This window comes from Myodes glareolus, chromosome 1 (assembly GCF_982192425.1).
Source record: "Myodes glareolus chromosome 1, mMyoGla1.1, whole genome shotgun sequence".
Lineage (NCBI taxonomy): Eukaryota > Metazoa > Chordata > Mammalia > Rodentia > Cricetidae > Myodes > Myodes glareolus.
Window position 1 is genome coordinate 117,394,548 of NC_142026.1, and position 62,194 is coordinate 117,456,741.

The 62,194-nt window shown below is 40.2% G+C and overlaps 1 long non-coding RNA gene across 1 annotated transcript; it reads left to right on the top strand.

Annotated features, from left to right (window-relative positions):
- Positions 1-23,993: 23,993 nt before the first annotated feature.
- LOC125394528 (uncharacterized) lies at positions 23,994-60,428 on the top strand. Its single transcript, XR_007230249.3, has 4 exons — positions 23,994-24,704; positions 26,077-26,554; positions 57,081-57,301; positions 58,017-60,428. It is a non-coding gene; the product is annotated as an uncharacterized LOC125394528 (long non-coding RNA).
- Positions 60,429-62,194: the final 1,766 nt, after the last annotated feature.

Consider the following 62,194-nt stretch of genomic DNA (forward strand, 5'->3'; position numbering starts at 1 on the left):
TGACTTAGCTGTGAATCCAGCCTTGACTGTTACTGTTTTACTAATACTGGACACCCCCACCCTCCCAATTTTCATTCCCAGCTCTTTCTCTAAACAGAGTCTGAGTGTAGCCTCTGGTTTGTTTTGTGAGTGGTTGCTTACATCCTTTGGCTTGTATCCACATTCCCATTTGTGGTAGAGTGTGGCCTAACAGCACGCTAATATGTTCACTCACAACATAACAGTGTTCTGTTGCAATTGCTTTCCTTTCAAAACTGATGAGAGGGCACCCTCTCATCAGCTCAGTTGATGACCAGCCTCCAGCTGAATTTGAGATGCTAACTTCAGTTAGGACTTGTAAGCAAGAACTCTAAGTGTGTCGCACCTGTCCACCACAGACTCGCTTCTCTGTTTTACCTTTGCTCCAGGAACCATTGTGGAGGATGATACGTTCTTGGTCTTCACTTCAACCTCCAAGTCATATCCTTCCTCCTCTCTTCCTAAAACCCTAAGTCTGAACCTCCACTTCTTTGACCAGTCTATCTCCCATCCTGTCACGATCATCTGTAGAATCCCCTTTCAATCTATAGTTTTCTTAAAGATGGCACGTCACTCTCGGGTTCGCTCTGCCACTGTTCTCACCCTCACTCCTTGGGACTGCCATACTATCTAGAAAAACCATCTATCCCTGCACTATTTCTCCCATGACTGACTCTCACAGTTAAATTCTTGACCTTGTCCCATTATCACTGTTGCTTCTAAGACTTTGATCATCAGCATTTCAAGCCTCTTATTCTCTAAGTACCCCCTTCTGTTTTGACTCACTCTCTCCAATACTTTTGGTTCAACAATACTACACCGATCTAGAAGAACATGCAATTTGTCCTTTTCAATATCCATTTTTCTGCATATCTACTGCTCAACTTTCTCCAACTCCCTTGCCTTCTTTTTTGTTATTCTCCCCCAGTATTCAATTATTATCCAATTATCTTTCAACGCTTCAAATACATTTTTCTACAGGGTTAACACAATCTCTCCAATATTTCATTTTAAACCCAACTCTATGGATATCAAGGTCCGTCTGGTTTACCAGACAATCATCATAAACTCCCCTAGTACATTCATCATGTCTTGTGAATGATTGCTTCATGCATGAATTTTGCTTCTCAAGTTTAAGAAACATTCCCACTTACCTTTAGTTCCAATTCATTCAGCTTTCTACTTTACTTGGAAAGTAGTTGTGACCAGACGGGACCTTCTACAAGGTCTATTATACCATCTCATCACCTCTCATGTTTGTACCTATTATTTCTTCAGTCTTTTGCTATGGATGACTTGTCTGTGCTCCGACCAAGGTCAGTCCTATTCCTTCAGTAGTTGATTGTTTCCTTACCTTCTGCAGCCACAGGATTTGCCCCAGCATCTTCTCCTTCCTTCTCTGTCTTGCATTCTTAGTGTGAACCTTTCTCCTGTGTTTATGTGAATATGTAAATGTGTGAATATGGTTTTGTGCTGAGAAAATAAAAAGAAAAACTTTCCTCTTCTCCAATTTCTTCCTAGAAACCATGGTTCCATTTTTCTTCTGCATTCACATCACCAATTTGTCTGCTCACACGCGTTCACTTTTGAACTCAGCTCAGGCGGGCGGGCCTTTGACCTCACCACTCCATTAAAGTGGTGAAAGCCATCCATGATTGTCATGTTGTTAAGTCCAAGTCAGCATCTTAGTGAACCTATTGACAGTGTCTAACCCACCTGATCACTCACTCATTTTGATAGACTTGATCTACTCAGTTACCCACAGATGTCACCCTTCCTCTTTCCAGGGACACCTGTCTCTGCTTAGTCTCCTTTGCTGATTGACATTTCATCTCCTTCATACATAAGTTAAAACAAGCCCCTCTCCATTTTTTTTTTACAGTCACTGCCATGGAGATCTCATTCTATTTGATGTTTAAATCATGTCCCATGCTGATTGCTCCTTACTTTATATCTCCACCTTAGATCATTTTTACTGAACTTTAGAGTCACAGACATTTACCTTCTCAATGGTAAATAATCCATATTTACTTCTGTAAGACTCAAGTCCTGAGTGTCTGAATCTCCTTTCCCACATAGACCTCATTTAAGAAAATCTATTTTTCTTCCATATATTTCATCCCATTCATAGTTTCCCTCCTTCTTCCTCTAACAGCCCTTCCCTCTTCCTCCTCCTCTCCCCCAGATCCACTCCTCCTCAGTTCCACTTCCCTTCAGGAAAGAGCAGGCCTCCCATGGATACCAACCGAACTCATGTTGCAATAAGACTGGGCACATTCCCTCAGAGTAAGGCTGGATGAGCAACCCAGTCAGAAGAAGAAGAGTCAGAGGCAGCACCTGCTCCCACTGTTAGGAGACCCACAAAGACCCCAAGCTACACAATCATAATTTACATCCAGAGAACCTAGGTCAGACCCATACAGGTTCCCTGATTGTTGGTTCAGTGTTTGTGAGACACTATAATCAACCTGGTTAGATGATTCTTTGTAGACCTTATTTTTACCTTAACTTTCTCAAACAAATATTCTCTGCAGCATTCTCCTTTCGGCTATGTGTCTGGTGTCAGAGAATGGTCGTGCTGGTAAATGTGTGCACCCTGGACAGATAGTCCTCTCTTTGAGCACCAGCCCATTGACCACTATTTATCATGACTGCTTCTTCAGAAGCCAGCCCAAAGCATGAAGGGAATCAAAAAGAACTATTCAGGGAAGTAATAAAGAGAGATAAAGCTTTTAAGTGAGAGACATGATGTGAAGTAGACAGGCAATGCTTGTTTGAAACAGTCTGACTGATTTTAGGTGTTACTAATCTCTTCTGGAGGCTAAAATATCAAGCTTAAGGGCATAAAGAGAAATAAGTACCCGTGGCATTGTGATTAAAAGCATGAGATTTGGGTTCGGGATATTTAGACTTTCCCGATGGTCAGTTCTTTATCTTTCAAATGATGATAACGACAGTTTCTGAGTCATAGGGCTCCAATGAGAATTTAATAATACGGTGTATGTGATAGAGCGAAGCCTTAAGAAATGTGTACTATGTTGTTATGGGGAGAATCAGACTGCACCCTGAGCAAACTGTACAGCTGGAAGGGTAGTGTGGAGCGCAGGAGGATGGTGGAGCAATGATGCTCGGGGAAGTCAGAAACAGCTTCCCAGGAGAGCTCCCACTCCTGTGTCTGAATGATCACAGCGGTTGGTCCTCATGAGGGGAGAGGGAGGAAAAGTATGGAAGAAGCCTTCGGGAGCATGCTCAGGGACTATTGTGTAAGGAAAATATGGCTAGAGCTGAAACGGAAAGGGCCTAAAGCTGGATAGTCTAAAAATACATATTTTGTTTATGCTAATTTTAAATTCCAAACAGCTGAATTTACATTTTACTAAGTGGCTAAAGTATTGCTTTCTTCTTAAAAACACGCTAATGCCATCTAAGAGAACTCAAAAAAGAGTTTGTGAACATGTATGTACTTTATGGATTTGATTCTCTGGAGCCAATTTCCATGTTCTCTTCAGGTCTCTCCCTATCTACCCACATTTTCCCATAGATCCTTTGAAGCATATGAAAGGTTGTGCGTTCCCCACTTTCTTCCCCAACATTGTATACTAAAAACATTTGATTGGATGTTTGAAATGTATAAACTTAAAGGTTAGATTGGTTCTATAGACCTAAATAAAGCATCAGAATCAAGGTTTGAAACCAGTCTGCTCGACTCCAAAGTTCGTCATCACAATTTGAAAGCCTCCAGCCTGCTATTTAATTGCTGCACAATTTCTGCCGTGATTTACCGAGATACTCCTCATTGCTGGATACTTGATGACTTTTCTCTCACATGCGTGCTGGCATTCTGAATACCTTGAGAGTTTATGTCATTGCCTGTTTTAGAGATAGCATATTGTAAGAGATTCTTGAAATTCATTATGGGGCATGAATCATGCCAAAAGGCATGAATTCTTAACATACTGATGTTTTGCTTTCAAGAAAACCCCATGACATTCCTGGTATTCTATAAACAGTTTATTTCATTGAAAAGATTTCCTAATTTTGATTGATGAGCCATAGATACAGTGCTTTATTGATCACCCTGTAATGAATTCACTACTATAAGTAATTCCATGCAACAAATACCTTCTTCAACCTGGAGTTCACAAAACAGTTATTTACTATGATAATTCTAATTTTAAACAATTGATCTCATTGTGGGTTTCAGTAAAAACCTCAGGAAAATATAAATTGTTAAGAAAAAAAGCAAGTAGAATAACAAAGTGTGTAAAAATGGCAAAAGTAAAACCCCTTTCCAACCTACCTGAAGCTGCTCTGAATTCTGAGTGAAAAAGAAGCTATTTCTCACCAAAGCAGAGTTTGCTCTTGTACAACTCATTGGGGACAAATGTTATTTGGAGGTGAGACATTGGTCACCTTTTCTGTTTTCAGGACGTGCTTTTTGCATTGCCAGTCACCAAACTGTATCGAAATAGACTCTCAAAGACCCCAAGAGTTCTAAATTTATCTCACTCAGTTTCTCTGGTTTGGGAACTCATTTGGAAATCTCACAAGGCCAACTTGTCTGCAGTAATTTCTAGTGCTTCTTGTTTGGGGCAGGCTCAAAAAAGCTCCGAGAGGTGCTAAATTTGGTGCTTGGCAGACACCGTAACACACAAGGAGAAATACATGAAGTGTCAAATCTAAAATATCAAAACTCTTTGACATTTGAAACAAATTTCCAATGTACGGGGGAGAATATGAAACATAACATCTGCATAAATCAGCTGTGTGGACAGCCTATATGATAAAAGCAAAGGAAGTCGATAGGATAATAGATTGCTGTCTGTGTTCCGTTTATAAACGATGTGAATGGATGATAGAGTTGAAGGGAAAAATCCTACACCTACCCTACCGATTGAAAATGCTATGAAAATTCGTCCCACACCAACATTTGATACATTGATGAGAAGTGTGGGAAGAGCTAGGAACTGTTTCTGGAAGAACAGAGCCTTGCTCCGCACATCTCGGTGCACAATTACTTAAGAAGTCTTGCATATTAATTTCCCCACTCAGCAAGATAGAACTGAAACTGTCCAGCACCCAGAATACTTTGGTGACTGAAGTTAGACAGTGTTTACCAAAACACTGAAAAGAAACAAACAAAGCAAAGCTGGAAGCCTATGTAAATATGAAATGGTGGGTTTGGGGAATTTAATTTTTAAGGATTTATTTTATATGTGTTAGTATTTTCCCTACATGTCTGTATACATACCATATGCATGTCTGGTGCTTGCAGAGAACAGAAGAGTGTTGAAGGGAGGCTGCTTGTTTGTTTCCTGGCTGCCCAGCAGCTCAGACGTGAAATAATCACACAGAAACTATATTATTTAAAATACTGCTTGGCCTATTAGCTCTATATTCTTATTGGCTAGCTCCTACATATTAATTTAACCTATCTCCATTAATCTGTGCATTATCACAAGTTCGTGGCCTACCAGAAAATTTCAGCACATCTGTCTCTGGCAGCTCCATGGCTTCTCTCTGACTCCACCTTTCTTTCTTCCAGCATTCAGTTTAGTTTTCCCCACCCAGCTCTCTTTTGCTCCGCTATACTATAGGCTCAAGACAGTTTCTTTATTAACCAATGGTATTCACAGCATACAAAGGGGAATCCCACATCAGAGGAGGGCATCAGATCCTCTAGAATTGGAGTTATGAATGGTTATAGGCTACCATGAAGGTGCTGGGAACTGAATGTGCATCTTCTAGAAGAACAAGTGCCCTTAATTGCTGAGTCATGTCTCCAGTACTGATAGTTTTGTTTTTTGCTAATTTGAAACTGAGCTAAGAGTTCCTAGGACTGAGCGGAAAGGTCTCACAGAGTTTAAGAAAAAAAAATCATTTAATTTTGCTGAATGGACACTGCTGATTAGAATGGACAGTATGTATTATCATGTGTTAGGGGCCGGTACACAGGGGCCTGTTCATGAACTGCCTTCCTGCTCCCAATGCTGGTCTTCCTCATCAGGGACTTGCTGTAGAAGTTTTATTATGCAAAGAGATTTTTTAAAAAATAAATACTGTGTATCTAATTAGGGATTTAAATACCCAAATACCATCTGAGTGAATCAAAAGATTGCTGAATTCTAGGGATATATTTAGATATGCTTCTCTTTTCTCCATCCCAACCAAGTGATATCACCATGCAGAGAGTTTGCCAGAAATGATGCAATAAGAAAATGGTTGTTTAGTGTTTGGGGAAATTCCAGGCAAATTGGGCACCGAGGGAAAATCCACAGTAGGTCTTTGAATCCAGGCCCATGGCTGGTCCTTCCTCCCCCAAGGCAAGTTCTTTGGAAAGTTTAGTCAGCAAAGTCCTCTGATAAGGAGATGTCCTTTCAGAGCCCATGTGTGCATGCTGAGAGAAGTTTCTGAGCCTGGTTCTGCTGCATCGGCTCTAGAGCTCAAGTTACTACGTGTCATAGGCTTTTGTTCAAATATCTGCCTGTTTGTAATTGGAGTCAGTGGATAATGCTACAGAGTAACAGGGAGTGGGATTTGGCCTTGCAGTTTGAAGAATGGAGCAAGGGCTTAGTGTTTATTCTGCCAGTGAATTTGCTGTTTAAATGTTTTCTTTAGAAGCCCAGATAACTTCTGGTTGGTAAGTATATTTAGATCAACTTTAAAAACTTTTTTTTCCCTCCCAGATTTGGCTAGTCCTACTGAGGCATTTGTTTCAGAATTGAACTTTCCTTACAAGTACAAACTGAATACTATCTTCTTTTCCCCTGCGAGGGTGTGGCTGTCTTTTGGATTTTCTTTTTGTTTTGAGTCAGGGTTTCACACATCCCAGGATGGCTTCCAACTTGCAGTGTAGCTAAAGATGGTCTTGATCTTCTGTTGCTCATGCCTCTACCTCCCCAAGTGCTGGAACTGCAGGCATGTACACCTCCTGTTTTATTTTTATTATAAAGCCACATTATAATAGCTAGAAATTTAGCCATACAAGTGCTAATGCAATACACATTAATCAAAGGTCATTAATGAGAGCTTTGCAAGAGGGAGACTGGGTGTGCAGTGAGGCAGGGGAGTGACTGCTACCGAAGAGCAGACTGAAAAATGAGATGGAAAATTCTATGTGTTTTTATTTAACAACAATAAAATAATGTTTTAAAAGTCGGGGAACAGAAACAGAAATCTTCTTATTCACTCCCCAGTCTTATTTTTCTCCACATGAGCATTTGCCTTTTAGGATGCATCAGTAAAATAAAGTCAACACCATCACCCTGAATGACCTTGTAACTTTCTAGAAAGGCAGCTATAGCTTACTGAGGTTCAACTTCTTGATCTGGAGCATAGCTCTGTGGAAAACACACGCCTAGTGTGTATGAAACCTCAGATATGGTTCTCAGGACTGAAAACAAAAGACTTTTTTTTTTTCACTTTTTGATTCGTTCTTTGAGAGTTTCCTAGAACCTGCTTTGATGGTACTCACCCGTTGTGCCCCTCCCCCTCCTCCTCCCAGATCAAACTCCCCTCCCCTAGCTACGGACTTTGTGTCCTCTTTCCTGCTGAAAACTAAAATTAAAATGTTGTGTGTGTTTATGTGTGTTGCACGTGTTGTGCATGTAAAAGGTGTTTGCTTGGGTGTGTGTGCATGCGTGTGTGCCAGAGTGCCCATGTGGAAGTCGGTACAGACCAGACCTCACCTTTCATCTCTTTGATACAGGCTCTCTCCTGCTGTCCACTGCTGTTAGTCAGGACAGGTGGACCGGCTTGCAGCGATGCTCCATTCTCTAATCCCCTGTTGGAGCGCACAGTACCGTCTGCATTCTTTGCCGGTTCTGAACTCTTCTTGTCAAGTTTGCACAGCGGACAATTTTTCCCACCAAGTCAGCCCACTTCTTAACTTCTTCACAACAACCCCACTTGTGACCGTGAACAGCATCTCTGTTTTTTATGTTTGACCCCATAGATCTTCCTAAAGGGAGCATGTTTTCATGTTCACACCATTTTGTTGTTTTATTAGCTGGGATCACTTTAAGAGCTTAAGAGCTCGAGGAAGCCTGAACCCCAGACAGCATCACTGCGGGGGTGGAGGAGTCCCTTCTCAAACAGCTCACTCAAGGACTGGGGTTCACTTTAGTCAGTCAGGGTTAGTGTGTGTTTTGCTTTAAATTTTGGCCTTTTCTGCATCTACCTGTCTGTTCCATGTTATTGACAAACTAGAGACCGGTGTGCTTGCCTGCTTGACTGGGTGGATCTGCCTGAGTAACTGTTGCATGTCCTGTTCCTCGGTCTGAGTCATGCCTACCCAAGCTGCTGCGTGTTTTTGCCAAGATGGTGCACAAACAAGTTGTTCATTGTTCAGCTGTCAGTAGGGCCAGAACTTGAAGCTTCTAGAAACTTCAGGAATTATTCAGTTCTCCCGTCTCTGTCTCACTCTTTTGGTGTGTGTTTTCTTTCTTTCTTTCTTTCTTTCTTTCTTTCTTTCTTTCTTTCTTTCTTTCTTTCTTTGTTTCTTCCTTCCTTCCTTCCTTCTTTTCTTTTTTTTTTTACATCAAAGAAGAATTTTTTCACATAGTTTTCAGAAGAGGAATCTCTCTGAGTGCATTTTTTCCTTAAAATAACCTATGTATATTCAGGTCTCTTCACTTTTTGCTGGCATAAATGAATATGCATACCTGCTTCACAGCAGTGTGGAGGGAAAAGTGAAGAGGAAGAATATTCTGCATTCTACCCTCATGTCTAGACCATATCTGAGACGCAGTTTCTCCCCCACCTCCTGGCTCAGTTGTTGACTTTGGAATTGGAAGCTTGGGCTTCCAGTAGCCAGTGAGAAAAACTTGAAATAATTCTTGAAAACTTCCTTCATTAAGTTAAACTTATGTGTGGAATCCTTATTCCTTGCCTTCTCTGGCAACGGCTATTACAGCAACAAAAGCAAACAAACCAGCAAAACTCTGGCCTTTGTAGAACTTACACTCTGGTCAAAGTCGATTTACTATAGACAATTAGATAAGAAAAGAATGTGTAGTCAAGTGTCACGGTGCTGTGTCGCCAGTACCGAGGAGATAAAATCAGGAGGGTGTCCATGAGTTCCAAGCCTGTCTAGAAGACATGGAAAGTACCAGGCCGGCAGTTCTAGGGAAAAGATTCCTCAAAACCAAATAGGTACACAAACAAAAATACACAAAATGAAACAAAAGAGAAAAGACAAATAGGTTGTTTAGTAGTGAGTGAGTAAGGGTTAGGGAGGGACACAAGGACGGCTGAGGAGACTGAAGCCTGTGGAGCTCTTTTTGAAAGAATGTTTACAGAATATCCTTCTAAAAATAAGATGAATTTTAGTGCAGACCTAAATGGAGAAGGGGACAAATGAGGGAATGCTGGGGTATTGTTCCAGCAGAAGGACAGAAGTCGAAGGTCCCGAGACGTGGAAGCAGGAGACCGAAGTGGAATGAAACATGAACAGTGGTAGGAGACGGAGTCAGAGAGAGTCATGTGGGCCCTGGCAAGGGCTCCGTTTTGGTCAAGTGTGACAGGGAGCCACAGGAAGGTTTGGGGCAGAGAAAGGGTGTAGCTGTCACTAGAGTCAATCTTGCTAGCATGCAGAAAGTGTGTTAGTGGAGGCGAGGATTTTGGAGGCTGGAGATCCTCAGTTCCTGGGAGAAGGCATTGCGTAGGCAGAGGATACTTTGTAGTTGCTGCTAAGACTCTGAGCAGGAAGGATTTTCTTCCTGTCCACATTAGCCCATTACCGAAAATGGGAGCAGTTTCAGTTCCAGACAAGACTACACTAAAGTTACACTTCCTTTGACGACATATGTAGAAGCAGATGTTTCTATAGAAAGATACTAAGAAATGAAGATGAAAATACATTGATATTAGTTTCACTGCTGAGGAATGACTATCCACATTTTCCTTTATCTTCCATGTCTTCTTCTCTGTATGCAAATATGTATTTGAATAGAGACTGTTTACTGTAAGGCAGAGACCGCCATGCTGTTCTGAAACTTGAATTTTTTACTTGCCAATCATATTAGTTACTTCTGCTGCTGATGTAAAAATATATCTGACAAAAGCCATTTAAGGAAGGAAGGGATTTATTTTGATACAGAGACCTGCTTGGCAGGGCAGCTATAACAACAGGAACTTGAGGCAGATGGTCATGTTGGATCAACAATCAGGAAGCAGAGAATAATGAATGCTAGCATTCAGTTCTTTCTCCTTTCTGTCCAGTCTGAGACTTTAGGCTATAGTTTGGGGCTGCCCTTAACTCAGCTGGGTCTTCACATTTCAATTAAGCTGATCTAGGTAATCCTTCTTAGGCACGCCCAGAGGTTAACTTAATCTAGACAATCCCTCATAGTTATGCCCAAAATATCATATTCTTTGTGATTCTAGATCCTATTAAGTTGACAATCAATACCAACTACCGCACTCATATTCTATGAATATTTACTCATTTCATGAATGAGTAGATGGAGCAATATTTTAATGGTTTAACTATTATGCATGTGAACCACCAGTCAATTAAATCATTCTGCACAGTTGGGAATTCACACGGCTTGCAGTTTTCTTTTCCATATATCATTATTATAAATGACATTGCAAAGAACATCCTTGAAAACATATCACATATTTCTAGTAATTTTAAGACAGTTTTTAAAGTTTAACTTTTAAAATGATTAGTTCTTTCAAAATAAATTGTTTGTGTTATTACTTTTTTTAACCATTTCACACTCCTATCAATAAAGACATTCTATTCACTTCTACTTTCTATTTAAAAAAAAAGCTAAATTTGAAACAAAGCCCATCAAGGACTGGCAAGTTCTCTGGCACTGGAGGCATTTTAGTAGGTAGTAAGCATTTGCTGGAATATGGTACTAATGAGGGAAAACTAGTTGAATATTTGAAAGGTCTTTGGGTTCTTTTCAGATTTAGGTGGAGGTGGAGGGAAATAAAGATGGAGGAAATCTTGCTTCTTAGACTTTATCAAAAGACAAATTAGGGCTTTTTAAAAGGTGACAGTTCATATAAAATAAAGAACATGACAAGGCAGTGGTGGCACACACCTTTAAACCCAGCACCCAGGAGGCAGAGGCAGGCAGATCTCAGTGACTTCAAGGCCAGCCTGGTCTACAGAATGAGTTCCAGGACAGTCAGGATCATTACATAGAAAAACCCTGTCTTGAAAAACCCCTAAAACTAAGGTTCTGTGATTTGAAAGTGTTTCCCAAACTTTCTGGGTTGAAAATTAGTCTCCGGGTTGCTATGTTGATGGTCACTGGAGATGGGACCTAGGGAAGGCTATTAAGGTTGATCGCATTATGAAGACAAGGGTTGTGTCAGTGGCTTTATTAGAAAAGGGAGAGAGAGCTAAGCTGTTACAGTCCCCTCCATATGTGGCATCTCCATGTTGTGATGCCTCAAGGACTTTGCCAAATGTGGGCATTTGACCTCACACATCTCAGCCTTTATAATTGTAAGAAGTAATTATTTTTCTTAAAAGGTTACCCATTCTGTACTCTCTTTTAACAACACAAAATGGATTAAGGCAACAGGGAGCTCTACAGAGTGCAATTAGCATGTCAACTAGCTCACTGGAGCAACTCTTCCCCAGGACACTGTCACGATCAGCGCACTGGGAAAACAGAGATTGGACAGGCTTTATTGACACTGGAAATAGTTTCTACCACTATGTTCAGTGTGCTTTCTCAGAGCAGTGGATTGTATATAAATCTGAGCTTGGAAAGATGTCTGTAGATTTTCATGAAGTTGGCTTCAAACTGTGTCATAATTGGACAAAACCCAGAAGTCAAGTGCAAGTTTTATGTTCATAGAAATTACGCCTTGCTGATTACTTCACATCTTGAGCAATAGCAGAGATGATTTCTCTGTATTGATGATTAGCAGGGTCAAATTGAAGTTACCCACAAATAGACACTAGCATTCAGTGTGCCAAAATACCTTTGAAAAAAAAGAAAGAAAGAAAGCGTCCCCAAGTAGAGGACACATAATAGGAGCTATTGAATGACAAGACTGTGGGGGAGGCAGTTCAGTGCTGCTGGCTCTGTAGGGATGCTCCTGTGTCATGTTCCAGATGGCCACTGTCTTCTGTGTCATGTCTCGAGTGACAGGTTGAGGAAAGAGGGCCTATCTTCTAGGTTCTACAGCTTGTGACAGGATTAAGCTCTAGCCTTCGCGGAGTCTTGAGTCTTAAAAACAAAACAAAACAAACAAACAAACAAACCAAAAAACAAGCACAAAACGATGACTCTTAGTTTATCAAAACTATGAGAAACTCTACTGCAAATGGTTCTCAGAGGGTCTGTGATTCTTGGCCCGAGGTCTTCTGAAACATGGACACAGCTCCCAGGAGAATTGCCATCACATATCTGCCGTGAAAGGGATTCTTTCAGTTTACATTTTAGAGCGGTGCAGGGAGAGCAATGGTGTAGCATTTAGTGGAGACCCACAAAGCTTTGTTTTGTGTAAATAGTCTAAGCTATTGACTTAGAACCAATGTTAATTTGGTCTTAATTCTTTAAACTTGCTGCAAAGAGAAAATACGTAACTTCACTATGATCAAGTAAATGAAAATTTCAGTATTCTTTTTTTTTTAAAAAAATGATCATTATAACAAAAATTTAAGCAAAAAAAGTCAGTGATGACAACCGTCAAAAGCCATTCATAGTAGCCAAGAGTAAAAATTGATTAGTTCTTTTGGAAATTTAGTTGGCACTATATATTCTAGACTTTGAAAGCATCCTATCTCTTGATTCACTCATTCTAATCCTAACACTTGGTCCTACAGTGAGTCTAAAGCATGGGGTGGAGAAATCTTAATGAACATACCCACTGCAGAAACATTAAGAACACACTGAGATTTTGGAAATAATCTCAAGCTTCAATAATAAAACAGTTGATTAAACAATGTTCATCTCCTGAAGTCTTCTTGAGATACCTGAGCAATACAACTGATGACAGGAACAACTCCTAAGACATTAGCAACACGGTTCTAGTTAGTTAACAATTCTACACACTGTATCCTGATACTTAGTACTGTGGGGTTTGTTTTTTACTATACATTCTTAATTCCATTGCAACTATGTAAAAATAACAACTCTCATATTTTTCCACAATAAAAAATACTGGAAAGAAGTATACTATTTTGGTAACAATGGTGGCTATCAGCAGTGAGATGTGTCTATTCATTTAAAAATATACCCAAATCAGTGTTTCTTACTTTTAGAAAAGACATATGAACATCAAGCCTGAGGGGTTTCTTTTTGTCTTTTCTTAAAAAGCAGCCCTGTTTTCTGTTCTACTAAGAAAGGAGAAATACTCTTTAGAGAAGAGAAAGCCTGAGGCATTCACCTTATAAATAGGCCACTAATGGCTTAAAAAGTCATGGACCCGTAGATTTGTTGGTTGAAAGGTCACTGATTTCAAGTCAATACCACTTATTCCCGAATAAAGAGATGGTTGTTTACTGAGTGCCTACTGTGTGTTAAAGCTGCGTTGCATCCATTTCTTACCTTCCTTGCATTGATAACCCCTACCCATTTGTTCTTCCAGGAATGAGTCAAACATCCTCTCCACAGACTTCCTTGACTTCTCTGCTGTCCCAGGTCAGCGGTGTTTTCTCTCGTAGATATTTATGGGAGCTTTTTAAAGGCAGGGACTATAGCCTCAATCCTGGCTTACAGTGAGCATGTAGGCAAATTGACAAAATGTAAGACAGTTGAAAGCAAAGATTTCGGTACCCTAGGAAGATAAAGTAGGAAAAGAAATGGTATTTGCCCTTAAATATCTGTCGAATAATTGTAATACAAAAAAACTAATAAACAGTGAATATTTAAAAACAAAGGTCGTCAATAGACAGCACATGGTTCAATATGCTTGTTAAATAGTGACATATGATTAATATTTTTCCAGTAGAGAACCAAATTGTTGAGAAAATGAGATATGAAATGACTTTTGTGTACACTTCATTTAATTAAATTATTGATTTCATTTTAGAATATTTAATGATCTAAACAACACTCAGTTTAAGAACTATGACTTCTAGGTATCCAAATCTCAGAAACTATTAAGAAATATTTAACTTTTCCATAATGATCAATCTTTCAGTTGTTTCATTAAGGTCATAAAACCAAATATCTTATCCTAAATATGTGTTTCTTTGGGAAGAATTATCCACATGTTAATCATTATTAATCACTGAGTTATCTACCAAATGAGTTAAAGATCATGATAAAAAAAAAACCACACTAAAACCCCCAGAAGATGGCTACTGTGTGATAGAAAAGGACTCAGTTCAGAAGCGGTCTCCTTCTGACTCCGGGAACTGCATGGCCTCACGGATGGGGAGGGACCGTGGGGATCCTCTTCTGGTGTTTCTTTATTGAACTCGATGGCCTAGTGGATGATGTCAGTGTATCTAACTCCCCTATTTCCCCCAAAAGTAGTGGTATCAAGAATATACATCCCAACATTTATATGGCTTTTCAATGTAAATTATGACAAAGTTTTATATTTTATTAAAACTTTTAAGTTGAATAAATAATATATGCTATTCTTACACACACCCTTCAGTGTGTCAACAGAGAACAGGTCTTTTAGTGGAGGGCAGGTACGCAGAGCCGGCCACCAGCTTCCTTTACCATGGCATGCCGAATGTATCTTCCTGTAAATATCCCTGAGCAACTTAGATGTGGACATTTTTCATTATGCAAAAAGGGTATTTATAATACTATCTGAGTCTTAGATGCTGACTCTGAACTAAGAGGAGTGTAATAATTATTTAAATGTTGCCTAGGAAAATGTGGCACGCAGTTCAAGCAATTAGAAAAAAACACCAACAGAGGGAAATCACTGCTAGCAGAGGACTGTAAATAATAAATTTTATTCAAACAAGCAAGACCCTGCATTACTATAAAGGAAGCATCAATTATACATACAGTTTAATATTTTATCATAACATTTACATTAAGATGGCAGTGATCCGGGCCCTAAAGAATTCATTCTCATAGCCCGTTGGGCAGTGGGGACCTTCCCACCCCTTCAGAGCCTTTGAAGGGTGAAGCTGAGATTTTTTTTTTTTTTTGTCAAACTTTGATACAACGAAGAGCCCTGAAAGTACTTAGAGCATCTAAAAGATCAGGAAAGCGTCATGCCTCTGTGGGAATCCTACTCAGTAGCAATCACATAATACCTACGGCAACAGAGAAAGATCAGGTGGGTGAAGAGACTGACCTGCCTATGGTCAGCACGCAGAGTGCATGCACCTCTCTTACTAGCTACTTTGCAATTTCCATGAGCTGGTTTGCGAAAGGAGAAGCTCATGGAGATGCTAATTGTTTTTCAGAACATAGAACTCAACTCAGTGGGTAGAAAATTTACGGAGGCAGATTTTGATGATTCATGTTCCTCCAAAAGACGATCTGATGTAATAAGAAGAATCAGACCTGTATTTTACATTTTATAAGCTAGGGATCTAGGGCCAATTACTTTGGCCCCATTAAGGGGAAGAACACTCAATATTGTAATTGCAGGAGTCATGTATGTCTATGGTCCTTACTAACATTCAGATTCATGGGGAGAGGACCATTGTAGCTTTACTAAACCATTTTCTATCTGCAGCTGTCTCTTGCCCTTGAGGCTGTCCGTCTTTCTTAGATTATGAGAATCCTCTGGATAAGGTCTCATATGAAAGAGGCATCTCAGTTGTTTGCTGTGGACTGACCCAGGATTGTGGACCTGGATCTCCTCACTTTTCTCTAGTTGTAACAGACACTCGGTTGACGGATGAAATCCAGTTTCACCCAGGACAGATTGTGAAATTCACTGGTTGGATATGAAATGGACCTTCTGCAGTCCTTAAAGCTAGAGTAATTCATTTTAATGGGAAGAAAAAGGGTTTTGAGTTATGTAGGATGCAGGGTATTTTCCCCTCTGTACTATGCAGCTCAGAAGTAAAATGGTTTGAATCAAATTAAATTGAACAAGAAAAAGACCCCATGTTCTACTTCTAATCCTGCTAATTTTTAGACATATGGTCTTGGACACATTAACTTCTTTTGAATTTCGGTCTCTTTATCTGTATACACCATTTAAGTTGAACTATAGTAGTATTATTTACTCAGTGAAGGACAAAGATGTTTATGTACTATGCTTGAAAGGTCAAACAGATGGGATCATTTTAGACTGAAGACGCATGTGTGGGAGTCATGCCTTTTGTGAGCTGCTTAAATTCCCATGGGGCCTGGTAACTTGCTGGGTACCCAGCAGGAGCCCAGAAAATCTTGTCATGGTGATAAATATGACACCATTAAATAAGGCCACATTGAATACACAAAGAAACCCAAGAAAGAAAGCAATACAAAATTTCAACCTCTTCTCAAGGTGCTTTGTGTGACTTTAGGCAGGTCACTTTACTGCTTTTAACTCTTTAAGATCCCTAAAAGAACCAAATCCTAAGAAAGGGAGGGAAGCATATAAAGAGAAGAGTCATGAAATGGAGGAAATGGAAGTCTCTAAAGTACAGCACCTTTCCACATCTATTCTCTTCAAAGGGAGAGACCTCTCATAAAAATGACTACCGGATGATGTTGGCCTGTTGCTTAAGTCGTGGACTGTGTTTGAAATAAGAGGCAATTTAGAGACACCCTGGATTGACCTCTTAATTTTATAGCCAGGAAAAGAAAGCCAAATTATGTGAGCAATGTATTTGCACACTTCAAAATTACAGAAAAAATTGCAAGAGAGCTAGGACTAAATTTGCAAAGCCATGAGCCTTTGGGAAATTCAAATCTGTTTGTTTTGACCTGTTTTGATTATTTTTGAATTTCAGTGACAGGTCATCTGTGCCTTAGATTTAAAAAGTCCTTGATAGCCTACCCTCCCCCCCAGCCCCAGTTTGTGGAGAACAAAACTAATGCAGGAAAGAATCACTTTTATGAACATATTCCAATCAGGGTTCTGCTCCTTGTTGGGCAAGAATGAAAGTAACTTCCTTGTGTATAGATTCCTTTTCTTCCTGCTTGAATTGTTGGTGTTAAACAATCTGCTTGTTTAGAGAAATCAGCATGTTATAGAGCGATAAACATATATAAAAAACCAGGAATTCAATTATGACTCATTTCTACAGTGGTCTCGATATAGTGCCGTGCAAAGAGCAATTTCCTTCATTAGACATTAACTACTGTCAATTTCTTCTCTTGGGAAATACACAGTATGTCTTGGAAGTATGTATTTTCCCTGCCAATGAACTTTTCCTTTATACTCCTTGAGAGACTTCTTTTTAACTCAGAGACCGAAGACTAGGGGCAACTTTGCAGGAAGGAGACAATGGAACTGTTGCTGTTATCTCTTTCTTCTCCACTTGTGCCTGGGTCTGGGGAGGGCTTTATGGAAAAGGGAACTCTACTACTGCCCAACCCAGGGAACATGGTGACAAAGTCAATGCCGGAGTGAAGAGATCTGCCCACACTTCCTGTAAGTTCTTGAATGTTCTTAATCCTTTTGCAAATACTTGCTTGGCTCTAGGACAAGCCAATGCAGAGCTGATGATATCTCAGCTGGGAATCAACATGTGGCTGCTTGGATAAAGTGCAGTCAAGAGAGTGTCTCTTAGTGAGTTTTAGAACTCCTGTCTTGGATCTTTGCTTTTTTGCAGCACTTTTATTATTTACCTCTTTGTGCAAAGTAAATGGCCTGAGCAAGTGTGTGTTTTTGCTTTATTTGGGGGAGGGGTGTGGATATTCAAATCTACTGAGTTTCTAATTTCTTTTCTCACCTTAAAATTTGGACAGCCAGTACAAGAGAGAGGAGCTTCACACAGTCCCAGATGTCCCAGATGACACAGGGAGAAGAAAGAAGACACAGGACAGTGTCCCCATGGGAACAAATAATTATTCCCGCCCAGCCAATGATCTGCTTTCTGCCCTGTAGTTCTGACTCCTCAGACTCTGATTTCCAAAACAAATGAGTCCACCCACGAAAAAAGAATTTCAACTTTCTATCTGACGACTAAAAAGCATCCCTGTCTCCATGCCTCTGATGAGAGAGGATCGAGCTTAGGAAAACACAGATGCCCTCTTCTCACGCTGATATGTTCGTGTTGATGGGCTCTATGCAGAAGATTAATTCTCAGTGTCATCATTCATGAATTACAAGGGATGAGAAAGAAGAGAGAGGAAAACAGAGAAGGAAATGCGAGTGTCATGTTTTGGCAAGATGTTCAATGCCAAGTTCTGCACATCAGACCATAGCCTTTAAGATTGTATTAATATTAGCTTACAGAGTTATTCTCACTGGAGTGACTGCAGCCACCCCTAAGGTGAGAGGTCAAGAGACTGTGCAAGTGAGATGGGAGGAGGGACACCGTCGCTGACCAACATCAACCGAAGCAGCTCCAAATGCTGACCAGGCCTATAGCGGAAAAAGGTAGCCTGGGAATGTGAATAACACTAACGAGGGCAGAACTGTCCTGTAATGTAAAATTCAAAGGAAAAAGAAGAATGGGGATCTGGACATAGCACAGAAAGACAACCACAGGGAAATTGTGGCTCCGTCTTCTCTATCCAGTATTCAGCTTAGGAGGGGGCAAGTAGATATCACCAGCAGGCTAGTCCAAACCCATGAAGGACATAGCCAGAGTGTTCTTCAACTCATATGAAGCATCTAAATTAAGAAAAAAATGTTCTTAAGACACATTCTTGCCTATCAGGACGCCCAATTTGTCTCATTTGGAAAATGAGAGAAAATAGGGAATCTCTGCCATTAACCTCACGAAACAGAAGTATACTAATACAACTCCATCATACATATATATATATAGTGTGTGTGTGTGTACCAAGTTAAACAAAAATAGATTCTAGTGATCACACTACAGTTGTCTGAAAACCTTCTAGAAAACTGCATTTTTTGCAAAAGTAAAAAGTGCAAGATTTTTCACTTGTTTTTGAGATTCTTGAATATGGATTGTAGGAAGCCTTCTTTTCCTGATGTGCAACTCGAGGGCAATAATGGATCCCTCTTAAGTTGTTTTAGTAAAGGAGACACTGTCTTGAAAGAGTATCTGGCACAAGTACTATGTTCAGTTTCTTAAATAAAGAAAAAATGCTACTGCTTTTGACTAGGGTTCTCCAATGCCCGTGCTCTGACAGGCTCAGAGCTACCTCAGCTATTACCTCTTCTGGAAGACTTCCAAAGATCCAGTCCTCAGCATTCATTCAGATGACACTGGCAACTGTCTGCATGCATATCAATGTGACCACAACTACCTGCTGTCTACCAGTGAATCTCTCTCTCTCTCTCTCTCTCTCTCTCTCTCTCTCTCCTGTAAACACTGTTGTTGAAAGCAGGGACCATATTTTACTCACAGGCGTATATAAACAGACATGAGCATCTGACTCACAAAATGTGTGAGGGGTGAACAAATACAAGAAAAAATAACAGGAAAATAAGACTATATACTGATGATGACATTTTACTTTCTTTTTAGAGTACAAAATAAAACAAAACACCATGTCTGTCTTATGAGATTTTTCTGCAAGTTCTACATAAAGCCATTGTCTTCTAAGTCACTTACAATGAAGAAGTCTGGAGGTTTTTCTAAAATTCAGATTTATAAAAAGCTAAGTTTAGTTTGACTGATTATTCCTGCTAAGTATGTCCCACACTCACCCAAGACGCTAAAAGCAAGATTTAATTCAACAAACATGTATCAAATGTCCTTATAGTTAATGCGTCATTAAGAATAAAAACATTAATAAAATATGGATTCTGCCATATAGATGCTTACTGTGTCGAAAAGGCAACACACCCACAGGGACTGAAAGAAGGAAGGTAGAACGTGAAACATGGAGACATCTAGGGGAGAGGAATTTAGGTTATTACTACATCTTTTGAAGAGTTTGATTTTCATAGCCTAGCAGGTAAAGGCATTGGCTGCCAAGCCTGAAAACTTGAGTTCTATCTCTGGGACCCAGCTGAAGGAAGGAGAGCACCAACCAGTTCTAGGACAGTGTCCTCTGACTTCCACAGATGCACTGCGGTACACTGGATGTGCGCGTGCACGCGCGCGCACACACACACACACACACACACACACACCACAGTGAATAAACTAACAGGACAAACATTCTAAGAATTTGTGCTTTGAAAAGCCAAGTCCTAGTTAGTTGCCATACTCGATGTGCTGGAAGAGCGTTCAGATTGTATAGCTCACATGAAGATCAGAAGGCTATTTGAAAACAGCCTCAGCTTGCCCTTTCCAGACTCTGTTTCCTTTAATTAAGTTTTTAGAATTTAATTTCAGTGTACGTGCCTGCCCACGCCACATCATGGATGTGGAGATCAGAGGACAACCTGGGGATGTCAGGTCTCCTTCATCATGTGAGTCCTGGAGAATCTGGGGTACTGGAGGCACCAGGCTCGGCAGCAGGATCCTTGACTCACAGAGCCATCTCTCCTGCCCCTCCCCCAAATTCCGTTTTGTTTTCCTTTGAACGGGCTAGAGTGATTTGAATAGTATCCGTTGCCAGGGTTCTATGTATAGGTAACTGATGCTGCCAGTGTAAAGTTCCAGATCTCGAAAGGAGTTTGGAGGTTTTCCCATTACTTGTTTGATGAAGTCAAGATGAGATGTGCCTTAATAAAGTTAATCACTAGACTAGCACGAGAAAATCCTGTTACCTTGGTCCCTGCTTGTACCTTAGTGTCCAGTACAACCCTTTCCCCCTCCCTCAGACCATGACGCTCTTAGAATAATTTTAGACTCTAGGAAATGCAGTTCTGGAGAGGATATTTATAGCAAGCCTCTGGCTCATTGAGCATGCTGTTGTTTGGGATATTCCGCTGCACATTCTGTTCTTGTCAGTAACAAATTATTCCCTGACAATTTAGTCGCCAAAGGGATCCTAGCCTAGATGCTTTGCACATGTCCTTTTGAAAATGATCAGGTTGACCATTTTTAATGATGTCTTTGTCCTTCACTTACCTCCCCGCATGGCGAGAATGAAGAATCAAGATTTTCCATAAGGTTGTAAATCCCACACAGTGATGGAGGCCTCTTTAAATAACATTTGTGGGGAAGGTACCTTTTGTAACCAACTGGAGGTTTTCTGAAAGCTCCAGACTTTCTCTCTCAGGCCCTGAAACTAGTTCAGTTTGTTATTTTAACTTCCTAGTGGGTCAGGATACAAAGTATGAGGACATTCAAATGCTGGAAAAACCAAAACAAAATCAGGAGGTGGGTGAGGGTGGAGGGGGGAAACGCAAGGGTGGCCAATAAGGATTCCTTCCCGACTTATATTTCTCTGTTGCAAACTAAGGTTTCTTGTCACGTTAGGGTAGAAGAATTGATAGCGGCTGTAGATGGGAAGGTTTGAACACGTATCTCCCCAGGCAGTATTTTCCTTAGTGTTCTCTGTGTGTCTGTGGTATGTCGTAAAGCATTGCAGTTTTACAGTCAGTTGAAAGCGTCTTCATTCAGGTGGAAGAACTAAAACTATGCATTCATTTTCCGTTGCGAAACTCACCGTCTTCTATGTTCTTCCTTCGTCCACTGCAGTGTGGTTGTGACATCTGCCTGTCCTCCCTCCCTATCAGTAATGCTGGAAACACACTCCTACAGCAATATGTGCTGAATGGTGATCACAGGCTGACTCCAAACACAGCTACAGACTGCCTAAGTCAAGAATCCTTGGCCTGATTATCGAGGGGAAGCCACACTTGCCGGATTGATGGTTTAGCTTCCAGTTTACAATGTTAGTAAGAGCAAGATAATGAAGAGTGTGTTGACCTTTGAAGGTCTTTTTAGTACAGTCAATTGACAAGTTGTAATTTAAGAGATAATGATAATTCTAAATGGTGAACAAAAAAAAAAAAAAAAGAGTTCAATGTATTTCCGAACTGATGAGACCAAAAGAGAAATACTGGAATTTTTCAGTATGGATCTTTGAAAAAGGACAGACCACCGATTCCTGAAAGAAGACATTTTTAAAAGAACTTTTATCCCATTGGGAATACGTTAGAGGTCTCCAGCGTGTGTGAGGACAGGGTTCAGTTCCTGATACTGCATAGAAAGATAAGCAAAAGAACATCAGATCCCTTTTCCCCAGTGGAAGGTTCTCACTTTAAAATGTTCCTATTATGATAGATAGAAGAGGAAGGTATGGAAAGGCTATTAAAGTCATCACAGATGTTTGAGTCATAAATTATGTGCTGATTTAGACTGTCAGCGGGTGAGTCAATTGCTTCCATGTTAGGACTAACCAGCAAGACTAGAGAATTGGCTATCTGTGGCTTCAGGTATCTGTTTCAGATATAAATCTTACACTTGGCCAGTGGGATCTCTCCATGGAACATTCCTGTCATTTGAACAGCAAGCATTATTAGGTCCAGTGTTATCTGATTTTCTGGGATACCACTTTGCCAGCATCCTGCATGACAGAATTAGGCACACATACCGTGACGAGAATGCGGGTACAATAGTGTTCAGTAGCCAGGGTGTCTCATCGAAGAAAACAAATGGCCAAATCAAACAGCTGGCTGGTAACTGTTTACTATGGACTGCGTTCATCAGCTAATCAATTATTGTTGACCAACTATGCTCGTGAATGGATATTGAACCTTTTTTTCCCTGCATCCAGAAATATTTAAAGTTAGATACCACTATCCTGCCCAAGCCTTCCTCCAAAAGGCAAGAAATGGTCTCCTTCCATATAGGCATGCATGGGTGAATTGACTAAATAGAATGAATTTTTAAAATAGAGAATCTTGTGGGACAAAAATGTGGAGACTCTAGCTGAAAGGGAAAGAGGAATTAGTACACAGTAAGGTTTTCTGATTGAATTATCTTTGGAATTTGTTCAACTGTGGTTTTCTCTCTGTAAAAAGTACTAATTGGTTATCACACAGCAAAAACAAGGAGGTTAACAAAACCCAACATTACTCAGTGAATGTTCTCAATGGTGAACTCCTTTCTACTAGATAAAATTTCTGCTAGTCTTTGGCTTTCATTCTTGACAAGTTTTATTTCAGTGGAATGTTCCTTCGAACTTTAACATTATAGTGGTGTTGAATACCAGTTCCTCTGGGGCTGTCTCCTGAAAAATCAATTTTTTTAAATATCTAAAATTTTATATTTTCAAACATCAACGAAAACATCTGTAATTATAGTTCATATGCCTCTACTTCTTTACACATAATAAATAGCATAATAAACAGCATAATTACTGTTATGACTAAGGTGCTAGGATAAATATAAATATCAGTGTGTTGTGGCCCATTAAAAAGTTTGGAGTTTTTCCTTTCTGATAAATCTCCATATTATCTCAAATTACTCTATTTTATTTGTTAGCCCTTAGTAGTTTTCTGTCAGCTTTTAATCCTTGTCATGCTTGAAGTGCCTGTTCTCTTACTCGAGACTGTCTTTCCCCCTTTCCGTTCCTAATCCCCTATGGTTTAGGAAGTACATAGCTAACATTCTTAAAATTTCGTGAAAACTGGAGAAAAAATGCCTTCTGTAGTAAATATGCTTTACTGTCTAGATGTCAGGAAAACTATTTCTGTTGCCCAGAGGCCTTATTTTCTTACGTAATGGAGGGACAAAAATTATTTGGTTTTAGATGACAGTAGAATTCTTTTTATGGGGAATTCCTTAAGAACAACATAATTCTGTCACTAATATTCCAAGTGCGTAGACACCCTGGGGAGATTAAAATGAATGCAATCATAATACGTTCTCCTAGCATGCAAAATATACACACATCCCAATGCATAGTCTCAAATGGTGGTGGTGTGAGGAAAATGTGTTCATGGAGGGAAAATGAATGCTTCAAGCGTTGACACCCAGTCCTGTGGTATCCATTATGTTTTAATGCTAACCAGTATTGTGACTTTTTCGGTTTGTATGTTTGTTTGCCTTACTTATACATTCCAGAACAAGAGGATAAAGAAAATTCACTAGCAAAGAAGAAGTGATTCAGATGAAAATTAAGGATGGATAATTAACTGCCAGACAGAGGAGTGTTAAAACATTCCAAGACTTTTTCAGGATGTAGAAGTGTCCTTGAAATGTCTTCCCGAGTTTTTCAATTTTTCTTAATGTTTAGTGACTTAAATATGAAAATTTCCTGTTGGAGAGAAATGGAAAGCTTTAACATATGCTCTTTGTTCTTAGTCTCAGCCTAACAGCCACTCTTTCCTACGAGAAAACTCTTCATCCTAAAATTCTAAGGCTTCCTGATATGTAAGGTGCGTTATTGTCTTCTTAACAAATATCCCCATGCAGTAAGCGCATTCATTAAGTTGGCAATAAGGTTTGGATGCTCTTTAAAGTTAAGCCCGTGTCCAATGTTGTTCGAATGAACATGTTGTTCGAAGGATTTTGTTTGTTCTTTCAAATAGATGTCGTTCATTTCCTTGAAAAGATGCCCAAGGGAAGTAAATATATGTGATTTTATATTTCTTTTAGAAGTATTGTAAGTGGTGTGGGAGAATTGTCTATATTCTGTCAATCATATTTTAATAAAACGCTGATTGGCCAGGCAGGCAGTATAGGCAGGAAAGCCAGACAGGAAGTAGGGGTGGAGCAAAGAGACTGGTAGTATTCTGGAAGCAGAAGATCCCTCCACCACTTCTGCCCAGACCACCGAAGAGACAACATGTAAGCTGTCAGACTGAGAAAGGTACTGAGCTGTGTGACTAACATAGATAAGAATAATGGGTTACTATAAGCTATAAGAGTTAACAAGAAGCCTGAGCGAAGGGTCAATCAGCTTTATAACTTACAGAGATCTCTGTGTGATTGATTTTCTTTGGGCTTGCCCGCTGTGGGGTACTGGGCGGGACAGATACCCCAACAAGCCGGCCCTCTCATGCTACATTGTAAGTGATCCCTCTTCAATCTTCCTAGTATTTTTGTCTCTTTAGATTGTTGTATCAATACCATTGAGCAGTTGTGTGGCTCTGTGCCTTGCCAGCTGGTGGGTGGGAGTCCTTGGATGTTGAGGGTACATTGTGGAAGAGGACATGGGGGTTGGGAAATGCATATTCAGGGATATGTTAGAGGAGACGATGCAAGCCCTGAAAGCAGACAGCTGTCAGTTTTCTTCCTTATAACCAACCATTTAAATCACTAATAAGGTGAAAGTCTCACAGGATCAGTATAGCGTGCTTGGTGGGAATCATGCTGGCATCTTCCACACGCTCTGAGCACAGTGGGCTTGGCTAGCTAGGGAGCTAGGCCCCTGTTCCTGCTTTGTCTTCCCATGCAGTCACCTCCTTTCAATGGCTACAAACAAGAGAAACGGCAAATGCAGGACAGGCTTCCTCTCTGCCCTTTGGCAACTTTCTGTGGATTACACAACAATTTGGCTAGCCAGTCAGAAAACCAGAGTCGCGCTCCCCAGGCAGATGCCAGTGGTGTGCCTCTCATCATCAGTTCAACTAGATCAACTCCACTTTCAATGTTAAAGAAATGCCTGCCCCCTCATGGCATTTTCTCAGCCTTCTAATGCAGTTCATTTCACAGAACATGAAAAAGAAAGAGATCATCAAAATACACGTCTAGGATTATATAAATAAACTAATCCTCTATCCACTTATAAATATTATTGGGAATATTAGTTAAACGCTACCACATGTTAGGGCAGAAGTTATAGGATCAAAATGCCATGTAGCTCCCGGAGTAAATAGGGCTGCTGCTTCTGGCATCATAAGTCCTTTTAGATCCTTGCGGTGTGTTTTGGAGGCGATTTTTCTCACAAGGAACATGCTGTGGATAAATTATTAATTCATTAATTCCTGAGGTATTTGCTCCCAATGATACAACAGTTTTATTTTCCCCTTGCTTGCGGGATTCACAAATGTGAAAGCTTCTAGGAGCAGGAAGTCAGCGCTGAGCCAAAAATAGCGTTCAAGGCTTTTCTTTTTTAGCACAAGATTGAAGAGCTTTCACGGTGAAGTAAATTTGTGCTATTTGTGGTCATAATATCAACTGTGATTTGGAAAATTGCTTCTGACCTACTACTAATTTGAATTATTTCAATTGTTTTAAAGCATAGGCATGGCATTTTGGCTTAGGGAAACACATTGTCTTTAAAGCAATGCCACGGAGTTGGAAGTCATCTGTGCAATCCCGAATACTCTGAAGCACAGAGAAGGAGTGTGACGAAATCAACACACCTACAAAGAGGACCCCACTATTCTGTGTCCAGGAGTCTGGCTGCCACTTACAAGCTCATATTTAGTAAACTGGGAGTCGCCAAGCAGTTGGACCAAGATGAGCAAGGTCTTGAAAGAGGCACAATTTCATGATGGCTTCTGCATTATGTCTCTCTGAGTTCTACAGAGGGGAACTGGGGCGAGGGTTCCTTTGGCAAAGTGCTTGCTGTTGTAAAGGTGAGGACCTGATCACCGATACCTACATAAGAAGTTGGGCATACCGGCACATGGCTCTCATCCCAATGCTGAGGAGGTAGAGACAAATGGATCCCTGGCCATCCGTCTGGCCTCCTCTGTATTTAGTGATCCCCAGGTGAGTGAGAGACGCTATTTCAAAAACTAACTTAAAGGGCAATTGAGAAAGAAACGTAATGTCGACTTTTGGCCTCTCCACGTATGTGCACCCAAGTGTGTGTACATACATAAGAATTCTCCAGAGGCCTTACACTACTTAGAATGTTCTGAGAATGAAATTTCTATTGTCTACACTGTAATTATGTGATTAATAACAGCTTGTCTTAGGATCATCTGTAAATAAAGTGATACAAATACACTTTGAGTATATTACTACAATAATAAAACTGAAAGTAGTTGCATCTAGGAGTAATTTGAAAGCTATTTACAAAAAGCTTATTAAAACAACACCAATTTAAGGCTATAGCTAAATCTAAGAAGAAGAAGGAGACCCAAACAAGTATAGTTAGTTGGGCAGTGTTTATATGTAAGCATTTTTTAAAGAACCAGGGTAGTGTTTATCTAACATGCTGCACAAGGACCCCGCGTGCCCCAGTATGAATGCAATCCATTACAACATTGTAAACTTACCTAAAATTTGAGGTTTGCTTGTGAATTTTATTTTTTTTTGCAACTAAATTGCACAGTTCTCAAGAGTGAACCTGGTAGATAAGAAGGTCATATATAGCATTTTGATACTTATCACACATAAATGTATATGTGTATGTCAAATATGCTATATATGTAGTATATATATATAGGTATATGTAGCATGTGTGTGTGATGGCAGAAGTAATGGTTAGTTTTGATTAAGCCAAGAGACTCAGTAATGAGTGTTCCTGTGAGGATGAATGAAACAGGATTGACTGGGTGGTGAGGAAGACCCACCCTGAGGAGCATGCAATACCTTCCGAGGAGAGGTCAAAGATTAAGCAGTGTCAGTAGTGCCTGCCTGCTTTCTCCCTTTCCTAACAAGTGTGTGTAACCCCAGTGCTGCTGTTCCTCTGTGACATCATCTTTTCCAGCCTGTGAACACGGGGGCTCTACGGGGACCTTGTAGGCCAACAGCACTGATATAGAATGCCGAGGCATCGAGGCTTGTGCAGTTACTGAGTCTCTGCCTCTCTAGTGTGCAGGCAGCATGGGTATGCTATATGGGGCAATGTCATAAATCCTCTCTCTCTCTCTCTCTCTCTCTCTCTCTCTCTCTCTCTGTCTCTCTCTCTCTCTCTCTCTCTCACACACACACACACACACACATATGGCACATGTATGTGGCTCTAGTCCTCTAGAAAACCCTGCCTAACACAGTAGTTTTTCAGTGCATAAACTTGTCTGATGACTAGTGTTGTAAATGCCTTAGAAATAGTGGAGAGAAGAAGAGTCACAGAAACAATTACAAGGAGACCCAGGACTCCAAGACAAGTAAAAGAACGAAGTGGTAGAAGCAACAAGGAAAGAGCCATGCTGTCCACGGGCAGATATATTCCAGGAAGTCAGTTGAGATAAACAGGAGGTGAGGAAATAGTCCGAAGAGACGTCTGCATGGATATAAAGTACATAATTGGTATTTCTGGTTAATCTCCCCAAAGCTGGCTTTTTCACACTAAATTTCTAGCAACTGCTAACAATTTCCACTATGCACGCAGCCAGAAGCCTGCGAGATTGATAGCAGACAACGAAAGCCCTGGGGCGGTGCTCTCAGCAGCGCACATTCACAGTATTCTAGATCTTTTAAATAAGCAAAGATGGAACAAAAGGACTAAGTTGGTAAGCTCGGTGGCAAGGCTGAGACCATGAGGCTTCCACTCTGAAACGAAATACTTGAAGTTATGCAATTTGTGTGAGGCTTCTGAGGAATCTCTATTTTGCAAGATTCATGACATTATGATTTTGGGCCAAGGCTATCAGCAAAACAAAGCCGCTTCAGACAGTGCAATGAAAATCTTTTCTGTTTTTCCATGTTCCTAGCACAGGGGACAGCCCATCACTCTTCCAGTACACAAGGCAAAACAGAGCTGCTGCTGTTGGTCTTTATGACCCTCCCTGCCATCTTTTAATACCGCCCTTTAAAATCTCACTCCAGGATTTCACTCCCATTCTCGGCCAAACATCCCATCGTTGATGAAACAGTATCCAGGTACGCTCTTGTTCGGAGCACACGCACATTTAATATCACTTTTCTGTTGTTGTGTTTACTTTATCTGCCTCTTTTTCTGGATGGACTGAGGGTAATTTGAGGAAAGTGTACAAGCCGGTTCCTTGCAGAGTGTCTGTTTTTAATTGCACTGGAAAGCTAATCCTTCTGTTGAGTAACTGGAACCCCTAATGAGAGAGAGAGATCAACAAATGCTTGTTGCATTAAGTCGACACCCTTCACCCACTTGGAAGTTTTCCTTTTGGCCAGTCCTGTTGAGGCAGTTTTGGTTCTATCAGTTGAAACTGTCCTGGTTTTGTATGTGTTTGATCAACTTAAAAACATGTGAAGAATTTGCTTGCTTATGTAGCCCGCACACTTGGAGCGAGGAAAAAGAAGGTCTATAATTAGACTCGCAAAGTGGTTGAAGACCAAAGCAATTGATGAAAGCAAAGCTGAAGGCTTTCTCCCTGTGGTCTGAAATTAGAAGGGGATGATGAATATTGTTATTGCATTATTGGACAATAAAAGACCAAACTTTTGGTATGCAATATTACTATAGTCTCCCTATGAGCAAGATGGCAGCGCTAACGAACTAAAACTTTATATAAAAACAGCAACAACAACAACAACAAAAAAACCCCCAAGATCCAGGCAAGGTGCTAGCTATACAACAAAGGAAACCTGAGAAGAATTCATTTACATTAGTAGAATCATTTGAAAATGTGCTAAAAGTTTCAATTCATCAGCAGCAAAAGCATATTATACTTAGAAATTCAATAACAGAACTTGTATAACATCTGTCAGGAAAGTACTATAATCTTCCTGAAAGACATAAAGGAGGCATTCATAAATATAGAGCTGTGCTGTATTCCTTGGAGGGATGGCTTACTATTGCAAAAGTTTCAAGTAAACATACAGTTAACCTCAACTTTCTAAAGATGGGAATTTAAATAATAATGAAATTATATTTTCTTTCAAATTGTCAAAGTATAAAACTATCTGGAGCTATTTCTTTCTCAGTTATGTTAGGACTGTAAATTTTTACAATTTTTATTTTGATGAGGACTTAAAAATGTGTAGTATCCCTTGAAACCCCTAAGCCAACAGTTCTGGTTTTAGAAATATGTGCTACAGAAATAAACATCTTCAGTGACTGAAATATTAATGTGTCAGATATGTAATAAAAATTGTTCATAGAAATTGAGTTTAAATTCTTTTCCATCCATTCAGGCAAATGGCATGCAGATTTAAGAATGATGCAACAGCTGAACATATCCAATGACATGTGTACACAAATAAACTGAACAAGGCTGTCTGGTGTGGCTTTTGCTTGTAAAATGTGTTGTGCAGGAAATATGGTTAAGCGGATATAGTGCTGGCTGCACAAACATGAGGGCCTGATCTGGGAGCTCCAGGACCCTGTGAAAGGCAAGGAAGGACAGTGCACACCTTTAATTGCTAGGGGACAGAGAGAGACAGATCTAGGGCCTCAGTGGACAGCCAGTCTCAGAGAACAAGCTCTGGATCCAGCGAGAGATCCTACTTGGTAAAGGAAGGTGGAGAAATAATTCAAGGTACCTGAGTGTCATCCTTTGGCCTCTATATGAGGCTGGATAGATGAGTTACCCTGTACACGTGCCACACACACACACACACACACACACACACACACACACACACACACACACGTGGTGTATGTATGTAAAATGAATGTTAACAAGAAAGTTTAGCTAACTTTTGGGCTTACCAGTCTACAGTTGTCTCCCCAGGACTTAAAAAACAATGTCAGAAGAATTGTGAATTTGAGGCCAGCCTGGGTTATGAAGCAAGACAAGCTTAGACAACCAAGCAACCAAGCAAATACAGTTCAGATAGGTAACAGACTACATTCTGAGCAGGAGCCATCTCGGAGTAATCCTGTCATTACTTTTCCTTCTTCCACAACTTTGCAGCACACAGAACGCACTGTGGAAATCTTCTATTTCTTCAGAGGCACCGTCCCTCAGGGGGACACAGTGCTCCCTAAGTCCCAGCCAAGGCCAGTTAATGATGACAGCGATGGCGGTAGTGACAGGAGACTCTGCTTCTCTGAGCTTTCCCTCAGCTGCGACAGCTCTCTTCTCGCTCCCTTTGATCCTCCACCCTATGTGGGGGTGTTAGAATGTGTGTCATTAAAGTTCATTTAACTTAAGCACATGAAACATGAAAAACGGAAGGGAAGTTGGAACAGACACTTCTGCTTTTCCTAAAGAAAGATCTATTCCTCCGAGGGTCAAGGCGGGGCAGAGAGCTTGAAGCTGGAATGTGAAATTTCAGATTGAGGGCTTTGCTTAATAAGGGGGAAGAGATCTTTCAAATTAAGACAAAACAAATTGTAAACTTCTGGAGGCACTGAGATTGCCTTACTTGTTAGGTTTTAAGTACTGCCTCCCAGCTTTCTAGACATGTTCAGATACTGTTTTAGAAATTCCCCATCAATGCCTAACCGGTTGACCACAAAGAAAACGTCCTTCTTGTTATCAAACCCTGAAGAACCTTGAACAAACCTCACCTCTGCTTTAGTTTCACCGCTACTTGGATTGCATGATTGTTTATTTCATCACTAAAGACTATTTCGGCGTTTTACTTCACTAACGATCAAGCCCACAATGAATTATTTTAAAACACGTTCCAAATATTTTATTTCACCCAGTTTCATGTTGACAGGTACAACAGTCCCATCTTAGCTTCTGTTCACACACAAACACATTTCCAAGCCCAATTAATAAGAGGTAGACCGTTCGCCAGCTCTGTGGAGCCCAGCACCTGCTGAGAAGACTGTCAAACGTTCGACACGGTACTTAGAGCTGTATTATGGCAAAATGAGAAAAGAAAAAAAAAAAAAGACCGGCATGGGAATGAAATTAAAAACTCACAATGAAATAGTTGATTAAGAAAATTAAGCCATTTAGCACAGATCCATGCCTCTGCCTCCTGGAGGAGACCTTGGGAGACTGCTGGGGGCCGGCGTCTAACCATTTGTCCTCGATGGTGATGACTACTTAATTTTAGTCACAAAAGGACTCCTTTGGCATTCATCTAAATTTTCAGACCCCCTTTCAAATTTATTCATAAGTTTCCTCTTTCCCAGTGACCCCAACATACTTGGTGCTGGGAAAGCGTCCTCTAACAAACGCCAGATCTGTACCTAAGCCAGAATAAAGCCTTAGGGGTCCTGAGGGCCAACTTCAGAGAGCCCCTCCTAGGGATAGGAGTTGAGGCTGAGCCGAGTCTCCCAGGCCCGACAGTTTAATTGCCAGATTTATGAGGGGGGGAAGAAAAGGTGTTCCATGGAGAAGGGGGAGGAAGAAAATGATAAGGAAACCTTTGAAGAAACCATGATGAAAAGGCACGACTCACAGTTACCTCCTCCCCGAAACACTCCAGTCAGCGCTATTTTCAACCTCACCGTGACTCTATTTTGGGTTCCCTAAGCCACTAGGTTGACACATGGCTGGCCTACAGACACCTGGTCTGCTCCACGCCGTTTGTGTTTGCTGTTTTAGTGACCAAATTGAATGGGACAGCTACACTTTGGAAACTTCCAGAAATCTAGGAATACATCATCCATTCTTCTGCACGCGACTTAATAGTACTTATATTATGCAGCATGAAGCATAGCTCAAGATAAAATATTAATTACTAAGAGAGTTTGCGTGTGTGTTTTGAACTACAAAGGCTTTCCAGAAACAAAAAGAAAATATTGAAACAAATATAATTAGTAGAATTGTTTTCAAGCAAGAATGCTTTCTGTATGATTGGTCATGAACTATTCATCTCTTGGGCTCAAGGGAATTTTGAATAAATTAGTAATTAATTCAATAGAACTAAACATTGATATCCATTAGGAGCTATTATGGTGATATGGCAGTTGCCCCCCCTGCACCCCCAGATAGGGTCCTATATTTTCTAAGTTGACTGTTGGCCTTGAACTCACCTGTAACTGAGGGTGACCTTGAAGTTGACCTTCCTGAGTTTTCTGCCCACACTCTGGAATTTTGGGATTATAATCACCAGGCCTAGTTTATGTGGTACTGTGGACTGAACTGAGGGTTTTGTGCATGCTAGATAGCTTTCTATCAACAGAACTCCGGCTCCAGCTTCCTGTTACTTAGCCACCCTCCCCTCTCTGTCGCTTCCCCTTTTTTTCCTGCCCATCCTTCCTCCTTCTCCCTCCAACTTTTTACTTAAAGGAATAAAATAAAATTAAATAATATTCATCAAAAATTGTGGAAATGAAAAAGGAAAAAAAGCACAACTGAATCATAAAATGGAATTAATAAGGTTGGATCTTTCAAAGAGGTTTGCTCATATTTGCCCCAAAACCGAAGTCTCAAACTTCCTGGAAATTAACCCGGAAGTACTAAGTTCTTGACTCATTAGTGTTTCAATGGCTGAAGAATCTTGTGCCCAAGAGAATTATTTTAGTTCCTAACACAATGTTCAGGTAGAAATAGATCTACTGTGGACATTTAAGTTAAGACGGTGCCACGAATTTCAACAAGGGCAGTGTGGAGAGCAGGATATTTATGTTAGACCGGTTGCTCAGTGTGGTTGATCTTCACAAGTGTTTCTCGCATTAGCAGCTCCACTGTTATGGGTACAGGGAAGACCACCTTGTCATTTATGTTAGCACACAGCACAGACTGCTCTGTCAACTCCCTTGGCTAGTTTGTGCTGTGGTAACACACCACTAGTTTCCCCGCCAACCCCTGACTTAAAACTACGTTTCTTTTTTATTCATGCATTGAGCTCATCACAAGTTGAAGAAAGGTTCTGCTGGCTATAGTCACTTGGGAGCCCAGGTGAAGAGGATCTTTCTTGCACATAGTCACAGAGACTGGGGAAAAGCACATGACCAACATGTACTTGCTCTTAGAACCATTGTATCCCACCCTCATCATGTCTGTAGACATTTCACAGCTGAAGCAATCCAGTCACCAGGCCAGAGCGGTCATCCATGGAGTGGGAATGTGCATTTCTCCCATAGGGAAGAACACAGACCACCATAAACGATTGTATAGACTATGACAACAGTGTTCCCTTAGCAAAAAAACACTTAAAGAGTAATCGTCTCAGCTGACATCTCTCAAGATACTGGGTGACAGAAACCTTGACATTGCATTATTTCCTACTGACTCCATGAAGTTCAAGGTTCTCTTCTGGTGTTGAAAATTAGAACCATCTGCGTTCACAGGCAGAAAGGGCAACTGGAGCAGGCTGAGACACTTCAGGGAAAGAAGAGCAGCATCCTGAGGTCCTAGACTAGAAGACCCACCACAGCCTAGAAGTTTTTATTGTTGAGCTCTTATACCCCAGTCTTTTCTCCTTCCATTCACAGCCCTGTCCTTGCATAATAGTGCTCTCTCTTGCGGTTCATCTTGCCCATTCTTGGGTGACTCAAGATGTTCGATGACTCTCAGTGGCATACCTCAAGTTTTTGACACCTTGACTAGATCATTTCTTATATTACCGATATCTCTGCTATATCAGGAAATTATTTTCATGCAGTAGTTTATAATCAACAGGTTTTAAGTCTTTTGTTTTAAGGTAACATTTACAAAGAAAATGGGATTAATTATGATGATTAATGAGATTCATAGACCGTTTATGTGTGAACTAAAAATGGCACTTGCCAAATTAAAATAGGATACTCACATTTTGTACTACAACAAAAAAAATTGAAAAGTTCACATGACCCTAGCTAGAACAGCAGTTCTCAACCTTCCCAATGCTGTGACTCTTTGATACAGTTTCTCATGTTGTGGTGACCCAACCATAAAATTATTTTTGTTGCTACTTCAGAATTGTAATTTTGCTATTGTTATGAATCACAAATATCTGTGTTTTCCGATGGTCTTAGGTGACACATATGAAAGAGTCGTTTGAGCCCCAAAGAGGTCATGACCCAGGCTGAGAAACACTGCCGAGAGTAACTCAAGTTATTTCTTGAATTTAATCACAACTGTGTCTGCTTCAGGCAAGCACAGAACAGTCCCAATTTGCTCTGCAAAGGTTGAAGCTGAATCTGGGGGAGTTAAGGTCAACTCTAATACTGGGGGTTCCCTGAATCAATTTACTCAACAGTGTCTACTACAGGATAGTGATCAGTGAAGACTCCCAATAAATGTGCTAATTCAAAGCACACATGACTGAAAGCTGACATCAATGGAAGCAATTGTTGAAAAAGAAGAGCAACAAAGGGTTTTGAAGATTTTTTTAAACCATTTCATTCTTTAGAATTATAGATAAGAGAGGATGATCAGAATCAGAATACCTAGCTGTTGTTATGGCTTTAATCTCTGTAGACAGAGTGCCCCTTAGTGTCTCTATGCAGAGCTCTGGCCAGGACTCTCAGATAGACACTGGGGATGCTCAGAATGTAGACAGTAGAGCATGTCTATGGAGTTCCTCAGAACAAACCCTCACCCTCTATTTCTCTTTTCCTCTGTTCATCAGCTAGGATAGTACAGACATTTTACGTGGTGAACCTTGTACTCTTTGGAAAAATGTGCAAGCATGTATGTGAATGCATGAATGAATGTGTTTTTTCATATTTTACTCGGTGAAAACTGAACTGTAAAGAGCATAGTCTTTGGGGTCAAGACGTTGCTAGTTTATATTTTCAATCTGTAGCGCTGTGGTGGTTTGAAAGAAAATGGCCCCCAAAGAGAGTGGCACGCTTAGGAGGTGTGGCTTTGCTGGAGTGGCTGTGGCCTTGTTGGAGGAAGTGTGCCACTGTGGGGGCGGGCTTTGAGGTTTCTCTTGCTCAAGTTTCCCTCAGTGTGACAGTCAGTCAATTTCCTGTTGCCTGTAAGATGTAGACTGTCAGCTCCAGCACCATGTCTGCCTGCATTCTACCATGTTCCCATGCTCTGCTTCGTGATTAAATGACCTGAACCTCTGAAACTGTTAAATGTTTTCTTTATAAGAGTTGCTGTGGTCATGGTGTCTCCTTACAACAACAGCAAATGCTAACTTAGACGAGCTGTTTCATATGCAAATTACTGATCCTGGTTGTTCCTGTCACCTGTGGAGTCAATGTTCCTGACTGGTATCACTGCATCTGGGTTTGTTGAGAGAATCACAATGCTGTGTGAGATACCGCCTCTCTGCTTTGCCAAGCTGTCATTGTTCTTCCTTGTTAAATTTCCCATATGGAACACTTAGGGAGTTTTGTTTAAAATCAGCCCTGCTGGAGCTGGAACAATTGAGTTGTATCTATTGGTCTCAACTGGTATCCACGGTCACGTGGGATGGGCTCGGATTCCAGCCCGTCCTATCATTACCTCAGCTGTGAGCTCTGAGTGCTGTGATGAGGCCACGTAGGAGATTTTCATAGTTCCCTCCAGTTCCTCTTCTTCAGCTGTCCAGACTTCTCTCACTGAGAGCAAACACGGTAGCAAAAACAAGCCCACCGTGTCAGTGTTGATGGCACAGGGATGTGGATGAGGTGTCCCTTCACCTCCGGTCCCGTCTTAGCATTTTGAGCAGCTCAGAGGTCAGGAATGCTGTTGTCATCATGGCTAGAGTTGGGGCCTGAAGAAATTAGCAAGTTAAGGGGAAGATGACTCAGAGCTGCCTAAACCTCATACTCTTCAGATATTTTAAGCAACAGAAAGTCGTAAGCAGCTGTTAGATATCTTCGCCTCTTTGTTCAAGCAGAGTTTAGTTAGCTTGCTCTCTTCGGAAAGAAGACACTCACAATTTCCAGCCGGTGCCAAACTCCCTTCTTAGACTTGTTAACTGCACACATAACCTGGCCCATGAAACTTAGGTTTATGTAGACTCATCTCATTTCTAATTATTGCCTGTTTTCTTAATGGATATTGTTTATTATGGGATGAGAATGTACCTTGTAGTCCTCATATTTGCTCCAAACGCAAAGTGTCCTCTTGGACAGACACAAACCCTAATTTCATTTGCACAGGGTTTTAGAACAAGCAACTTACTTCTTTACCCACTTTTTTTCCTTTGAATTTCACTACAGTCCCATAAAGGGAGTGTTTTTATCTCTATTTTATGGGCCAAGAAACTAGAGTTCAGAGAGATTAAGTATACTGGCAATTAGCAGAGCCTCGGTTTATTTACATACATATATATTCTGAGAGCTCAATTGAAAGGCTTTTTAAAAAGGTATATTGAATTTCTTTCCAGTCCTGGGGTTCCTGTCCTCTGTGTCTTTCCCCAGGCTCTGAAAGTACATAGAAAACAATCGTGTCATGTTCAAAAGTGTAGATCTACAACCTAATTATTTTTCTCGAATACAGAAAAAGCTTATCTGCATATGTAAAGAGAAATGGCACAGGAAAAGTCCCAAATAATAAGAAATCATACATCCTTTTATGAGTTACTCAATGTGCTGGCAGTAGGTTTTCAGGGAATTCAGGATACTGCTAAATATCAATGTTCACTTACAGAGAAGAGAGCAAGCGAGGGACTAGCTGGTTAAGGACAGCAAAAGATACATGTAATTTAAATTGATAAGTCATTTGATTTCATCAATTACAGAACAACCATGGTTTTGAACATGGTGGGAGGGTAGTTGTGAATGTAAGTGGGCATTTGGGGTGGGGGGAGGTGTTCAGCCACTGTGGGATTTCAATCAAGATAACCTAGTTGTTAAAATAAAATAGCTGAGAGCTGCCACCTTTTCCTGTGTGGGTCTCAAGCTGCAAAATGAGATGCAGCTTTGTGATGACGAAAGACACTCGCCTTAATTATTTGTTAGGATTCACAGTTTCTCGTTGTAGAATGCAGTTGAGTATTTGGGCTTCCCCTGGCAGTTATTGCTAGGCTAGCACAAACAAACAAACCTATTTATATCACCAGGGTAAGAATTTAATCAAATTAAATATTTAAACCTATTAACATGGAGAAAAAGAAGTTTCAGTTCAGATGAATGCAAGCACAACTGTTGCACCTTTATCCAAGAGATTACAAACATGGTGTGCAAGCATTTTCGAGCGCAATTAGAATCTTCAGTAATTTTACTTGTGGAAAATGAACTGTACGCTGACATTTGAGAAAGTTAGCTTAATGGATCTGCTCAAGCAGAGGGAGAGCGGTTCAGGCAGGGCTGGGGAAGAGAGGGCCCAGGAGATCATCGTTGTTGATGGCGAGAAATCTCTATTTCTATCTCCCTATTTAATCCCCCTGTCCCACTTAGCGTGCATTAACCTGGAATAGCTCACTGCACTTCACTTTTAAAAATAATGCAGGGTCATTTAGATTGATGAGTACGGCTGCCTCCCAGGTTCAGTAAATAATGATAACATTACTGTCTGTTGCATTATATAAGATCACCTAAATTATGAACAGAAGGTGTATCATGTCATGGTCAAGTCTAATATATATAATTTACGGGCTTAATTCTCACTGTCCTAAGTGTCTGTTGAAGAGGGCAAGAATAATGACCGTTATCTGGAAAAATACATGAAACCTAGGTAATTTCTTCTTTTAAATTTGGAGTTTAAAAGATCATGAAATGAACAATTTCCAGTAAGAGAAAAAAAATCAGTTAGGGTCCCCCACCCTCCTACCAGATTCCATTAAGTGCATTTTTTTTTTTTTTAAAAATCTTAGTGTGTGTCTGACCAATGATGACCATGCCACAGTGGTGCTGGGCTGGGTAGACGTGGTGGCTTTCACCTCACTTTCCCAGTTATCACTGTTTCAGTGATGGAAGTGCCACTGCCCTCGTCACATGCTTCGGAAATATCCTGATGTGTTGTTACGGGTGCTCAAACTTTTATTCTGTTCTCAAAGTCTCATGCTTTCAGAGTTTTGCTGCTGCTGTTCGTTGAAGCCATCTTTAGCTAAATGTATACTTTCTGTAGCTGTACCTATCTATCTTTGCCCATTTTTCTGTCATCCAAGACAGCATTTCTATCTCTTACTTCATTTTCCTTCTTCTTTATTATTATTACTTAGGTTTTTAACACCATCATGTTGAGATCTGTCATGGTCATTTTACTATCTGTTAGAATTTTATACAAGACTTCCATCAGTATCATGGATACCCATGATAGGGTCCTGAGTTCTTCTTTTCACAGTTCACAATTCATTGTATGTTCAGAACACACACACACACACACACACACACACACACACACACACACACACACAGTAGGAGGGTGCTTTTTCATTCCCGGCTTCCCAGACCTGAACAATCCCCCAAAACTATATTAATTGCAACACTGTTTGTCTAGTACCTTAGTTGTATTCCTACCTACTTCTTATTTTCTTAAATTAATCCATTTTTATTCATTTGTGCATTTCCACGAGGCTGTGGCTTTCCAGAAAGGTTCCGGCATCCTTCAGCCGGTTTTTCTCCTTCAGCAACTACATGGCATCTCTTTGACTCTGCCTACTTTCTCTCTAGATCTCTGTTTGGATTTCCTACCTGGCTTTACTCTGCTAAGCCATTGGCTGAAATAACTTTATTCATTAGCTAATAAAAGCAACACACATACAGAAGGACATTCATATCATACACACACACACACACACATACAATTTTTCTTTGAAAATTTCAAGCATGTATACAACATATCTTGATCATATCTACTCCACAATCTACCGCAATTCTTGTCATCACATATATACCCTAATCTTGTGTCCTCCTCTTAAAATTATTTATTTTTAATTCATGGAGTCCAATTAGTGCTGGTCACACACGTAAGGGACTGGGTCATCTACTTCAACATGGTGGGCCAAACAGTGACCACAAGCCAAAGAAAAATGCCTCTTTCTCTCCTAGCTTCTATCAAAAGCCAATAGCTCCTCAGATAGGGCTGTAGCCTTGGGTGTACCTCCTCATTCTATGCTAGAATTATTAACTGACTTGATCTTGCATAGATCTTGTATGGGTGTTTTAATCCACATATTTGCAACTATTCTCTTTTTGTATATAAATATGAATCTGCTAGTGTATGAGCTGTATGAAACATACTGATTTAGATTTTAAAAAAAGTTGAATGGTAGCAATTTCCCATGATTGAACTACCACAACTTTCCAATTTTCATTGGTATTGATTACATTGATATTACTGGGAATTTTATATAGGCAGAGATATCATTTCCTAATTAAATTAGTTGTTTTGACAGTTAGCTATTCAAGTCCATATGAATTAAGGACTTCTTTATGCTTTATTTCCTCTACCATTGAACTTTACTGACAAGATACACAGTGATTTTGCTTCTGGTCTCAAGTTTGCTTTGGGTATTCATGGATTTTCATAGCATTTTAAAAGTGTATTTAAACTAACATTTAATGGGAGATGGATCTTGTACCTTCAGAACATGTCTTTCTGTGTTCTTCTAGTTTATTTGCTCTTTTGTCCCTTAGATTTTTCTCAGTAGAGTGCTTCAAATCGCCTATTACATTTTATATTAACTTATAATTTTACCATCCAATACTTTTGTCATGTGTTTGTAGCAGTGTCTTGGTTCTGAGTCATGGATGGAGGTTCTCACCTGTGTAAGAATATTAACAGATCTGCTTCTAGACTTAGTTTTCTTCTTGTACAACCTATTTTTCCTCCATCTTATTTCTCACCTTCAACCCATCCCCAGGGTTTGGTGCTGTTTAAGAGTGGAGAATGGGCTGGGTGGTGGTGGCATACTCCTTTAATCCCAGCTCTCAGGGGGCAGAAGCAGGCAGATCTCTGAAAGTTGGAAGCCAGTCTGGTCTACAGAGTACCACCAGGGATGTTTCACAAAGAAATTCTGTCTAGAAAAACAAAACAAAACAAAACGAAACAACAACAGCAGAAGATTGGAGAATGGATAAGATGACTGGGAATTGTGTGTTGGTGGTAGAAGTTGTCAATGCGGGCTTCACTGTAGTCTGAGCTGACACCACCTGCCCTATTATTATCTATGAACCTCTATTGGTCATTAGTGGTCCTAGAAAATGATCCTTAAATCTCCAGGCTAATGACACAAGGCTGGAACTGAGCCATGATAAACTGAATGAGAAAGAGGAACAGATATCTTTTACCTTTTCCTTCAAATTGAAAGACATGTTGTTTTTTTTTTTTTCTATGAGGCATGGTGCCATAAAGAGTCTCTGTTTTCCTGTCATCTTTGGCTGGATGGAGTTATGGGGCTTTAGAGAATGAAAGACTCTACATGGCAAGATAGTCTATCAATAGAGACCGTTAACCCATCTCTTAGTCTTGTTTAAGTTTCCTTTATCCACACATTCAAAAGTGTATGGTGCTGAAGGGACAGAAAACCTATGGAGCTTTTTCCAAACAAGAAGAAAATTTCTCAACTGCTATGCAGCCACATGAGCAGGCCAGCTCTCCACTTCAGTTCACAAAATCCCCTTATCCTCATTTTCCTGATTCTCCCTTTCTAAGGTTTCTCTACTGTATTCCTGTCTCTTCTCTCTCAAAGACTCATCTCACCATGTTCATTACTATTTAACTACTAACAGTTAGTGGTTTTTTCTCTCCTGTCTTTCTCTTTGACAATAATAACAAAACATGCCCATGAGTTCCAATACTTTTAAGTACATGAAACTTGGAATATTTAAAGATGCTACTTTCTTTCTGGTCTGGATTTTGTTGCATTGTGATTACATCAGAAAGTAAGTGCAATATTTAATCTTTGGATCTGAAGGAGGCCATTTGGTGGCCAACTATATGGTAGGTTTTTTTTTGGAGGAGGGTCGTAGTCTTGAAAAAAAATGTGTCTTTGCTTATCAAAGAAAAATATTCTACGTAATTGTAAACTAAGCTCCTTGGTTCTCAAATTATTTCTATTTTTTATTTTCTTTGAAACCATTTTTTTTCTCCTTCTTCGTGGCTCCTTTATCAACAACTAAATCTAAAAGACCTCATTTCTTTCCTTTGGCATTTATAGAATTACCCAAAGAGCCAATGATCGACTCGTAAAGGTTGGGACATTTCTCCACTCTGGGAGCTTGACCAACCCTTCTTCTTCCTTTCTATGGATATGACAATGTTTATAGCTTTCCATTTGGCTTCTTCTTCAAGAGGCAAAGCCACGTTTACGAGCCCCACATTAAGATTTCTATTTAACCCATAGAAAAACCAAGGCCTGCAGAAGCAAAAGCGAATTTACTCTCTAAATTTCTTACTAGTTAATATAGTTTCTTTTATTAACGCGCTCCATCAACACTTCTTTCCACTTAACACTGGGAATAAAACTGTCTTCACAGACCTTATGATAAAATATGGTAATATTTGTGAAAGTGGCTTTTCAACAATGAAGTGGTTTATAAATGTCCTCCTTATTAGAGTTCATTACAATTTTCACAATAGCTGAATTCCTCTGAATGCCTGATGCATCAATTAACTATTACTGCTATTAACACGCATCAGACGCTGTTAGCATTTTCTATTTAAGAAAGGATTAAATATCCTAGTTCTTCAAGAAGAGGAGGCATCTATGCAAATGAGAAATCTGGGAGAGTGAGATCCTTATAGAAGGAAGCTACAGTTAGAGGCTTTGTGGTGGAGGAGGAACCCACTCTACAAGGTCAACAAAGGTTATATATAGCAGATCACAGGTGTGACATCTGAGTGGCGCATTGTGTCCTCTGTGAACACTTCTTCCCTGTATTCTGGGAAAGAGCACAGAATCTTTGATTGGTGCAGGAGAATTATCTGTGTTCTGTCAATCATATTTTAAATAAATGTTGATTGGCCAAGCAGGAAGTATAGGCAGGTCAAACAGACAGGAAGTAGAGGTGGGGCGATGAGAACAGTAAAACGCTGGAAAGAAGGAAGCTCCCTCCCCAGTTCTGCCCAGATCATGGAAGAAGCAAGATGTGACCTACCCCTGTTGAAAAAGGTACTGAGCCATCTGGCTAACATATACTGGAATAATGGGCTGGTATAAGTTATAAGAGCTAATATGAACCCTGAGCTAATGGGCCAATCAGTTTATATCTAATGTAGACTCTGTGTGATTTTCTTTTGGACCTTACCGGCTGTGGTAACTGGGCAGGACAGAAACCCCCACAAGCCCACTTCTTACATTACATTTGATTGTAAAAGATGCTACTGTAGTTGGCTTTTTGGGGTACCTGTGGTTTATTAATACCTGTTTTGCAGACAATGGTAATCCATGTGTATGTGGTGTGGTGACACAGTCTCTTGAGACATCATTAAAACTCCTGAGCAGACTGGATAATCTTGATTGCTCTTTGACATTTATAGGCTAGCTTCTCCTTGTTGTTTGGCTTAAGGCTCCCATTTCTTTCTCTCCATGGCTATACCTTATCTGTGTACTGTTGTTTTTCTAGTTAAGGTTGCTAGGAGTGTCAAGAATCCTCTTGATAAAAAAGCAAAGAGGTGTGCAGAGATCTGAGAAGGAATCTGGGGATAGTATGTCCTCCAGACTCTTGGTCTCTCATCTTTCAGAAAACTTCTTTTTATCTGTTGTTTCTAATCTCTCCCCATATCCTTCTTTCCTCTCTGTGCCTTTCTCTATGCTTCTGTTCTTTTCATCCTTTCCCCCTCTCTCCTCTATCTTTCCTTCAGTACAGAACATCAGTGTATATTTTTGTTTCCCTCTGTCTGACCTTTTTACATCTACCCTGGTCCATGGAGAAGAACTCACTAGGAAATCCTAAGAGAAGCAAGACTTGTGTCTCATCCTCAGAGAGTCAAGGCTTCAAGTTCTTGGCTTACAGTTTATTGTGTGTCAGGAGCTCCTAACTAATTTATCTAATAGAAAGAAATAATAAAGTCATTTTTAACTCTCAACTTGTTTTTCCTCAATCCACTAAAGTACAGAAATTCATAAGCACTCCAGTCTTAAAAAGTCAAAGACTTTTTACAGTGTTTTCAAACCACCTGTGTTTATGTATTGTATCTAATTGAGGCTAGATCTGAGTTTATTATGTTATTTTTCTATGCGCTACTATAGCTCTGTACAATGGTGGTGGTGATTTAGTTATTGCTCTAAGTTTATATGATGCCTTATTTTGTGTTTTTGCTTTATTTTGTATTTTCTAAGTTTTTATTGTAGTTATCTTTAATTTTACCCAGTCTCTTTTTATTGATTTAATCATATTGCATTATAACATCAGAAGAGTAGAAAATTTAATCCTTCAGCCAAATGTGAAAATATAATATCCTATAATTAAAAAAATGTGAATAAATTTATTTGGTTAGTTTGAATTGGTTTACTTTAATAATTTTGAAGTTTTATTGTCTTTTATTTTTAAATCATAGGAATCCCATCTCTTTCTCTTTCTGTGTTAGACAATTTACTTACCCACCTTTGAGTGGTAGTGCTAGAACTCACATCTTCAGTCTTTAAGGAAAGTAAAGTGTTAAATCTGTTGCCTTGCACTCTGAAAGACCAGCAGAATAATTCTGACTGTGAGCTGAAGTCTACTTTGAGAGCTGTAAAGACATGGATCAGAGCAGTGGAGAGCACTAAACTTTTTATTAAAAAGGTAAATATTTGTTAATAAGGTAAATATTTCTACCTCCTTGGGCATCAAGATATAAATCAAGGAATTAAAAATAACAGGAACTTCAACACAAATTGCAAACGAAGTATTTTATGGATCAAAATAAGTTTTGGATATTATGGGGCTGATTTTCTTGAGTTCATTTTTCTTTTGAATAACTAATAACTGTCTCAGTTAATTTCCATTGCCATAACAAAATAATTGATGCAATGAACTTATACAGGAAAAACAAAAGACTAATTTTGGTTCATGGATCTTCAGACATTAGTCTAAGATCAGGCAACCCTGTTGGCCTCAGGCCTTTGAGGGGAGCAGGGTACCATGGCACGTGCTGGGGCAACAAAAAAATATAGTGTGACTGCAAGACTGTGTTTTTATTATTCCCCTTGAGGAATTGCCCCTGATGACTTCAAACCCCCAAGGTCTTATATCTCGAATCTACCACTAGCTTTCAGCAATGCCACCCTGGGGATCAGACCTTTACTACACAGTCAAGCACAGTGACAGGAAGGCTGATTTTATTTGGTTTCGAAGAGATGAGAAGAAAGTGCCCAAGTCCTCACATCTTTCCCGGTCTTTAAATACAAAGGAACAAAACTTTCCAGTATGTAGACGTTTACTTACCTTGTGCTTGAGAGAACACCAAAATGCTCTCCACTGTCCTCTGAGTTCAATTTCAGATATTTAAGTTTTTACAGAGACTGTCAGTAGGATACCTTGGGCCAGTTATCTCTGCATTTTTATAGAGCTTATTCTGAAGAATGACTTGACCAATGTCTATGATTATTACAGTCAGGTCATAAAGTACGAACAAAAAAAAATGGAAAACAACATGTAACTTAGACATGCCAAGAAAGATTCATTTTGCAAAGGATAAAACTGAGCCCTCAGCATGATAAATCTTTTGCCCAAAGTCCTTTAACAAAGTGGTAAAAAATGGATAGAGAAGGCTAGGCTTCAGTAAATATTCTTAGATTATCAGTCATGCTTTTCTGTGAGAATCTTCTAGAGTGTCATGCCACGCTATTATTGTATGCCCAATAAAATCTAAGATCAAGACATTTTATATAACTTCATATTGAAAGTCCATGTAACGTTTCATGACCCTTCTGATGTAGCATAATAAAACTCCTTATGATTCTCAGATAGATTTTGAATTATGAAAAAAGAGAAGGTTTCTTGGAAGAGGCATTGTGGTAAACACTGAGGATCAGAAGGCCATTCAGGAAGCAAGTGCTTACATCTGCTGGGCCCCTGACCCAGTTCTGGGGAGGCAGCTCTGGTGCCTGACTCAGCTAGTCACACTGGTCACACTGAGCGCATGGAGAGAACCTTCAGGGCGAAGGGAAGGCTTCTTAATGCCATTCCCGGGGCAAACCTGCAGGTCAATGAACAGTTTGAGGAAGAGGCACCAGATTGGAACAATATTTAGAAAGATTAACTGAAAGTGAGTTGTGTAACAAGAATTGCCACGGTGGGATGACAAGGGGTGGGGTGACAAAGCTGTATCACCCAAAGGAGGTGTGATAAAGGCAGGCTGGGAGGGTACCTGGGGTGTGACTGATGGCAAGGGGTCTCCAGGATGTCACAGCTGATCTGATGAAAGTTTCTTCCCCTTGGTTTTTCTTTTTCCACCCATTTCACTGATGCCATGGGAGATCCATAAGAGGAACAAAGATGTCTACAAAGTTGATTTCGGGGTCGAATTGAGATTTTTTTTTCTTTCTTCTTTCTGTCTGTTTATCAGCTAGAACCACTGGGCAAATGAAAGATTCGGCTTTTTACCTAGGACCCATGTGCATTTTCCATGCTACATTTGCCTGCAGTGCGCATTCAAATAATTAAGCCCGTCTTGCAGAAGAGGCAGTATTATAATTTTTGGAGTTTGCAAATAACGATGATGATAATGTTAGCAGCAGTCACAATCTCAATAATTCCCGTCTCCAGACCCATCCATAGCTCACCATTGCCTGGAACTACTTTTCCCACTCTGACCCCTTCCCATCCCTGAGCCTGGGCAAGGTCAGAGCTGGCTGGGGGTGTGCCTCCTGCCTGCCTGCTACATTGTGCGCGCTGCACTAGGATCAAAGCATTCTTTCTCCTCCCTCCTCTACCTCTGCTCCCTACTGCTTGGCTGCCTTCTTCTGCGGGGGGTCATACTGGCCACAGTTGTCCTTTCAGTGCCCAGCTCTCCTAGACAAAGTTTTCTTTGTTAATCAGCAGAAGTAAATGCAAATCTGCTGTATGTACAATGAACTGCTCTAAGAAGGACGTGCGCACGGAGACACTGATATGATGACCCGGTGAATTTCCAGATGAGGAGGATCAAAACATCTTGATTTTATTGTCTAGAGATTAGTATTTAAGAGATTCTCGCTCTCTGTGTGTCTCTGTCTCCCTTCCCTCTCTCTTCTCCTCTAGCCCCCTCTCTTCATCTCTCTCTTCCTCTTCCTTCCTTCTCTACTTCCCTCCCTCCCTCCCTCCTTCCCCCCTCTCTCTTTTCTTCTCTCCTCTTTTTCTCTATGTATGTTCTGTCCCAATTCTCCTGGAAGCCAATGTCATTATGCAATAGAATTCTGCAATTTTGTTTCCACATTGATATCTGAGCCATCCCTCATATTTCAGTATCAGCACACCAAGGCTTTGTTTGTGCAGAAGCGGCAGGGTATGTAATTCTCGTGCCTTTGGCTGGCAAATGAGCTCCAACACCTAACCTTCTCGCAGTCCCCACTAGGCCCTGCCGGGCAGCATGGGGCCACATTCCTGGGATTTGTGGTGAAGCTAGGGTGAACCGAAACATTAGCCCTCCCCTCCATCATGTTTCTTGGCAAGACGTTAGTAAGAACTCAGTGGCATTCATTCACTCTCGCAGGTTTCTTTGCTGCTTCTTGCGTCAATCAAGCAAACAGTTAGTAAGCTCCTACTCAGGGGAGAGGAACATCAGAAGTGATCCTTTGAAAACCTAGCAATTGTTGGCTATAAGTTATACTTGAAAACCCTCTGGTGGGACTTTGGAGGCAGTTACAAAATATTAAGGTGGGGGGAGGGGAAAGACAGAAGACAAGAGATCTGCATGGTTTCCCTTAATTTTTCCTTCTTTTGTTGTCATAGTCGTATCAAGAAGACAGTGGCTTTATTTGACCTTTCTCCCATGGGAGTAGTAACTATAATGGGTTTAATTAACTATGTGGTATTGACGTAATTAGTTATCATGGTGATTATACTTCTTTAATAAAAGCACTTCATTTGGGATGCATCAGAGTTCGGCAGCGGCCGAGCCCTTCACCTATATTTCATAACTGTCTAGACACTGGAACTGTGCACATATTTTACTTGCAGCCCTTGAGAGAGGTTATCTTGCATGGCTTAAGGTAATTGGGAAGTAATGATTTTGCCCCCTGCTTTCAGACTGGCTTGTGGCAAAGAGCAGAGAGGCGGTGGGGGAGGGGCCGCCCCTCATTTTGTGTAAACTGAAAGGGAGGGGGAAGGGCTGTGTTTTGGAAACCACACGCTCTTAGGAACTGTTTCTTTTTAAAGCTAGTCATCAGAGAGACAGGAACACCAGAGGGAATTTGGGGGGGGGGATTGTTTAATCTATGGGTGGATTGCATAAATCTGTTTAGATAAATGTACACAGTATATAGAGACATATGCTTGTATTAGCAGAAATCCTGGCTGTCCAGCCTATGAACAAACGCAGCTTATTTTGGTCTGAACAGTAGATCGCTGCTTAAATTTGGTCAGCAGGTGACTGGCCGTGTCCCTTTCACACGGCTCAGTGGACAATGAAGTCAGATGCTATGGAAAAAAACAGGGCCGCTATTAAAGAAGACACACAGCATTCAAATAATTACCATATGAAAATGTCAATAATAATATCATGAGACCCCCCAAAGAGGAAGAGAACAAAAGCCAAAAAGATTATCGAGCTTGCAGAGAAGGGACCTCAGGGAACATGGTGCCTGCCTGAAGCTCCTTTCCTACTTTCTTTCACTGTTTAAACTTGGGTAATGGATTGGGAGGGGGAAGGGCTGGTGAAGGGCGGTGTGCAGGGGTGGGGGGTTACAAACCGAACCGAAACAGACATAGATGTTGCTGAGAAATAATAGGTGTGCTGTCTCTTGCAGGGAGAAGCGTTATTTCTTTCTCTGTCTCCTCTCCCTGACTCGCCTTCTTTATTCAGACTGCGCTTTCCCCTGTCACCTCCCCCTGCAGTGCTGAGAGGCGTCCTCTCTGTGCCTCTCCCTGCCTGGATAGAGAGACAGAGATCACTGCAGGCATCTGCCTGCTTCATGAAGCCCCGGAAAGGATACTGGGGGTCATCTCAGAGCCAAAACTAGAAACAAGCACCTCTGAAAAAAATAGCCCAACGAGTATGAAAGAAGCATTTTTGCAGAGGTACCTGCCAGCAAGACTTGTTCCTTTGCCAGAAGGGGTGCTGGGCAAAAGCCTCTATCCCTCATTAAGTCAATAAAATCAAGTGTCCTTTGTTTTAATCTTCTGTGCTATAATCCAGTATCAAGGAGAGGGGCCCAGTTTTTTTTTTTAATCTCATTGTTTCAGAACAGATCATTTGGAAGGGAATGACAAAAGGTTCATTCCTTACCTTTGTGGAAATGTCAGTAAAAAGGCAGGCGCTGGGCATTTGGGCTCTTTTGCTCTGCAGAAGAAGAAGAAAAAGAAAGAAAGAAAGAAGTGGGAGTGTGGAGGACTGGGGTGGGGGAGGGGTCCGTGACAGGCTAACTACATGCGCTGGAGCTTTCTAAGACATTTTGTTTAGCTTGGTACTGTGTGGCAGCGAGGAGAGAGGTGGAATCTAGCGTGTGCCAGCTGCATGAATCACCGGATTGAAGGCTAACAGCCTCAGATCCTCTTTTATATAGTAGAGGGGAGATTAAAGCGAGGCGCTCGGATGTCACAAAACAGAGGTACAATGCAGTTAGTTCTGGCTTGCTCGGTGCACTCAGCCAGCATTTGATCCAAATTTAGCCAAAGGGAAGGAAATGTGTGTTGCTATCAGCCTGGGACATGACGAATGTTGGGCTGTAGTACCCAAATTTTCCTTTCTCCTTCCAAAATGTCATCTCTGCTTTGTCAGTCTCTTTGTGATGAGGCCTATGTATGGTCACAGACCAACTGGAAACAAATACCCAGACCGTGGCTGAATTATTCCACACCTGCCTCCTCCCCATTCTGTGTAATTGATCCACAGCAGAGAGGAGCTTCCTAGCGGGGTTTTAATCACCACATTTGTTTAACAAGCCTTCTCTGAGTGCTATAAGACTTGTCTTCTAGAAGCTAAAAGGGACATGCAAGGAGTCAGGCAGATATTTTCCTGCTCTCCTCAAGCTCCAAGACTTATTAAGGAGTTGAAAGACAGATGGCCACACCCCTGTACTCATTCTCTGGGGGGCAAAGCAGCAAGAGTCATGGGGCCCTTTGTGAGACAGCTAAATATGAAGTCAAAGAAGTGCTCAGAGAGTCAGGGGAGCCAGAGGGGGAAATTCTTTATCTGAAGATAAATAAGGAGTTCTCATGGTATTAAGTTCCTTTTAGGAACGACCTGTGTTGATAGGACCCTACAAGATACATGTATAGTTAGGTTGTCATCCCTATGTTAAAGTCAGAGAACCCGAAGCCCAGGGACAGAAGTAACTTGTCCAGAGCCACACAGTTAATGAAGCAAAGCAGGAAGTTAAACTGTGGCCACATCTGTAATCTGCTGGCAAAGAGAGATCAAAGGAGCTAGCGGCCTGGACTCCTCCCCTCCCTTCTTGCTTAGTGAGTTCTTCTGTCCCCAAAGAAGCTTCCAGGCTCTCATCTGTTTCTAATCCCACTGGACGAGTAGGTCCTTTCTCTTCTGATTTCATTCCCTCAAACAAACTGTATGTTCAAATCAAATATGACACTATTTATAGAAGACTTTTCTTTGACAACTTGTCTCAGGCTGAACAAGTCGTAAACTGAAGACGTGAGGGATGATCTGTTGTCTGAGGCCCAGTCCAGCTCCCACTGTCTTCCTTCCTTCCTTCCTTCCTTCCTTCCTTCCTTCCTTCCTTCCTTCCTTCCTTCCTTCCTTTCTCCCTCCCTCCCTCCCTCCCTCCCTCCCTCCCTCCCTCCCTTCCTTCCTTTCTTCTGGTTTTTCGAGACAGGGGTTTCTCTGTAGTTTGGAGCCTGTCCTGGAACTAGCTCTTATAGACCAGGCTGACCTCAAACTCATGGATATCTACCTGCCTCTGCCTCCTGAGTCCTGGGATTAAAGGCGTGTGCCACCACCACCTGGCTCTCCACTGTCTTCCTTTTTTAAAAAAAAGATTTATTTATTATGTATATAGTATTCTGTCTACATGTATGCCTGCACGCCAGAAGAGGACACCAAATCTCATTACAGATGGCTGTTAGCCACCATGTGGGTGCTGGAAATTGAACTCAGGACCTCTGGAAGAGCAGTCAGTGCTCTTAACCTCTGAGCCATCTCTCCAGTCCCCCACTGTCTTTCTTTCTGGTCCTCTGATCCCTAACTCCTGAGACCCACTGAGTATGTGCTCTGTTTCCCAGATCTCTCACAACGCTCTGCCTTTGTTTTCTCTTTGTAGAGGGGACTTGAAGGGAAATAGAGAGTCATGCAGCTCTACTCTTCTGTGAGTAGACAGAAGACGCCAATTATAATTGAGCAGTAATCCCTATTCCTTGTCTTCAATTCTTCTGGCCCCTTCCAGGTGCCACTCGGGCCATGTGATTGGTAAAGATCTTGTCCTATATCTCACCAAGAGTATTGACATCATCCGGCATGCTATCCCTCATGTCACTTTGGCACTATCTTCAAGACCCGCCTCTGCACCAGTTCCTCAAGAGAAGCAGCTCCTTGGTGCTCTTACTATGTGAAATGGCCGGGTGTCCTGAGTTGGCTTGGAGCTGCATCCTTTTTAGCCTTCAAGATCTTTCTCATCTCATCCCAGACACCTCAAGAACCCACCTATTCCCACTGGATTTATTATTTGAAAGGAATCTGAACTGAGACAAGAGCCTAATAAACAGAACTGTAAAATGTTGGGGAATATTATTTTAAGGTTTGGCGTTTTTTGTTTTTTTTTTAATGCTGCATTCGTTTAACTCGTGAAGTTGTGATTCTTTGCTGTCTAAAACACCCGATGGTCCTAACAAAAAGATCAACAGCCAATAGCAAGGCAGAAGAGCGAAACAGGTGGGGCTGGCAGGCAGAGTATAAACAGGAGGAGAAATCTGAAAAAAAAAAAAGGGAGCAAGAGAACAGGGAGAGGAGGATGTTAGGGGCCAATCACACAGCCAGCCAGCCAGCCATGGAGTAAGAGTGAAAATAAGATACACAGAAGTAAGAAAAGGAAAAGTCCAGCAGCAAAAGGTAGATGGCTAGAAACAAGCCAAGCTAATGTTGGACATTCATAACTAAGAATCAACTTGTATCTGTGATTTATTTGGGAGCTGGGCCCCCCAAAAGCCAAAAGTGTACAGCATCTCACAACAGTAGAACTCTTAATAAGGTTGGCTATAGTAAGAACTTGATTTGTTTACCTATTCATTGATTTCATGGAAATAACTCACGTGCTATGGGATACGAAACATCTTGAGAAAGATGAAAACATTTGGGGATCATATCACACTATGAACACATAATGAACACATTACAAACACATGAAAGCCACCCTCATGTTCTCAGGACTGAATCATCTGCCCAAGAGCTAGCTGTTCCTGTGCTTTTAACTCGGGACGCACATTGGTCTTATGGTTATCTATAGTATCTTCTTGTTGTCTAGCTTTTTAAAACCCCTACTTCCTCTCTCTATGTGTGACCACTTGGGCATCCCTCGTCAGATTCTAGTGCAGACTTCCATCCTTCTACTGGACTCCTGTGCTTACTGAACCCAATTTTAAGGGCATATTTGGAAACCCTCTTCCTATGCTTCTCAATGTCAGATTTCAGTGTCAGGTTATTCCTGAAAAGAGGGGCTGATTTCAAATAGATAAAAGTAAACCAAAACTGATTTGTACATAAATAGAAAATTTATGTACACACACAGGCATACAACACATGTACATACATTCACACATCTATGTCCCCCCTCCACACACATATACGAGACAGAGAGACAGGCAGAGATAGATAGAGAGACAGAGATGGGGCAGTTTTTGAGACAGTAGTATACAGTGGATTCTACTCTGTTATCTTCCTTCTTCTACCTTTTGAGTACTCAGGATTTTAGGTATGTGTTATCATACCAACTTCCAATCTGGATAACTTTTTAAGAGGTATCTTCAATTTAAGAGGCAGAGGCAGGCAGATGTCTGATCTACAGAGTTCCAGGGCTACACAGACCAAGCCTACCTCTGAAAAAACAAAACAAAACAAAACATAAAAACTCCACAACAACCTCAAAACCAAAACCAACAACAAAAAGAAGTGTCTTTTCAAGCTTTGTATCTATTTTCTAATTGTATTGTCTTATTATTAAACTATCTGAATTGCTTATCTGTACTTGCTATAAGTCATGTATGAGGTATATGTGTACATGTTTTGAACGTACTTTCATTCAATCCATAAGTAATTTTTTCTTCTTTTTTGACAGTATGTTTGAAGGAGTCTATTTTGTATGTGAAAAAATAACGGACCTATTGCAAGGTCATAAGGATTTCTCCTAGAAGTAATAGAATTTAAGATGTTAAATTTAAGCCTATTATCCATGCAAGTTGACTTTTTTATATATCATGAGTTAATAACTTTGTGTGTGTGTGTGTATGTGTGTGTTTCACACAGATTTACCTTAGCACTTTTGTAAAAAAGAATCAATTGACCACACAAATTCCTAATTCATATGCCTATCAGTAAGCTAATATCACATCATACCTTGGTTTTTGCATCTTTATAGTAAAACTTGAAACTAGTAAGTATAGATTCTTCCACTTTGTTTTCCCACTTAAGTATTAGATCCGACTTGCCAATCTGTACAGACTAGCTTACATTGATTCTATAAAATTATTTCAGAAACCCTGACATCTTAATCTTGATTCTTTTAATCCACTAGTATATGGCTCTGCATTATGCCTGTAAAGTTTTTCTCCCTGCAGTGTACTTTTATTTTTGGTAAATTTATTCTGACCCTTTCAGGATAGTGCATGCTATCCTTCTGGAATCTTCTACAGTACGCTTTGCTTCCTACCTTGGTGACACCCTGAGCAGCAAATACCAGGCTCACTTGACCTGTTGGGCCTTGCTTGCACCACAGCTTGTAATGAAGAAGCAATTGTAGAAATTGCTTCATTTGGTTCCTTTCTTTCAGGAGTCGTAGTCTTCAAATACATGCTGTATTTATTTATTTATTTGAAGTTAGGAGGATAAATCTGGACCCTTCTAAACTGTCCTGTCCAGAATCAGAATTCTCATCTGTCATTGAAAGACTTACCAATTCAACACAAATATGACACATTTGTGAAGTCACCTTTCAAAAATGGCCCTCAAGCATACTGCAGATTTCAGCTTTATACTGGTCAATCTCCCATGAATTTCTCCCTTTTCTGTCAAAGTTGTCATTGCAATTCTTGGTCTTATTTCCATTTCAACCCTCATCCCTCCTCCTTGTGCTCTACCAAAAGCACCGTTACATTTCACCAGCTCCTTCGATTTCAAGTTACTTGTGAACTTTTGCATTTTTTCACTCTTCCTGCTCCATTACATAGCCCTGTACTAAAAAAAAAAAATTACCTTTGCTTTGCTTTTCCTTACAACTATGGTGCTCGAAATCTTTCTTTTTTCACATATTTAGTACCCAAGTGTTCTTAACACAGACATCTGCTCTAAGCTTTATCCGACTGATCTTGCATCAAATGTCACTCACTGCCTGCATAAGTTTACAAAAGAAAATTCAAAACATTTAGATAGGCTTGCGTGTCATAAAAGTAAAACTTTACATAGCTCTTCATAGATTATTTTCCACACAATATCTTTCTATTTTGACTTTTGTATCCATTTTATCTTTTTTAATCCTCCCCATTACTGTAAGTTTTTATTTAATTCCCACTTAATGATAGACACTAACATTAACCTTTCTTGAAAAGTGGGACTGATTATTTACTTGCGAAGTCAGCATTTAATCAGACAACGTGTTAAATTGCTAGTCATTAATTTGATGTGGTCTTCCAGCTACTGTGAGCCCCGTTACCAAAGCTATCCTATCCATACAGCATGCAGAGAAGGCATGAAGCCAAGCTTTGACATGCAGCGTCCAGCCATGAGTTAATCTCACCCTCTCTCTCAGATTGCTTTTTCCTTCTTATCCTTTACATTAGAAACTTTATCTGTTATGGCTGTAGATGCATCAAACTAAGACTGAGAGGGCAAAATGGAGAAAGGGGGAATGAGTGTTCAATACCTCATAATAAAAAAGTAATGGAATAAAAATGTAGATAATTTTTTAGGTTTGGGTAGAAATATGAAGACATATGCAGACTCTTAAGGAGTCTGCTGTTTCTACTTTTGTCATAAGATTTATAAAAATATTGATTAAAATAAAAAAGTGTTCATGGTCTTTTCTGTGTTCTACTCTCAGCTCTGAGCATGTGAAATGTGTGATTTGGGCTTTGTTCTTGGGTTTCTTTATGTATCAGACAGGGATAACATTAATCGCCCCTTACCAAGGCTGCTATGAGCTTTAAATGAGATAATCCTCATGTCAAGTGGGCTGATGGAAGAGCAATATTATGTCTTGATGATATTTTCAACCTGCTCTAATTTGGTAAAATATTTTTTTTTCGAATGAGACAGAAAGAATCTTGTGCAGTTAATTAAGAATATGATTTATTTCAGGCTACCATTCAAAAAAAAATCTCATATATGAATGTGGTGGTGCAGGCCAGCAATTTTGGTATTGTGAACCTGGGGCAGGAGGATCACTGAGCGATCAAGGCTAGCCTGGGTTACACAGCAAGTTCTTCCCCAGCCTGGGCTTCAGAGCACAACACCATCTCAAAAAGCAAAAAGAAAGAAAGAAACAAAAGCAAAGACAACCACAGACATTTCTAGTTTTGAAAACCACAGCTGGGCAAGTTGTCAGAAATCCACACTAAAAATTAGTTCATGTAATTTTGAATTGTGTTGCCCCCCATCCCCACTTTTTCATTTCCCACTCTGCTCCCCCGCTTCAGTTTTCTATCGAGCTGATTTTTATGACTTGACCAATCACACAAACTCTAGCATATTTCACATACTCATTGTGCTTCTCGTATACATGTGTGTGTACACACACATGCAGACAGAAGGGGAGGGAGAGAAACAGAGAGAACAGAGGGAATTGGAAATTTCATTGAATAATATACAGAGCTTATTTCTTTAAGACACAAAGGAGAAGTCAAGCTAGTCATTTGAGTACACAGACGATGTGGAACACTTTTCTTCATTTTCTTCTGTAGGCTTTTAATCCCATTCAGACAAACTTGTCTATGTGACTGTGGCCATCATTGACCTGCAGTGATCTGTGGCATTTCGCACTGGTTTTGTTTCCCACACATCGCCCACTCCTGAGGTAGAAATTAGCATTCTGTTAAGCCTGCATCCACTGATCCATTAGCGGCACCTTGAGCGCATAATCATAATTCCAAGTAGAAGTTAAGGTGGGGGCTGTTTCAATCAAAAATTCAAAAATTTAGAGAAGCTTAATACTTACCGGAAAAGAGATGTAGGTCAGATTTCATCACCTCTAATTTTCGTGTTCCTATTTTGGGTCTCACCTTGCCTTGTTCCATCAAACCATCATCAGGCAGTACTGATTAAGTATTCTCCCTGCCTACAGCTGTGCTAGGATTTTGATGACAGAAATTAATTGGTTATGGTTCCAGTCATTTGGAAATTTTCTGAAAGGTATTACTTCTAAGCCTTTTCTTATTTTAATGTTAAACCGTGTTAAATGTTAAAACGTGTAGTGAAACCCCATTTAATCATAATATTTTATTTAGTTCATTTATAGGTAAGACATGGGGGATATTTTGATAATTCTACAACCTTGTCATCAGTCAATGGCATACAACTCAGCCACAGAATACTTACAGATATATGATATAAAGTTCAAAAGTTAATTCAAAGATATATGGGAGGCACAAATTTTTGAGGAATGGAGTGTCCAAGTAGGGATTGAGTCCATTAAAGAATAGGTACATAAAGTTAAAGTCAAAGGCATATAAAATAGTAGTCTTTCCATTTTTTTGGTGTCTTTATTTTATTAAAATTTCTCTCCTAATTTATGTGTATTTTATTATGTGTGAGTATATGCACATGAATGCAGTGTTCGCAGAGACAGGGGTATTGGATCTTGGAACTGAAGTTTCAGGCAGGTGTGAATTGCTCAATGTGGGTAATAGGAACCAAACTTGGGTCCTCTGCAAGAACAGTATGCTTCTAATCACTGAGCCTTTCCCCCAGCTCTCCTTTGTTTTGTTTATAAATGAGAAAGAATGGGTGCTATTTCAACAAGTGTACTTGGGGTTATGAAAAAAAAAACTGGTGTAGGAGGATCATCTTTCTATGTGTTGCTTTCATTGGTTGAATAAAGAAAACTACCTTAGCCATTTGAGAGGGCAGAATTTAGATAGGTGGAGTAGACCAAACAGAATGCTGGGAGAAAGAAAGCAGAGTCAGGCAGACACCATGGCTCTCCTCTCCGAGATGGACGCTGGTTAGATCCATGCTGGTAAGCCTCAGTCAAGTGATGATACACATTAATGGAGATGGGTTAAACAAATATGTAAGAGTTAGCCAATAAGAGGTTAGAACTAATGGGCCAGGCAGTGCTTAAATAAATACAATTTGTGTGTGGTTATTTTGGGGGTTAAGCTAACTAGGCGCCAGGAACGTAGCCTGCCTCTCCTCTTTACTACAAAAAACAAAATGTCTGGTGGTCATTATTATGTACTAACTGTTACATTTTATTTACATTATTTCAGTCATAAAAAGTCTTTCATTGAACATATCACTTTCTTCATGCTTCAAATGGAAAACAAAAACCTGAGAAAATGTAAAGCAGATGCAGAGCAAGTATTTAAAGCCTCTGTTCTCTCCTGACCCTGAGGCAGAAGAGTCTACTATCTGTATAAGAGGTGTCGCGCTACTTGTGATGGGACAACGAAGGATGAGGTCAAAAGCAGCTGTGCTATGCACGGTAGCGGTAAGTAATTCACTTCTATAAGGTACCTTATAGCTTATGTGAAATAGTCACTTTTTCATTTCATTCCATGCTCTCATTATTTCTACGGGTCAATATCATCATTATTATTCTGACTTTACAAACAGAGCTGAGAATAGGAGCTACAGAGCCAAGCCTTCGAGTTTTCGAGCTGGCAACACGAACAGAAGTTAAATCTCAGTGCTGTCATCCAAAGCCCTCATACTATCTATGCCTTTTATTAGTTCAAACAAAATCACATTAGCTTTTTGAAATCAATCATTTTAAAGGTATAAATTGAAATTTCTGTTATTAATTCCTTCTTCGTAAAGAGAGGAACAGAAACACTATCCTGGGAGACTTAGAGGTGTGAGACACCTGTTATGATTGTTAAAACCATAGATTCCCATATGAAAACATGGTCCCTAGCTGATGAGAGCTTGTGGGAGGTTTTGAAGCCTGAGGATGTAGAAGGAGATTAGGTATTGGATCCTCAAAGCTGATATTGGGACTCTCACACCTCCCCCTGGCCCTCTCATTTGCTTCCTGACCCAAATGAAGTGAAGAGCTTCTTCCATGTGCTCCCTAACATGATGTCCTGCTCCCTACGTGCCCAGTGGCAACTGTGGCAAGTAATTAGGGGTGGAAGCCTCCAGAGCGATGTGCCAAAATAAATCTTGTTCCTTCCAAGTTGATTTCCACAGGTATTTTGTTACAGGTCAGGAAGCCAAGTGAAACAGCATCAATGTTCCATGACAAGAACATTCCTGAATTATGAAAGTGCAGCATTTAGAGACACTGCTTTGTCTCCAGAGGATGTCATCACACGTTTCTCGACCTAGTCCTGGGGTTCCGATGGAAAACTGGAATATACAGAGAAGAACGCTACAGCAGAACTTCAGCCTGCTTCCCATAGAAGAGAGAGAAAAGGCAGGGGAAACTGTGAGAGTTCCATCCTGAAAGGACTAGGAATCTTTTTCCCTGTCCATCGATGAAGACTGGGCAGTGGCTTTCCTCTCCAGAATTATCTTACCCACTTGCAGTGAATGTTGCCTTCTCAGCACACTTTGATTATGCAGTGACTCTATGCAACTCCATGACTTTAGTTTTTTTCTCCCATAGAAATATGTCATAAATATAAATATGCTAATCATTATTAGACTGATTTTTTTGTTTGTTTTTAAGCAACATATGTGATTACTGTAGGGGGAGGCGGTGAAGAGAAGCCAAAGAGCTATGCCATTTTGTTTGAAGGTTAGACCGGATTTTGGTGCTGGGAAATCTTCATTCACTTAGTCATTCAATAAACATTCAGTGACTTTCTACGGAGTTGGAGATGCTAATTGTGAGCCTAAGTTATCCGGCAGTGGCAATGGTGGTGGGGAGGGTCACATTTGACTGACCTCACTCTTCAGAGCTTCCTAAAAGGTTGTCCTTAAGGCGTGTGAAGGGTTTAGATCAAAGGCACTTTATCTGAGTGTTTGGGGAGGGACAGTGAGCAAAATGAAACTGGAGAGAAGAAATATCTTTAGGGCAGGGTTCTTGTTTGGTTTTCTCAACTGTGTTTCTGTGCAAAGTGAATAAGTGGTGTGGTAAATAGTCTGCAAACACTAAAGCTGAGGGTGTGTAAAAGTATAGACACTAAAGGTGATTCAAAGTAGATGTTGAAGGAGAAGGAAGAAGAAGGAAGAGGAAGAAAGAAGAAAAGAAGGAGGGGGAGAAAAGATAAAACCTGGCAAAAATACAGTTGGTTCCACTGTACATTGCTGTGTATTAGGACCTAAGTTCAAATCCCCAGGATCCACTTAAAAATCTAGGTGTAGCCCTGAGCGCTTGGAATCCCAGCACTGGTGTGTGGGGCAGAGACAGGAAGGGGTATGCCGTCCTTTTTGATTGCTAATCTAGCTGCAGGTTCAGTGGGACACCCTGTCCCCTCGCTCAGGGGAGTATGGTGGACACCCATAAAGCAAAAAATAAGTGTCCTGCTAGGGCTTCTGTGAATGCTCACACATAACACACAAACACATATACACACAGCACAGACACACACACATACACACACACACACAGACACACAGACACACACACACACACACCAGGCTTTGAAGGCAAAGAAGTCTGCAAGTTAAGTGCCCAGCAGAGAGCATGTAGATATATAGAAATTAATTAAAGACTGAAAAGCCAGTGGTTAGCTTCTTTGTTACTTGTTTCCGTGAAAGGTGGGCCTATCAGACAATATGAAATATTATCTTGGAAGCTACTGAAGAATAAAGGCAAGAAATGTGAGAGGATGCCTTTCCCACTGGGGATGGGAGCTTCTTCAAGGTAATTAATCTTCCTGTGATATTAAGTTATTTTTAACTTAGGGTTGCTTGGATGACAAAAACATCTTCTCCTAACAAGATTGATTATGTAATGAGAATGCCACTCTGGGAAGGTATTTCCTGTGCTTTTATGTTGTAACTAAGGAAATAATGAAAATATGAGGGAGAGACATGGATTCTGTGAACTTCAGGATTGAAATGTGTAGAAGTGGAAGAAGAATATTACGCAATAAATAAAAGCTCGGAGCAATAGTCCCCGAAGAGTTACTTGGGACTCTTGAGGGTCCTTGCTATGCACTGAATGATATGTCCTAAATTCTTGCCAAAATAAGTTTGGCTGCTGTTGTGACAGCCAGCACAAGATGGGTCCTTAGAGAGCTGGTTGGGCTGTCAAAGCCCTGCCTTCCTGAATGGATTATTGCTATCATACAGGGGTCAGATTCTCATATCAGAGTGAGTTTGTATAAAAGAAGTGTTTGGTTTCCTTTTATGCTTTCTGTCTCTTGTCTTCCTTCTTGAACTCGACTCCACTAAAGGCAGTCTCTTACCATCTGTGGTTTTGATTTCTTTGCTTCTCATGTGTGTATTGGACAATTGTTTACTTACCTTGGAAAGATATCTGTTTAAATCCTTTTTCATTTCAAAAGTTCATTGCTTTTTACTAGGGGATGTAAAAGTTCTGTATATGCCTTACGGTAGCATTTAGCTATCATATATATATGCATTGCAGTTGTTTCTCGCATTCTGTGTACTGTCTTTTGACCTCCCTGACTGTACCCTTTGAAGCATAAAAGTTTTTAAATTTTCATGGAGTCCGATTTATCAAACTTTCTTTTCCTGCTTGTGCTTTTGATGTCTTACCAAAGAAACTGTGTAATGTAGATCACAAAGATTTATGACAGTGTCTTCTTCTAGCAATTGTATACTTTAAACCATACACTTTAGTTATGCACATTTAAATCTTTGATCTGTTCTGAGGTCGTATTTGTATACGGGTGTTCAGGGGATCATGTACATGGATCTCTGTTATCATTGAGTATGATCCGTGGAAAGGTTAACTTGTCTGACTTTGAACTATTTCAGCACCCTTGTTAGAGATTAGTTGACCATTAGCATAGAGCTTTTAAGTTTTTCTGTGTCTCAGCTCTTCTTTGTTTTATGTCTGTGTCATACTGACTTGATTAATGTTATATAGTGTGGTAAGTCTTGAACTGAGGAAGTGTGGATCTTGTGATTTTTAGTCTTATTTTTCATTATTGGTTTGACTAGTTTGGGTTTCTTGCATTTCTATGGGTCAGCTTATCCAAGTATACAAAAAAGATGGTTGAATTTTGATAAAGATTACATTAACTCCTCATTGGGCATTATTGCCATCTTATTAATCATTTATTTCTGTCCTTTTCTATTAATATGGTTTATTAAGTAGTTATATAATTTAATTATTTTAAATTTTGGAACAATCTTGTATTCTTGGGATTAATTTCATGTAGTTATGATATCCTATGCTTGTTGATTGTATTTTTCTGGATTTGATTGACTATGCCTTTTAGAAGCATTAACAGGGGTATGAGAAAATAGCTATGTTGTTGGTAGATAGCTTTTACTGTTCACAGTTTGGCAGGACTTATACAAATCATGAATGCAAACCTCTTTCAGTTCAGAATTACATCTTAAAAATGCATTTAAAAATACACATATACATGTGAATAATAAACTTAAATATTCAGTACAGAGTTTTATAAAAATAAAATAATGAGAAACTTTAATATTTCTTTATGAGATTAAATAAATTAAAATTTATATTAATGCCACACAACTGCGAATAGAAAGTAAGAGAAGGAGCAAGGACGAAGGGAAAGAGAAAAGAGAGAGAGATAATATATTAATATGGGACCATCTCCAAGACATATTTAAAATACATCAGGAAATCAGAATGTAGAATATTGCATATGGGGTGGACTAGCTTGTTATAAAAAGGGAGAGTGATATGCATCCACTGCTTGTATGTCTAGGAATATACCAAAGACATTTGTAGTTGAGAAAGTACTGAAATTAGGGTTTAAGGTATATTTTTGCTGTATAAATAGATTATATGTCCATATCTTAAAAGTAAATATTAAATCATAAACAGCTGCAACAATCACTAACATGAAAAACAAAGAAAAATAAAATTGCTACAGAAAAAAAGCACGTTTGGAGGCAGATAAAAGGATAGACAGTGAACAACAAATTTTGTATAATCTTAAAGAGTAATGAGAACTATGAAAACCAACCATGAAATATGAGCAGATGTAACACTGAGGTAATAGCCAAAGTTTTCATCAATGCCTATAAGAGAAATATTCTTGTAATAATGGAAGATCATCTCATAGTTGATGAAGAGTCAAACATGCCCCAGGAGACCTTAACCCTGATTGATTAGTCTGAAAGTAGTCCCTAAGAAGAGTTATTGAATATAACCATATCAGAACACTTCTGTGTTTCTCCAGGCATAGGAAAAACATACAAAGAATCTGACATTTAAGAAGAGAAAACAGAAAGTTTGGCCTCAGACTTCTCTAGAACCACGTCC